General features: G+C 41.0%; 3 protein-coding genes, 1 long non-coding RNA gene and 2 other non-coding genes across 7 annotated transcripts; 2 read left to right on the top strand and 4 right to left on the bottom strand.

The window, feature by feature from the left end:
* The first annotated feature begins 2,517 nt into the window (after positions 1–2,517).
* Positions 2,518–20,822, top strand: LOC103188311 (annexin A5). Its single transcript, XM_007908264.2, has 13 exons — positions 2,518–2,661; positions 3,131–3,174; positions 11,319–11,403; positions 11,683–11,777; positions 12,529–12,642; positions 14,571–14,661; positions 15,300–15,379; positions 16,062–16,118; positions 16,727–16,820; positions 17,004–17,099; positions 17,309–17,367; positions 18,549–18,671; positions 19,880–20,822. The coding sequence occupies exons 2-13, from the start codon at positions 3,157–3,159 to the stop codon at positions 19,943–19,945; spliced, it is 978 nt and encodes a 325-aa protein (XP_007906455.1). The 5' UTR covers positions 2,518–2,661; positions 3,131–3,156; the 3' UTR covers positions 19,946–20,822.
* Positions 20,823–22,162: 1,340 nt separating this feature from the next.
* On the bottom strand, positions 22,163–28,513 carry jchain (joining chain of multimeric IgA and IgM). Its single transcript, NM_001292422.1, is given in 4 exon segments — positions 22,163–22,602; positions 23,396–23,476; positions 26,532–26,646; positions 28,327–28,513. Coding segments are annotated over 4 exon segments (450 nt in total). The 5' UTR covers positions 28,391–28,513; the 3' UTR covers positions 22,163–22,412.
* A 17,180-nt stretch (positions 28,514–45,693) lies between these two features.
* On the bottom strand, positions 45,694–51,444 carry LOC103188309 (interleukin-8-like). Of its 2 annotated transcripts, XM_007908260.2 has the most exons (5): positions 51,337–51,444; positions 48,292–48,430; positions 47,646–47,726; positions 47,141–47,218; positions 45,694–45,901 (listed from the first exon to the last, which is right to left on the bottom strand). In XM_007908260.2, the coding sequence occupies exons 1-5, from the start codon at positions 51,413–51,415 to the stop codon at positions 45,733–45,735; spliced, it is 546 nt and encodes a 181-aa protein (XP_007906451.1). In that variant the 5' UTR covers positions 51,416–51,444; the 3' UTR covers positions 45,694–45,732. The 2 variants fall into 2 exon arrangements, with proteins under 2 accessions (XP_007906451.1, XP_007906452.1); XM_007908261.2 differs by lacking the exon at positions 47,141–47,218.
* Positions 46,338–46,409, bottom strand: trnaa-cgc. Its single transcript has one exon. It is a non-coding gene; the product is annotated as a tRNA-Ala (tRNA).
* A 6,354-nt stretch (positions 51,445–57,798) lies between the features above and the next one.
* On the top strand, positions 57,799–57,870 carry trnat-ugu. Its single transcript has one exon. It is a non-coding gene; the product is annotated as a tRNA-Thr (tRNA).
* An 8,116-nt stretch (positions 57,871–65,986) lies between these two features.
* On the bottom strand, positions 65,987–69,710 carry LOC103188308. Its single transcript, XR_488971.2, has 3 exons — positions 69,594–69,710; positions 66,610–66,717; positions 65,987–66,493 (listed from the first exon to the last, which is right to left on the bottom strand). It is a non-coding gene; the product is annotated as an uncharacterized LOC103188308 (long non-coding RNA).
* Between the last annotated feature and the right edge of the window lie 2,379 nt (positions 69,711–72,089).

The following is a 72,089-nucleotide window of genomic DNA, read 5'->3' as shown; positions in this document are numbered from 1 at the left end:
CAGGTTGGAGAATCCTCAATTTGCATCAGTTTTTTTCTTTCCCTCTCTCAAAGGAAAGCCATTTCCAGCATATCTATTGCATTACTGAGCACAATTATGGAAGAAATAGCTTTACATATCCTTTGGGCGATTGTTTAATAAACTGCACGGTCCTCACTGGCTAGTCACCGACCCAAATGAGTCAGTTCCACTGACAGTGGAACAGGTTTTCCAAGGCAAATAAACTGTCGATGTTCCCAAATAAAGATATGCACTGAAGAGAAGGATAAAGTTGACTACAGTAGCCTCCCTCTGAAGTGTACTTGTCAGCACACAGGCAGTTTGTTGGTGGAGTTGAGTCTTGAGTGTTTATGGAACAGCTCAGGCAAATGATCATGGAAAATCAACAGATAGTTTAACACTGTCTTCAAGCCCTCCCTTCTCACAGGAATCACTGAGTAATGGAACTTTACTGTTTGCTAGTTTGGTGTATTTTTTAATGATCAGATTTGTTCTTGATCTCAACATGTTATATATTTTATTAACTAGAGTTAAATAAATTAATGATTTGATTAGATTGAATCTTATCAGACTATCGACCCAAGTTGAAGTATTAATTAATATACTGAATACTAATGAAAATTCATGCAAATCCAATCTAGCCTGTCCCCAACTCAAATGAATGATTAACGTTGTATCTGGAAACACAAGGTCCTGAACGCTTCTGAGATACAACAACAACTTGCATTTATATAGCAGCCTTCATATAGGGTAACATCTCTGAGTTTTGTACAAGGATGGAGTTGGATGTAGAGAGAGGTCTCCTTGGAGCTGAACTGGCTCTTCGGTGACATGTCTGGCAATGGAATGTCGGAATCGAGACAGCCCTCTGTGGTGCTCTCCAGTCCGGTTCCTGAGCCATGCAGTGAGGATTGTTAGTCAGGGCACTGAGAGAAACATTCCTTTTCTTCTCAAAAAGCATGAAGACATCCAGCGAAATAGGTAGAGAGGATCACAGTTTAGCTATTGTGTCTGAAGAGCAGCACTTTCCCACAGTGCAGCAGTTTTGACTATGGCTGAATGTGGTTTGGACCCACAGGGTGTGACCCAACAGGAGATTGCTAACTAACTGAGCCACACTGACAGAGACATGACACAGCATGAAATACAGCAGATTGACAAAAGTCGCCACCCACTCCCCCCAGGGAAAATTCAGCTCGGTGTTTGTGGGAATCCACAAAGCAAATGGAGCTTGCAAGAGAGAACAGAATTGATCAATCAAAGGTAGATCAAGCAAAGTGCCAGAGGTTGCTCCCTGTAGAATTTTTTTTCTTAAACTCCATCCCAGAGCCTACCACCTTATCCCCTTCCTTGCCTCCTTCAAAGCCGGCCTCAAGACATTTCTCATTGATCGTACCTTCAGTCATCCTCTCACTTCCATCCCTCTGTACTCCAAACCCCCAGCTCAGGGGCAATGTCTTCTCTATCCAACTCATTGGAATGTCCTTCTGACCATGAAAGGTGCTATACAAATGCAATTTGTTATTAATAATAATCCTTTTCAAAGAGCTGGCACAGACACAATGGGCGGAATGGCCTCCTTCTGTGCTGTATAATTCTATTTTCTATGATTGTATGAATCCTCGCACCTTACCATCTTGGAATGACGTCTCAAAGAGCTTTGCAGGATTTACTGTAAAGTGGATTGACTGTTTATTTGTAGGTAATAATAATAATTAATCTTGCATTTGATATAGCGCTTTTCACGTCGGGAGGACGTCCCAAAGCGCTTCACAGAACACACTGTAAAGTGAATTGACTGTATATTTGTGGGCGAACGCGGCAGCCAATTGCGCACAGCGATGTCCCACAAACAGTCGTAGATTGAAAATGACCAATTTATTATTGTTTTTGGTTTTGGAGGATTATTATTAGGCTCTGTGTGGAGTAAGGAAACTTGCCCGAGGTTTCGCCGGGAATTGAACTCAGGTCTCTCACTTGCAAAATGAGCGCTCTAACCACTGATCTACTGGACTCCACAACAGGTAAACAGGTAGGTAGGTATTTGTGGCAGACAGTTGCGCACAGCGATGTCCCACAAACAGCCACGAAACGAGTGACCAATTTTATTCAAGTGGTTTTGTTGGCCAGGACAGCGCGAGAAACTCTTTCTCTTTTCGAATAGTGCCACGTGATGTTAACATCCACCTGGGTTTAACGTCTCATCCGAAGGACGGCACCTCCGACAATGCAACCCCCTCCCACCCCCCCCCCCGACCCACCCGCCACCAGTGCTGCATTGGGAGACGCCCTCCCGACGTGAAAGGCGCGATACAAATATAATTATTGTATCGTGTTGTCGGCTTAGACAACGTGAATTCAAGTCCTGGCGTGGGATTTGAACCCACAACCTTATTTATTGCTGTTGTGGTTGAATGGATTTCTGTTTCCAGACTCGGGATGAACCTGGAAACTCGGTTCAGGACGTGGCAATGGCCAGTTTCCAGGGAAGAGGAAGTGCACTTCCCAGAAGGCGGAGTTATTATGCTCTGTGTCTCGCTCTCTCTCTCAGGCACAGACTTGGGTGTGGCAGTCACTGGGGATCCTCAGCCTCAGCTGCTGATATCTCACCAGGACCTGACTGGGCAGAGTGCAGGGCACAGGCTGGTGAGGGCGGTTACTGTAAGGTTAAACGTTTAAACAAACAGTTTAGTGTGAGGGTAAGATGGAGGGGGAGAGACAGAGAGAGAGACAGAGAGAGAGAGAGAGAGAAAACAAAACAAGGAAGGAGGGGGGGAAGGGGGAAGAGAAAGAGGGAAAGAGAAAGAAAGATCGTGTGTGAGAGAGAGAGAGAGAGAGAACAAGGGAATGAAAGAGAAAACGGAGGGAAGAGAGAGAGAGAACGATGGGACAGAGAGAAAGAAGTAAAAAGAGTAAACGAGAGAGGGAGAGTGAGAGAGGAGAGAGAGAGAGAGAGAGAAAGAAAGAAAGAGAGAGACTCAGTTACATGATGTGAAGAGGAGGCAGTGCTGAACGTGGCCCCATTTTAAACCGTTAGCTTTAGTTTGTGTGTCGGTGGAGGTGAGACTGGAGCTCAGCCCCACAGCTGCCCACCCTGGACTTGGCTAACTTGTTGTTGTTGTGTTTGCAGGGAGTGTGTTGCAGTTGCTATAAACCATGGCATCAGATCTCAGGGTAAGTTACACAACTTTTGAAAGGAGGGAAACTTTCAGTGGGATCTCAGTGAAGAAATTGCAGATGTGACTATGTTGAAATGTTTTTATTTTGGCTTTTCTGATCAAATAGGATATGACTTACTCTCTGAGTTAACGGCGCTGTACAAATGTAATCTTGTTGTTGTTACAGCGTCTCTGAGTCGCTAACTCTGTGTGACCAGCGCAAGTTGTTGTTGTTGTTGTTGTTGCCCACGGCATGGAAACAACTAATGACATTCTGAACATCTGTGATCAGCGCTCCCTCTGCCTCCTTGTCCTCCTCGATCTCTCTGCCGCCTTCGACAGTGTTGACCACTCCATCCTCATGCACCGCCTCTCTTAATCTTCGCAGACCAGCCCTTGCCTGGTTCAATTTCTATCTCTCTCACGTCTCCACTTCGTTGTCTCTAACGGTTTCTCCTCCAGCCCCCGCACTGTCACGTCTGGCGTCCCCCAGGGCTCTGTCCTTGTCTCCTCTTTACTATCTATATGCTCCCCCTCGGTGACATCATCCGCAGACATGGGGTCAACTTCCACATGTATTCGGATGACACCCAACTCTATCTTTCTGCCCCCACCCTCAACTCCAGGACACTGCTGTCCTGACAGACTGTCTGTCGGACATCAAGTCCTGGATGAGGGCAAACTTCCTACAGTTGAATGTGAACAAGACTAAGGCCCTCCTGATTGGCTCACGCCAGCGCCTCCGCACCTCAGGCTCTGGCAGCATCAACCTCCATGGTCGCACACTTCAACTCACCAACTCACCAGCCAGTCAGGAACCTCGGTGTCTTGTTCGACCCTCAACTGTCTTTTCTCCCACATATCCAAGCCATGACCCGCTCTGCCTTCCCACACCTCCGTAACATTGCCCGACTCCACCACTCCCTCACCCCTCAGGCGCTGAAACTCTTGTTCATGCTTTCATCACCTCCAGGCTCGACTATGCAAATGCCTGCGTGTCGGCCTTCCCAACTCCTCCCTCCATAGACTGCAGATAATCCAGAACTCTGCAGCCCGTGTCCTCTCATGCACCAAACTCTGTGACCCCATCTCCCTCGCCCGATTCCACTGGCTCTCTATCCTTCAGAGGATCCAGTTCAAGATCCTGGTCCTCACCTACAAAGCCCTCCATGGCCTCGCCCCACCATACCTCTGCCACCTCCTAACCCCCTACCAACCTACCCGTTCCCTCCCCTCAGCCGGCTCTGGCTGCTCCACGTCCCCTGCCCCACCCGCCCCACCATTGGTGGGAAAGCCTTCAGCCACTCTGCCCCCAACCTTTGGAATTCCATTCCCCAGTCACTCCGCCTTAGCCTCCTTCCCGCCTCAAGACCCTCCTCTTCGACCGTGCCATTGGTCACCCCCCTTTCCCCTCCCCCACTTCCCTCCCCCCCCCCCACCCTCAGCTCGGGTCTGAAATGCTGTCACTGTCCAGTGCCTTGGGACGTCCTCCCAACATGAAAGGCGCTATACACATGTAATCTTGTTGTTGTTGATGATGATGATGAATGCTTACAATCATGTGAGTTTGAGTGCATTCCTCCCCCTTCTCCACCCCTCATAGTTTTATTAGGAAATGCAGCTGTAGATGGCCTTTTTTAAAAAAAAGCAATGAATGGGTGGAAATGTTGAACTGATTTCAAGTTGCTGGAGAAAGCCAGAGAAAAACTTTAACCAAACAGGATACAAGTATATGACTGGAGTTCGGTTTCTGAGAATATTGGCTCACAGCTCGTTTCCTCATTGGGTTACCGTGGCTTTTTGTAATCTAAAAATATACAGTTCTGTTTGATTACAACTGTGCTGGTGTTTTTGCAGTTTTTTGCCTTCTGATAAGCGTGTGGGATGGTTTTGGCTGCAATGCTTTATTTTCTCCACAAATGTTGCTTTGTAATGGCAAAAAGTTCAGGCTTTTTAATTCCCTTCAGTGAGCTGCAAGATTTACTGTCCAAGCAAATCACCAAAACCCACCTGTTAGGATCATCTGCCGAACTGGAGATGTCCTTGAAAATGGAGGTGTTGCTCTTAGGGCTATAATTAATATGTAATTTAATTTCTAAACAAATGGTGCACTGCTGTAAGATTACCTTCTAGGGTTGTTGTATCATCATGATGGTTTTAGGTTCTGACTTCAGAAAGTTTAACAACAACAAATTACATTTGTACGGCGCCTTCTATGTTGGGAGGATGTCCCAAGGTCCTAGACAGTCAGGGATTTGGCCCTGAGCTGGGGGTTGGGATCAGGAGGGTAGGAGGGTGGGGGTAGGAAGGTGACCAAAGGAGCGGTCGAAGAGGAAGGTTTTGAGATGGACCTTTGGAGGGAATAAGGCAAAGAGATTGTGGGATAGAGTTCCAAAGGCTGGGGGCAGAGAGGCTGAAGGACTTCCTGCTGATGGTGGGGCCGGCTGGGTGGAGGGCATGGAGCAGGCTAAGCAGAGGGAGCGTGCAGGTTTTTATGAAGTTTGATGTTTTAAAGGTTGGTTTTCATCGTTTGCATTTTGTTCGTTTCATGATTCTTTGTGTCTCAACAACAACAACTTGCATTTATATAGTGCTCTTCACATAAGGTAATATCTTGGAGTGCTTCAGTGGTGCGGTTGGATGCTGATTAAGAGAGAAGGGGGAGCTGACCATAGCAGTCGATTATATGGGTTTAAGGTGGGATTTAAAGAGCAGCTTTTGCTTTAATTTAGCCAGGCAAAAAGGAAACCAAATAGTTGACTGCTTTCCACAACTGTAAAATAAGCCGGCAGATGAAGTCATTGTAAAAGACTCTGAAATCAGACACTTACAAACATGAGCTACAAGCAACGATTTGATAAACTAGGGCTCTTCAGTCTTGAAAAGACAATAACTAATAGGGGGACTTCATAGAGGAGTGTAACATTTTAAATGGGATTGTAAAAGCAAACCCAAATCAATACTTCAGGATGCACCAAAACAGTTGAACAAGAGGACATAGGGTTAGAGGTATACAGCGCAATTTCAGGACAAAGTTAATTAATGACGACCAAGTTGCCAGGAAGGGTGGTTGGGGGAGTCAGCACTGGACTCAGTTTGATGCAGGGATTGTGGATCAGTAGGGTGGGTGTTCTGGAAAAATGAGATCAGATGGGAGGAAGTTTTTTTTTCATCCAAACTGATCTTGTGATCATTTTCACTTCTGCTCGCAGATGTTAGTGGGCGCAGTGACTGAAGCCTCAGCCACTGAACGGCAGTGCAGGGGTGGTGGGGGATGTGCCAGTTAGCCATGTAGGGGGGGGGCGAGCAGAGAAGAAATGAGTAAATACAAAGAGTTGATTTTATTATGTTTGTAAGTGTCTGGAATTTCGGAGTCTTAACAATGGCTTTCTCTGCCATCTGATATTCTGTTCAAAGTCTTCAGCTGTTTTTCTTTTTGAATGTTTTGAGTACCTGTTGAGATCTGGCTGTTCATCTGGTTTGCAGCAATTTACGTTTGTCTTCTTTCTCCTGAAATGAACGCTGTGGGAATTATGTATGTTGCATCTTTCAAATGTGGCACAACAGACCTACAAAGTGTCCACTGGAGAAATAAAACAAACCTTACCAATAAGTGACGAAGATGTCGGGAAGCCAATTAAGTATTTATAACAAGTAACTTGTTTGAAAACTGTTTACAAAGCAAGTCTGCACATGAATGTTTGCGTGTAGAATTTTTCTAAAGAAGTCTCTTTTTTTACTCTATCTCACATATACATACACACTAGTTTCTGGATTGTGCTGAGTGCTGATGTCAGTGTTTCTCTTTCCTCCCGCCCATAGGGTACATATAGTTCTTCACAGTGAGTCAGAAAGCTTTGTAAGGCTGGCTTGCCAGTATCTCTGACTTTCATTGTTGGAAAGGTTTATGGAATAGCTCTGTTGGCTCCTGGTACTGGAGTACGATCTATTCTAATCCACTTTGAGGGACGGAAAAGGTGTGCTGTCATTGTTTAATCTTTTGAACACGGCAGATCTGACACAAAGCATATTAGCATCTAGTAAATGTTTTCAGTTTAATACGTCACCTGAATCAAATTGCTAAATCATACTCCATGGCAACTGTTTGTGTTTAATACTTTGCTTTTCCAAAAGAACGGCCCTATAGCGAGTTCTCTATATTTTAAAAAAGATTGCTTGCAATCTTAAAAAAATCTTCTTGTTCCTTAACCACTTCGCCGGTGCTATATATAAATGCAAATTGTTGTACGTTTTTTGGCTACAATGTGCAAGTAAGGGAGTTCGGTATATTCATGAGTTAATAATCCATATCATGTGCCAAAATGAACAGATGGTTCACCCCACCCAATCCAAGTTGGGGAAGTGTAACATTCTGTTAACTTTGGCACTTGCAGTATTGCTCTTTCTGACTTAAAGGTATATAATTTTTTTAAAAAATACTAAATTGAGGCCTGTAACAGAAATGCTCAAAAGCTTCCTTTAATTTCCTGTGGACTAGTTGGACAAACTGCAGATTATAGATCATTTTTTAAGTAGAATATCTGCTAAATTGGCTTTCTGTAAACACCTTGTTGGTGTTTGATTTTCTGAATTGAATAACAACACCAACAACAACAAAATTACATTTGTATAGCGCCTTTCATGTTAGGAGGACGTCCCAATAAGAGGATTGGGACTTCTTATACAAAGTTAGGAAGGGGGAGAGGAGGGATATATTGAGAGAAAGAGAGAGAGAGAGAAACTTGAAGTGTGAGGGCAAGATTCCAAAGTAAAATAAGTCTCAAATAGAACTTTGTCGTTAGCTCTCATATCTCTGAGTTAGAAGGTTGTGAGTTCAAGCCCCAGGTCGGGACTTGGAACTCATATAGTCTCCGCTGACACTTCAGTGCAGTCCTGGGGATCTGCTGCTGTGCAGACTTTAAAATGAATTCATGTCTGTCTGTCCAAATGGACATTAAAGATCTCATGCCAATATTCAAAAAGGGAGTCCTCTCAATGTTCTGGACAATAAAATTGGTTATTCACTTTTTGGCTGTGTGCAAGTTGACTGTTGCAATTGCTACACTTCGCATAATTAGCTATGAAATGCTTTGAGACATTCCCCCTCCACCCCCCGAAAGGAGCTACTGTATATTAAATGCCGAGATTATTATAATACCGTGACCCAGTTAAGAATAACTTCACTCATGAGTCCTGTAGTATCAGATACTTGCAAGAAGCTTGAAACCACTGTTAAAATCATCTATATTTTACATCTGGAATGAATTACTGTGGCGCGATTCTCCACACCCTAACTACTAGAAATCATAAAGGTTTTTTTCTCCTTCTCACATTCACTCCCAAGTAAAGCTGTTGATGGCTTTGCATCTTGAATCTCTTACGACAGTATTTTGATAGAACTCGCTGTAGGATTATTTGGTCTGTGGTGAAATAATGGCATTATGACTCATTCATATACATCTACCCCATCTTGTATCATGACAGTTTTGTTTCAGTACAGTAAATATCTGGAATAAGATCCTTAACCAGGATATTAACCCTTTCTTAGCATTCTTGAATGTTGTTAGTCTATCTCCATTGTAGAAGCAAGAAGATGGTAACCGAGGCAGTGAACACCAAAGAATACATTGAATTGGAAAAATGCTTCTAAAACAGCCGGCATAGTAACAACTGGGTTGTGTAAACATCAGCAATGTCTGCCCTCCCCCCGCCCCCATTAAAGTTGGCAGATTTCAGCAATGGGAAACTTTTCTGAGAGGGAGGGGAGAGAGTAGCCTTTATATAAGATAGGAATCATACTCTTTTGATTTAATGCACTACAGTGCAATGGGTCCAGCTGAAATTTGCCAACAAATAATCACTGCCCTTCACAATAATTGCTATGAAGCAATGGCTGTGCGCAATTGGCTGCTGTGTTTCGCCCACAAAATACACAGTTCACTTTACAGGATATTCTGTGAAGCGCTTTGAAACGTCTCAAAGACGTGATAATGCACTATATCAAATGCAAGGATTATTATTACGAAACATTCAATGCGGTGAGGTACTATATCAAACGTATGTATTATGGGCAAAGGATCAGAAGTAAAGTAAACCCTAAATCTGGCTCTTCCTGCATTTGAATAGTCATGCATCAACATTTCCATAAGGGGAAATTATAGATCTCTCTCTCACCATTTAGTTCAGTAACTTATCATTATCCGAGATAGGGAGACTCGTCTTTTTAACCCAATGTTCAGATGTTGCTTACAGTGAGTTGGTTATAAACTATTTCCTATACTGAATTTTCTGGTTTAGTTGCAGATATAAGTTACTTGGCTAAATTCTGATAGCTGTCATTTCATTGATTATGGCTAGAGCCCTGTGAAATTCTGTTATTTTACATTTAAATTTGTTTATTTTTTCGGACTTTGTGTTATTTTATCCATTAAAAATGTTTTCTCTTTATGACATTTACATCAATACAATACCTCAAATGACCATATATAAATAAAAAACAGGATAAATCTCAGTTTAACCTAACATATTGCCTATACCGTCAATTCACTTACGGTATATTCTGTGAAGCACTTTGAGACGTCTCGAAGACATGATAAGGCGCTATATCAAATGGAAGGATTATTATTATTATAACAAAACATACAAATAATCATATAGGAAAAGTACAAACTTTAACCGGGACTTTCTGCCGATTATAAGATAGTGGGCAGCTTTGGGTAGAGGCTGAGGCCAGTCTAGTTAATGGCTGCTGCTTCCTCCTCTACAACTGCCATCACCAACTGCAGAATTTTCCAGAAACCACTTGCACTACCCCCAACAACGGTCGTAACACATGCCCACCATTGGCTTGCTCGACCCCAGGCCACATGCCAAGGTCCACTGCAAAGCAATCGCTGTTGGGTCACAGTGTTGGCTCGTTGCCCACAGCCCTCCTTCTCTCAGGTCAGTGACCATCTGCACTATCACCTCCGATTGATCCACACCCCGTGACCTCATTCTCTCTCCTACTCCGTGAAACATAAAAATAATTGGGTCATTCAATCACGACTGTTTGTGGGGTCGCCGCTGTGCACAATTGGCTGCTGTGTTTTCCCACAAATACAGTCAATTCACTTTACAGTATATTCTGTGAAATGCTTTAAGGTGCTTTATCAAACTGAAGAATTATTATTATAAACATATACGTTTTCATTTTTTGTGTTATTTTGTGAAAAACGGGGCTGTAATTATGGCAAATATACATATCAGTTTAATTTAAGTCCTTGTTCTGAGATGCACTGTTGTTCAGATGGATCAGATTAACGATACACAAGAGGAGCAAAGAGATCAAATTGTTTTCGTGCCGTTGGTTATTGCCTGAGCCTTGTAAAATTGGATGAGTAACTTCATTTTGTAGAATCACTTGGGGGAGACGGAGGCTGAAGGCTATTGTAGTACAAGTGAACTAAAACAATGTTCAATGTTTGTTCAGCAATTGTTTGCAAACTACTTGAGTCTGAATTCAGATAAGAATAGTTTCGGAGTCATTTAATCCTCCAGTCAAAGGTTTACATTGTATTATGAGAAATGGAATACGCTGCATTCAATACAGTAACATAAATGTGAAACCTCAGCAGGACAGAGTCACTTGATACTGTTCAACAGTACCATCTGATCGTCAGTATCATCTGAAAAGTTATCAAGAGTGGAAGCTCTTGGATTAACCCCTTCCCCTCCAAACTCCCTCAAGCACTACAATTACTAAGCAAGCCAAATCCAAATTTAAAAATTTTAATTTAAAAAAATGTTTCACCCACAAATAGTCATTCCAATTTACAATATACTTTTGCAAGCGCTTTGAGATGTCTCAATGACGTTTTAAGACACTAATATCAAATGCTATTATTATTTAAGCGTTCTGAGATCCCATTCGGCATGAAGGGTACTATATAAATGCAAGTTGTTATTATTATTAATATTATTATTATCATCAATGAACTGGAATGAAAACTGCAGAGGATGATGTTACTCATTATACCATTGGTAGGATCCTAGTTGAAAAGTATTGACTGAGCCTAGAAAAATGTATAGAAATTCTTTTCAAGTGAGAAATAGAAACTAATTGTTTTTCCTCTTTCCCCCCCACCCCCCACCACCCTCTCATTGCAATATGCTGGTAAGGCATCAAGAGGAACCATTAAGGATCATCCAGGCTTTGATGTAAATAATGATTCTGAAGTTCTGAGGAAAGCAATGAAGGGACTTGGCAAGTACTCAACATCATCAAATCTTATGAATTCTCAGTTTGTTTCTAGCCAAATGTTAACGTGCACTGTACCTGTTGCTATTCAAATTTGTAGCAGATATTGTATATTCTTGTTTAACACACATCCTTTCAAACGATTGATTCTTGTTTAAAACTTTTTTGTTGAGAATGACTGTAACAATCGACATGATAAGAAGCTTGGCAATACTATTAAAATGTGGTCGTATATGTCTTTTTATCTTTTAATAAGACTAAAGCTTTACATTTATGTGGCTACAGGTACCGATGAAGATTCCATCATTAATCTTTTGACAAACCGGAGCAGTGCCCAACGCAAGCAGATGTGTAAAGCGTACAAAACTCTGTTTGGCAAGGTAGGCAATGTCCAAAAGTATTCAGAGTTTGCTTTGTGTTTGTTCAGCTGAAATATTGATTAAATTTGTTTTGAAAGTTAATGACTCGTATCTTCTAACAAAAACAGAAAGTCGGGATCTGAAAAAGAAAACAAGTTATCATTTGGACATGTCTGAAATTGGGATAGATTCTTTCAGAAGTTAAGAGAAATGCAATACAATCCAAAATTACATTTGAATAGTGCCTTTCAGGTTGAGAGGACATCTCAAATTTCTTATTCCATCTATTTTCCTTATAGATCTACTCAAAATTTGCTTGCGTAAGATTCCCTTTCCGCAGAGTAATTGATTTTCTCGACCTCTGTTTTCATAATAAAAGGGAAATGAATTGTCAAAATGTAGTTTTAAAGAATCTTTCAATTGCAAGTTCTAAAGCCATTGACGATGTTTCAAAAGTACTGGACCAAACAGAACTGTAGATAAAAAAAAGAAAAGCAACTTCTAAATACTATCATTTTGTCTAGGGAACTTGTTTGTATTATTTGATCACTGTTTGACTGGATAGGCTTATCATTTTAAAAAAAAGTGAATTAATTTTCCCTAAACAACAAATAAAAAAAACATTTGTGTAGCGCCTTCCACGTCAGGAGGACGTCCCACTACAATTAAACATAATTGCAGTGGTCAGAGGAAGGTGCTTAACTCTATTGCTAACTAACCTATTTACTTGTTCAATGACTGCTCTGTTATCCAATACAATTTCTCTTACCAGGATCTGGTTGAGGACCTAAAATCTGAACTGGGTGGGAAATTTGAAAAACTGATTGTTGGAATGATGAAGACTCGCCTTGAGTACGATGTCTCTCAGTTGCGCGATGCACTTAAGGTAAACGTTCTTTATTTTTCTGGAAAAACTTCAGGTATCTGTTTACAGCTTTTCTGTGAAGCAATCAGGCTACAGGCGTGAGGGAGGTGAAGTTTCATTTCTAACTATTTCAGTAGAACGTGACTTGTACTGTTGAAGGTTTATATGTTAACATGGTGGGGTAGGGGTTGGGGAAAGTGGGGGAGGGGATAAAGAGAATGGGTAAACCAGCTGTGGTGGTGATTTTTAGTCTTTACAAACCCAAGTTTCTGCAGTGTTTTGAGTGTTGACACATCTGTTAATCAATGTCAACTGTGCAGTGTAATAATTAGGGCAGAAAAAAGGCTCTGGAGTAAACAATGATCTAAGTGGCAGTTCTATTTCAGGTTTGTTAAATCTGGGAACTTCAGTATGAGGTGGGTGATTTATTCTAAATTCGTCAGTAATAGATTACTTGGGTATCTAAATTACTTAAGTGTCCAGCAGTGAGTCTCCTGATATTTCTTCAATCAGGGATGCTCTTGAACAAGCTGAATTTTTGAAAGATAGTTAAGAAAACATCCACCCAACACTGCTTGAATTCAAATATGCTTGAAGTGTGTTTCACGTGGCAGGAAGCAAGATGGGCTGTTCTCCTGAACCCGTAAAGTGAATCACAAACTGCATGACTGTTAACCACGTGTTCAGTAAAAGTTGTAGTGAAGGGACTGGTTTTGAGTGTTTGGTTCAGGCTAACCATTAACCTTTATGTAATTTAATTTTTTTAGCACAACGCCAGCTGGATAGTACACAGTGACATCATGATCATGTGATTGGTTACATCAATGAATCAGAAATGTTGATTGACAATCTCAGCTTTATTAATGGGATGGAGATTTATATTTCCTCTCTCCCTGACCAACACACTACCACATTTCTAATTGGGCAGCAGTGTGTCTTCTGGACAAATTAGCACAGATCTCAGAATGGCATTGTAACCCAGTTTACATTGTTTATTACGCGAGTGCAATGCTTAAATCCAAATTGGTTACCAGGAAACCAGAGCTTTGTTCCTGTGCCTTGACCTTGGAATTTCCTAGCTGTCTGTTTGCAGTCTTGTGTGACCCAGACAAAGACTGTCCCATTTGTGAAATGATTATGACAGTTTTCTGAGTCTGCCTGACCTCTCTTTAACAGCAGTACCAGTAATGAACGATTGTTCAACAAGAGCTTTATTTACTGCATTGGGAAGTGAATGAGACTCACCTGAAAAATCTCTCCTCTAGGAATAGTGTGCTTTCAATTTCTGCTTCAGTGATTAGTTTTCCAGTGCTCTAAAGCCCTCTACAGAATGATCCTTGGATGATATTCCTTTTCTTGTAATAAAATGACCTTGCCATTAACTTTAGGATGTGATTGCAGTTTTAGCATCCTGGAGTTAAAGATTTGTATGCAAGTAATCTCTAGGATCTCTCCTGTTTCCTTTTTGTCCCTGTTCACTCTTCCTTTCTCACCACCACGTCATTGCATGTCTTTTCGGATAAATATGTTTATGAGCTAAAAATCTCCAAAGAAATTTGAAGGATTCAAACAATGTCATTGAGTTGTTAGCCTACTCTTGTTCTGCTGTGGGCTGTAGTGGAGGTAATTATATAGTCCATGGTTTGTACTTTGGGTTAATCTCTGGCTACTACTGTTTTAAAAAAAATGGATCCATACTTAGTGTCAAGTATGCAAAGGGATTTGGCTTAGTCTTGACGAGCATAACACTGTGTTTTCACCAAGAAGATGTCAAAAACTAAGTGTTAGTTTTAAAAGCTGATCCAGCGTCTAATGCTGCCTCACCAGCAATCTTCAAAGTGGTTTGCTCTTAAAATTTGTATTAATCATTTGTTGTGAGGTGCCGTCCTGCTCTGATGACCATGACTCGAACAATCAACTTAATTGGCTCTAATTCTTTTCCTCTACAGGGAGCAGGAACTAATGAAAAGTGCTTGATTGAAATTCTTGCCTCAAGAACAAATGCGGAAATCCATGAGATCAAAGCCGCTTACAAAGAAGGTAAGACAGAGGTGTTGTGAAAGATTCTCCTCAGAGAATCCCAGATCAAGGTGTTTCATCTCCTCCTTCCCCTCCCCACCCCTCCACTCACACACACATATGTATACCCTTTCCACTCCCACCTCCATTCTAAAGATGGAATGCACTGACAATAACTGAGACCCATATCCCAGTCTAGTTGTCTGAGAGAGTAGCATTAGTTTCATCGTGTACAGGGTCTGTTGTTGCCGGCAAGGGATCAATAATGGAATTCTAACTCTTAGTCTTTCGCTTCTCTTCATCCACCCCACCCCCTTCCCCCAAAGCCCCTCCCAAAAAGCAGTTGTTTCTGCCATCAAATTGAGGATGTATTCTGCTTGGGGTTAATGATTATTAAACTGTCCCATTATACTTATTGGGGTGCAGCCCTGGGACAATACTTGACTTGTTTTTTAGATGTTGTATAAATCTTTCAGTTGGCTGTTCAGGAATTGCACTGCATTTGTTAAGGGCCACATGTTCAGCAGCAAAATCTAAGCCATAAACAAGATAGGAAATTTGAAATGTGAAAGAAGTTCATTATTACCAGAAGTGAGATGCATGTGATTACATCTTAGTAATACCTGGCACTGATTTATTTGAATCCTTTTATCATCAAGAGTATGGCAAGGACTTGGAAGAAGACATAGTCAATGACACCTCTGGCCATTTTGGAAGGATGTTGGTAATTCTCCTCCAGGTAAAAAAAATTAGATGCGATAAGGTGTTAAATCAAATGCAAAGATAATCAATCTCTCAATTCATTTTGTGCTTGTACAACAAAACTCCTTGTAACTCTGCGGTTGACTGTCCACAGCTTGCAGTGCTTGGGAATCTTTGAATCAACAGGAACGTTCAATTTTTTTATGTTCACCCATCCTTCTGTGGACTCGTTTTAAATAAAAACAATGTCCGTGTAAAGCAATGTGGCTTTGAGTCCTTGTGCTTCTACAGTTCGCCACAAGAGGGCGAGACTGAAGTTGGTACGTGGCCAACTCCTGCCGACTGATCACAAGATCAGAAGATTGCATTGGAAGAATGGCTCTCTTGACCCATTTGACCTCATCCTTCCAGACGTCCTCTTGGTTTACTATTGTAGTGCATCTGAATAGTGGTGATGGTGAGCACTACTCATGTCTGCCTATATTGCACAAATGAAGCTTAGATAAATTGAGGTACAACGTATGCATTTGAATAAGCTCAGTCTTGCGTTTTAATTAAATTTGATTTCAAATATCTTTCTTCATTGAGAATGCTTGGAATACTAACTTAACGGAAGTGATTTGAACAAACTGACTTTCACACTATCTTGTACATTGTGTAGTTCAGTTGTCCAGCTGTGAGAAGCTTAGCTGTTAAATTACATTTCTCTCCCGGTTTAGGGCAATCGTGATCAGGGCAGACATACTGAAGAAGCTTCTGTTAAGCAGGATGCTGAGGTTGGTGAAAAAGTTTCAATTATAACTTACTTATGGTTTACAGTAATATTGCTTTATTGCAGTGACCTTGATTTTCTTTGATTTTTCCAAGAATAGTTTGCAAAAGCTAACGTTTCACATTTTGCTATAACATCACTCCTGAGTTTTATAACAAACCTTATTAGGAAAACATTTTCCAGTACTAGGCACTGAAATATGGTTATGAAAAAGTGTTACTAAGACTTGTATCTGGGCCAGAATAATGTGAGTTTAAGCAACATGTTGGGATGTGAATTTATAGTCCACTGTGTGTGTGTGGGCGAGGTGGGGGCGGGGGGGAGTGATGGGGATGGGTTGTCGCAAAAGTTAGAGCTGCATCAATTAAACTGCAGAAAACAGGATGTACATAAAAATATAGCTTAGTACAGAAAAAGTATCTCTGAAATGCAGTTCGAGAAGGAATTCAATGGCCATTTTGCTAAGAACTTTTGAGGTGTATGAGTAATTTAAAACTCTTACCATCAGATTGTCAGATCTCCCATGCGGTTGGTGCTACATTTCGTCTGATCTAGTTAACATTTATAAAGGTAAAAAAAATAGCTTCTCATTTAGTAAAATTTCTGCATCAGGAGCTGTTTCAGGCTGGAGAGTTGCAGTGTGGCACTGATGAGTCGAAGTTTCTCACGATTATTGGGACAAGAAATATTCATCACCTTCGGAAGGGTATGTGCTGATTTTTACAGTGTCTTGTGATTGGCCACTTCAACTGGCAGAAACGTCAAAGTGTCTGAAACTTCTCCTGCTGGTTTAGATGCCTGCAAATGAAGTGTGTGCTGTGGGGAAGTGTAGAGCTCTCTTGTGTAACCAACTTGATAAAGTTTTCTCACTGTATTGCTTTCTTTTTAGTATTTGACCAATACATGAAAATCTCCGGCTATCAAATCGAGGAAAGCATTTCTTCGGAGACATCAGGGAATCTGGCTAATGCATTATTGGCTGTCGGTAAGGAATGTGTGATAAGCATTGTGATTTAATCTGAATTAATCTCGACTGATTTATCTGTGAATTAAACTTCTAGCTCCAAATGCTCAGAGATCAATTGAATTCTTGTGCCCAATTTTAATGATGTGAAGAAATGGCAATCAGAATATTGATGTATATTAAGGATTTTTATTGTCTTTTGTTTATATAAATTGCTGCTTTCTTTTCAGTGAAATGTGTAAGAGATGTCCCTGAGTATTTTGCCGAAAGCCTGCACAATTCCATGAAGGTACTTTAAGAATATTTTTGTAACTACTTCAAGGAACAGCGAGTGTCTTATCATTTCGAACCCTTTATTTTTGTGTGGGCTCCAGTTGGCAGGAAGAACATTTAAGATTCTGTTCTTAGTTTTAAAGGGCCATGCTGTCTTAAAGTAAAGTTGCACCGAGGAAGGTAGGATTGAAACCTGCTGCTGTCTTGTGTTAAATGGGTCAATGGAATGGTACAAGCCCCATGATGGTACTTGGAATCTGTATCATCTAAGCTGACACTCCATTGCCATGCTGCAGGTGTGCTGCGTTGTTGCATCGCTGTCCTTTGGATGAGTTGTTAAACTGAGGCCTTGTTAAAGGTCTCATGACACTATTTGAGTGTTTATCTTGGAGTCCGGGCCAACAATCCCCTAAATAAAATTGATCATGGCTGTTTGTGGGACTTTGCTGTACACAAATTGGCTACTGTATTTGTCCACAAAAAGTCACTACACTTTGCAGTATATCCTGTCACACACCTTGGGATGTCCTTGAGAGGTGGAAGGATTATTATTATTTATTATGTGTGCAGGAAAAACATGCACAATCAGGAATTAAGATGTTGAATTTATTTGACTGGGCATCATTTGAATAAAGCATGAGGCTGAAAATCGTCTGATATATGGGAACCCATTATAGTGTCCTTCAGTATAATGCTACCTCAATAATAAATAATGTGTCTTCTGTGGACCAGTAATGACTAGTCAGTTTCATGTATAAAAAAAGCCAACTTTCAGGTTGTCATAGATCACTGACGTCTCTTCCTGCATACACACTATGTGCAGGAATCACTGTACTCTGAACTATTGGACCCAGACGACTGTTAAAACAAGGTTCTCTTGTATTGAATTAATTTGTGGGTCATCTGTTGGATGATGTTTTAACACTTTTTAAAGAAGACTCTCTTCATTCCGATCGTTAATTTTTGTTGCATGGGTCAGGTTAATGGATTCGAGGAGTCTTTTTACAGGGAGATTTATTGTATTTCTGGGAGTCTAAAAATCTTGTCCCTGTGAAGTGCTACGAGACTTTAGCCTGCGACATGAAGGGTGCCATATAAATACATGTTGTGACCATCAGTAAAATTGCAGCTTGATGAATGTGGTGAATTAGCTGAAGACGATCCCTTCATATTGAAAGTCTTTGGTTTTGTGACTAGGGAGCTGGCACAGATGATGACACTCTGATCAGAATCATGATTTCAAGGAGTGAAGTAGACATGTTGGATATCCGTGAGAAATTCCGTCAGAAGTTTGGAAAATCCCTGTACATTGCGATCAAGGTACGTCCATGCCACAATAATGACAACTTGCCATTTAAACTCTCAGATTTAAATCACCAACTTCTGAGTGGGGAGTAGATGAAGTAAGGGGGAGTAAGTGTATGGAGGAAAGGCAAAGAACATGCTGAATGCATTCCTCTCTCATCTTTCGAATAAATGGAAAGGAAAGTGATACTTTCGCTACAAATGTCCATTTCCTAGATACTGATATAACTTCACTGGAACTGCACAAGAAAATTATTTGTTGGAACAGAGGATTCATTCTGTCCATTCACCCACTTCTGTGCTGTCTGGGGTAATAGTAAGCGTCTTTCTTTTAGGAGCTCAGTGGTTAGAGCACTCGCCTTGCAAGCGAGAGACCTGGATTTGATTCCCGGCAGGGTGAAATCTTGGGCAGGTTTCCTTACTCCACATGTCTTATAATAATCCCTCAAAAAAAACCAGTAATAAATTGGTCATTCTCAATCCATGACTGTTTGTGGGACATTGCTGTGTGCAATTGGCTGCCACGTTTTGCCCACAAAATATGCAGTCAATTCATTTTACAGTATATTCTGTGAAGTTCTTGAGACGTCTAGAAGACCTGAAAAGCGCAATATCAATTGCAAGTATTATTATTATAAATAATATCTCAGAATCCAGTATATAGTTTGGGTCATGACTCCTAGGATGGTGGAAGGTGAACTGCATGGACTTTGGTCTAGCAAATTCTTATGTTCTTAATGCCAAATAAAGGGGAAAATTGGTCCATGAACTGCTGTCACACTCTTCTAAAGTACTAGAATTTTATCTGCTTGCTATATCTGAAAGTGGATGTATTGATTTTGTCAATATAATATCCATGTTTTTAAGAGCTTCGCCATTCTGGACCTTCAGTATCTTTCAAACATTTAAATGAATGTTGTGCTGCAAGCATTTTTTTCTCTTGGAAGAAATTTCATTTCAGAATAGGGAAACTGTGTGCTCATCAGTTATCCCTTATCCCCTTATAATTGTTCTTCCTTCTGTTTCACTTCCCCCCCACCCCCTGCCCACTGTGGTCTCATGTCTCTTAAACTCATCTACAATAGTTGTGTAGGACCCTGGATAGTTCAGAAAAGTTCACTTCTGCTGGAACAAAATATAAATCTGGATTTCATAGTCTCCAAGAATGCTTCGAAACTGCATCCTAGAATTTGTAAATGACACCAATATTTACTCTTTTGCAGAAAGATACTTCGGGTGATTACAGGAATGCTCTTCTAAAACTGTGTGGTGGTGGTGTTGGTGAATAATTTCTTCTGAAGGAGGCAGTTCTGCAAGATTTGAGATTATTGCTGTGTAGAATCATTGATGGCTTTATTATGCAAATACTTCGATGAACAATCTTGTAAAACACATTTTAAGATTTGCTGCTAACGCTTTGCATACTAGCCCCTTTTCAATGTCTATAGTGCTTGCCATTTTGCTGTTGAGATATAAAGGGAATACTTTCTCATAATACATGAAGTCAGTCTGTAGAAATCTGATTCATTCAGACATGAGTTGGACCAATAAGGAGATGAAAGACCAAATGTCTAGGAGAAGTTTATTGAATTGGCAGGAATGTAATTAGTATTAAAACCTAATTCCTGTGATCAAGATTTGATGGATTAAGGACTCTGGTCACTGGTTTTCAGTTGCAATGCCTCCCCTTCCTATGTATAATGTCTCTTATTTTGGTATTACAGTGGTTATGTGGAGAGAATTTTGCAAAACAAACCTCCACACAGAGAGTGTCTATGTACCAGGGGTGGGGGAGAGAGAAAGTTGCAGTAGACTGCTGGAAACATGTGTATCGAGGCACTGTCTTGCTTCACGACTAGTGACCACCATCAGAATACATTGAAGTTGAAGGCCCATACAAGCACTTTTTGGCTAGAGGTTTAAAGACCTAGTAAATTTTGTATATTTGCGTACTAATGCATTTAGCCACTAATATAAAGGCTTAATTGTCCAGCTCCTAAATGTAGACATTGGTAATCATGAAAACAATTTGCGCTTTACATGTATAAGGTATTACTGTAATAAGAGTAACATCAAAAATGTGTTGGCAATGGCTTGTTATGTATCAACCATGGTGCAACCCAAAAAAATTACTGAGAAAATACATCTTTTTTTCAATTTTGAAAATGTTTCTACATTTCTTGCATCTTAAAATAGATGACCAAGTTTGTTTTTAAGTAATCTATTTAGGCTATTTTTATTACATTATTTCATTTTAATACATTACATTTTTATTATGTTAGAGCTCTCATCACTGCCCGCATAACATTTTGGACTGTGTTCAAAAATGGTTTCAGTACTTGAATGGTCAAATTGAGACTCATTAGAGCAATTCAGGTGCCATGTTTTCAAAACCTTCCTTTTCTTTTCCCTTTAGAAAATGTTGGGTAATGTACAGCAAACCCCAATAGTTTTAACATTTTCTCTTATCTGGGTGAGGTATTAAAGTATTAGGAGGTTGGATACCTCGGGCAACACAGTTTGATAAAATGAGAGCCACTAGATGGTGTACTATTGCTCCACAATGATTCACCTTTTCATATACATGGGCAGGATCTTACCACCAGATGGTGGTATTGAAACAGAGACACCAACGTGCATTTATAGTGTTCCTTGCACATTGGAAGGATTTTTCAAAGTACCTCACGTGACAGGTGGGTGAGGGTTGGAGGAACAAGGTTGAGGAGAGAGGTGTTCTTAGGGCTTTGCTTTGCAGGGTTAACAGGAGCTGAGTGGACAGGCCTGTCATCAGCAGTGTTCTAGAGATCTGTAGACCTGCCTGGCTTAGAAACCAGACTCATGAGACTGCCACAAAGGACTGATTCTGTTCTGACAATCCATCGCCAAACAGGTCATATTGAAACCAGTTCAACTGCAAGGTGACCCTGCTTCCTTCCTCCCTCCCCTCCCCTGGCTCATGGAGGATAGTCCCTAGTTGATTATTTGACATCCAAGTGCAGGTTGGATCCCTCACTAGGTGGATGGCAGGTGCCAAGAATCTCCCTGAGAATTTCCTTGTGAGCAGCACAGAGCAGCGCAGAAAGAAATGTGTGAGTCTTGTCATAATCTTGCATGAGGGGCACAATAAATGCAAGTTGTTGTATAGTGAGGAGCTGGCGAGTCTGGTTAGAAGGTGTTGGTAATCAAACCTGATGTGCTGCGGGTATGGAAGAGGATCTCAGCAGCCCGAGGGCTGAGATAGAGGTGGAACTGCCAATGTTGTGAGGTGAGGGAAGAGAGAATGATTAAGAGCTTGGATGTAAGCTCCATGAGGTGGCGCGAGTCTCTGGATAGATCAGTGCCTGAGGTAATGCAGATGCTGACAGGAGCCAAGCAGGAGAGCCGTAATCTGGTGTTTAGAATTCACCACCAAGCTTTTTGTAATCCCTAAATTGACCAATACAGACCTAAGACGCACATGCTCAGGTATTTGAAAGCATAACATTTTATTGTTTTACATTTTTTTTAATCACTGGAGAAGAGGCAAAGACAGCATGATCCAATTCAATTGTGCACTTACACAGACTTGTGTGCTTCTATGTGATGCCATTCCATGCATCCTGTTCAGGAGGATGGGAGTAACATGGATCATGACATCTCGTCAAATTACATAATTTGGAAAATAATCTTTTATTGAAATAACAGAAATGGTCTACTAAAAGTAAGCAAAAGAAAATAAACACAGTTGCAGCTGCATGACATGGTCACAGAAGCAATCTATGGTGCATCTGACATAAAGTCATGCCGAACAGATCGTGGTCTCACTGTTGGAGGACTCATGTTTATATGTATGTTGCTGTCATAGCCATAACAGGTGTCAGCAGGTGGAGGTGCAGGATTGCACATCGGTTCATTTGCGTCATCTCCCTCTTTCAATGTTTTTGGCCCTCCGACACAATTTTCGAGGCTGCAATGAATTACATGACATAACTGGCATTAGGCACACATTAATCCTTTGTACAGGGTACGACTGACCAGGGCAATATACAGTGGAATAGTAATCCTTGCATTTGATAGAATGACCTGTCACATCATCGAGATGTCTCAAAGCCCGACTACTGCTAATCTTTGAGGTGTCCAACAATAGCCCCTTGTGCTATTATAATATTGGCTAAACACAAACCATTTCTAGTCCTTTAAAAAATGGTACTTGAGGGGAAAAAAGAGCATCGGATCAAATCATAAGATTACAAGATCGGTTTAAATGAATTTCCATGTGTGCGTAGCATACATATGTAGAATACTCAGTCTGATTTGGATACTCTTAATCAGAGTATAATAGGTTTCCACATGTGTCAGACACCCGGCCGAACAAAAATAACTCTTCCTTTTTCTTTCAAACTGTGTCATGGTATTCTTAATGCCCACCTAGAATAGTCAAATTTAACATTGGTTTAATGTTTTATGCAAAAGATACCACCTCCGGCAATGCAGCTCTCCCTCACACAGCACTGCATCACTGTGTGTTCATCAGAGGTCTGCCGGGGAAACCACAACCACAGACACTCCACAGCTAATAATCTGACCCACTTAAAAGATTAGGATGAATTAAGATATCTACGAGTGGATAATCAAAGAGATGCGTTCTGTTTATCACGGAGCCTGTATAGAAATAAATACAAATATGGATACTTGAGGAAGAGGTGTCAAGTGATCAGCCGTCTTCGGTGTTTACACATTTGAAGAATGAGAAGACTTACAAATCTGAAATTTGGTAGACAAACTTGGTCCGAGGGCCAGAGTGTGGATCAGTAATCTTCTCCCTGCTTCTCATTGGAACTCTGCAACAGGAGGAAATTAGTCATCGTAAGTAAGTATCATGATTTTATGTAGTTGTCACGGTCTAGGCTTCTCGAATGTTTCTGTAACCTGTTACATCAAGTCATTCCCCTCCAGCGAGTGTGGGGAGTGCACTAACTAACCACGGGTGCAGACAACAAGCTCAGACTAGCTACCAATGGACAATTGGAAGCCTGGATTTCGATATACAATCTCCTTAGGAGGCGAAATTATAATAATGTTGCCAATTGAATGTTTTTCAATTATAATTCAGTAGTTTAATTAAGGAATCTCTAAAAGAATACCAAATAACTGCACAGAATGTAAAAGATTAAGTACAAAACATGAGAGAAAATAAACAAAAGGTTTACCCATAATTCAAAGATGGTTTTAGAAATAAGCTCTTTAAAAAAACACAGATTTTTTTNGGCACAAAATCCTTTTCTTTCCTGCCTTCGAGACGTCTCAAAGCGCTTCACAGAATATACTGGAAAGTGGATTGACTCTATATTTTGTGGGAGAAACACGGCAGCCAATTGCGCACAGCAGCGTCCCACAACCAGTCGTAGATTGAGTGACCAAATTATTTTTTTTATCATTCAATTCGTAAAGTGGACCGCAGCATGACAGACACAGTCTAGTTGGCCCAAATGGCCTGTTTCCGTGCCGTGTATCCGATACAAAATTTGTCATTTGCTGTCCCTTTTTTGATTACACCGTTTTGGCCCTCCGCCACTCTAGTCTGATCAAAGCCAGCTTCGATGAGGTTTATGTTTTCATGTCTTTTTTAAAAGAAAATAGTACATAAGGTTATTTATAAAATTGTCCCAGCAAAATAGCCAGAGACTTGGGAAGTTGATGCATGCAGGTCATCTCACACACTGTGCTGAGCGGAAAGCCAAAAAAAAATAGGCTATTGAAAGTTTGCTTTATCTCCACCAACAGTTTTCCCAAGAAATTAGTGTGCATGCTCATATCTAGCAACTCAAAACTGCTAAACACCCACTCCCAGTACCTCTCCCTCTGTTCTGATGTTATAACAAGTAATTTCCATCCTCAACCAACCCAGAATGTAAGTCGATTGAAATGTTAAGATGATCTGGCAGTATCTGAATATATAAATAGTAATAATAAAATAATAATTATCCTTAAATTTAAAATAGTGCCTTTCATGTCAGAAGAATATGCCAAAGCCCTTCATGGGATATACTGTAATGTAATCCACGACTGTTTGTGGGACACTGCTGTGCGCAATTTGGCTGCCGTGTTTCGCCCACAAATATACAATCAATTCACTTTACAGTATATTCTGTGAAGCGCTTTGTCAGATCTAGAAGACGTGAAAAGCACTATATCAAATGCAAAGTTTTTTTATTATAACAATTGCCCACAAACAATTATGATGTGAATGACCAATTTTTTTTGCGGGATTGTCAGCTAGGACACTGAGAGAAACTCCGGTCTCTTTTCGAATAGTGTCGTGGAATCTTTAACGTCCAAATGAAGAGACAGTCAGGGTCTCGGTTTAACGTCTCATCTAAAGGATGGGATAAACCGTCAAACACAAGAAGATGTGGATGTGAGAATGAAATTTAATTCAGCACATCTAGCTAAACCCTCATACATTATTATTTTAATTGTGTTACTGTCCCAAAGCAGAACAATTGACTAAAGTAAAATTTAAATTCAAAACATTTAATATTTAATTATTATTTAATAAAATATATTTAAATTTTTTAGTAATTTCATATCATCTCTACATAAACCAAACTAAAGTGATATTTTTATCACAATCTTTAAATGTGCTTCACCTCAGATGAAATCTATAATTAAAATTATTTTCCCCTCATTGTCAGAATCGACTGTATTGATGACTTCAACGGAATCTACTTAAAAACCTTTGGGTGACATTGTATTTTTGTTGCTACAGATTACATTAGAACTATGTCCCTGAGGCAGATAAATAATCCTTGCAGTTAAACAGCTCCTTTCACATTCGAAGGATGTCTCAAAGCACATCAAAGGATTTTACTGTAATGTACATTGATTGTGTATTTTGGAGACGAATGTGGCAGGCAATTTGTGCGCAATGATTTTGCACAAAACAATATGAAATGAATGACTAATTTCATCTGGGGGATTGTTGGCCAAAGCACCAGAGAAATTCCCCTCTCTTTTTGAATAGTGTCATGGGATCTTTAACGTGCATCTGCGCAAGCAGACAGGATCTTGGTTTAAGTGTGCTAACACCTGAAGAGCCCTAACTTGTCGAATCATTGCTCTGAGCACATTCTTCTTATACTGGGCAGTTCCCTTATGTTCCCTTATTGCATCACCCAGAACTGTGCGCAATTCTCTAGTGCAGCCTCACCAGAGCACTTTACAGCCTGAGTATGATCTATGGGGATCTGAACTCAACAGATTTGGCAATATAGCCCAGGGTCCTGTTTGCCTTGTTCATTGCTGCCTCAGCTTGTTTTGACATAATGAGCGATGAGTCAACTAAAACACTTAGCTTTTCCCTTGATAAGTTCTATCCCATCCATGGAACTAACTCCTAGGAATAGCACCTGACATTTATCTGTTTTAAACTTCATTTGCCAGTTATCAGCTCATGTGCATACCCTATCCAGCTCTTTGTAGGACCTTTGCTGATTCCATAGTTTGCCTAACATTTTGTCATTGTCAAATTCAACTACCTTATCCTATCACTGGGTCTGTGAATCCAGGTTATTAATATATATGAGGAACAGGAGGGGTCCCATGCCGACCCCTGAGGCATCCCACTTAATACCTCCCCACGTTTTGACCGAGCTCCCCTAACATAGAACTTCTGCTTTCTTCCCTTCAGCCAATGCTGATTCCATGTCTTGCCCTTAAAACCCGATGACCTCAGTTTGTGAAAGTCTTTATTGAAATGAGGATACAATACAATTTGTGCAATGCTAATGTGCCAGAAAGGAGCACTGTATATAACTGTACATGCTAACTATAGCACATCACTGCAATCCAGGCTTGAAGATTGCCCAGAAAGTATACAACATAGTATCTACTCACACAATCTCTATATCTCTCGCAAGCTCCTTCACGCCATGGTGGTTTACTTCTCTGGATGTCACTTTTAAACATTTACATTTTGAATCAATCAGAACTGTTGTCGTTGGCGAAGAGGCTGTGAAGACAGACAAAAGTGATTAAATCTGAGCACTCTTATTATCAAATAGCAAATAGGAGGAAGGCGGTTGGTTTCAATATGTATTTATTTCTCAGTAGTTTCCTTTCTGAGAAATATGTACTTGGATGTACTGATATAAATAATAATAATAATTCTTGCATTTGGGGACCATGTCTTTCACGTTAGGAGAATGTCTCAAAGCACTTTTATAGTGAAGGATTTTGCTGTAAAGATCTGTATTTTGTAGGCACTCCGAAACTACCCTGTGTGAATGCCGCTACATAAATGTAAATTGTTGTTGTTGAGCGAATTTGCAACTAATTTGCACACAGGATTATCCCACAACAGCCATGAACGTAATAACACATTTTAATTGGGGTAGGAAGCCAAGCAAAACTCTCTTCTCTTTTTATGCAGCAGTATTGGGATCTTTAATGTCCACCTGAATTCCTGGGGGACTTGTACCCCTTAGAGTGGAGGTTAGAAGAAACTTCACGCAGAGGATTATTAAAACATGGAATTGTTTGCCAAGACTGACTGTTGAACCTAAGACCGTAATGACACTCAATGACACTGATATGTATTGAAAGAATAAAATGTACAATGTAAAAAAAANTTTGGAAAGAGCAGGGAGTTGGTATTAATGTACATTGCTGCAGTGGTGTCAGCATAGGCTCAATGAGTTGAATGGCTTTCTGTACTGTAATTTCCATGATATATAATAATAATCCTTGCATTTGATAAGCTAATAATATGGCTCTATTCTTAGATAAAACAGACACTATTCTGGAAACTAGTCACCGTGGGGGTGGTTGGGGATGGGGGGAGAATGCAGCAAGGTGTTTCAGCCTGGTTGGGCGTTAGTTTAACCCCTCATCAAAAGGACAGCCCTCTAACAATGCAGCACATCCCCAATAATGCATTGGAGTATCAGCCAAGACTGTGAGCTCAATGTCCCAAAGTGGGGCTTGAACTTCGATCTCTGACGCAAAAGCAGGAGTGCTGTTAACCTGAGTCAGGCTGATACATATTTTGCCCTTGTACATAATCATGTGAAACTGCAACAAAAATTTCAAATATTTTACATTCGTATAGTGCCTTTCAAATCAGGAGGATGTCTCAAAGCAGCTTTCTCCGGTACTAAACACTCTATCAATGACGTGCCTTTTATTTGAGCTGAAAACATGGGAGCAATCGTCTTTCATGCAATGTTTAATCACTTCTACCTGCACTTTGAATCCTGTTCTTAACAAAATATCCAGCTTTCTAATGATAAAGTGAAACAGGTGTTTGAAAGCTCTATCTGGATATCTGAACAAAAAAATTAATCGAGTTAAATCTATGAAGGCTGTTTCCTTTATGAGTTTGTTCCATGTTATAGCGATTGGAATACTATGTTTGATATACAACATTAGTGTTCACAAACATACTTTGAAGACTCCATTCATGCTGAATCTCATTCCATCAATGCATTGCAAATGTACAAATCAAAAAACCATAGGTGCAATACATTGACTGATACCAGTGGGTCAACAACAACAATTTGTATTTACACAGCCCCCCTAATGCAGGGTAGCGTTTAAACAATAATTGTGCAAAGACACTAGCCTGGCTAGTCAGTAAATTAAAGGCATACTCAGAATAAAACACTATATAAAATAATAATAGAACAATTACCTGTCACAAAAGTTGCATAAAGCAGAACTGCAACAAGGGCTCCCAGTAGACAGTGACTCATCATTGCCAGAAAAAACAGTCAATCACAAGACCACTCTTTGTCTTCTCACTGCCGGTTTTGTTCCGTACCTAAACTGTTAGCTTGATTCTGTACCTATCAACCGTATGAAACTGAACAACTTTTTTTGCCTGTTTTGTGAGCTTGTTTCCTTAAATAACTACAAGAGATGGTTTCTGGTCCATATTAGGAAGTCGCGTCAGTATAGAAACCAGATGCTAGTTCGCCTCTCTTAGAGTTTTGACCATCTGAGAGAAAAAGGAGGCATCTAAGAATTAGCTCCTGGATATGTCTTGATATGTCTTAAAAAAAAAAAGTTTTGCTTACCAAGTTGAAGTCGATAATTGGGCAGAGTTAGTTAAGCCTGGAATCCTGCTGCTCAGTGGTTATAGCGCTCACCTCGAAAGTGAGAGAACCCGGGTTCGATTCCCAGGCAGGTCAAAACCTTAGGCAAGCTTCCTTACTCCAACCCTGCTCTGTTTACCTAGCAATAAGTAGGAACCGGATTGTTAATCAATTAGTGGATCGCTTTCTGGATGTAATAATTCAAAAACAACACTCAATCCACAAATATTTGTGGGACACTGCTATGCACAATTGGCGTTATGCCCACAAATATACGGTCAATTCAATTTACAGTCTATTCTGTGAAGCGCTTTGAGACGTCGAGAAGACGTGAAAAGCACTATATCAAATGCAAGGATTATTATATTTATAGTATAGTTTGTGAAGGGCTTTGGGATATCTCAACGATGTGATAAAGTGCTGTATCAAATGTGAAGATTATTATTATTTAATTGTTTTTGTTAAACAACAATGGGATACATCACACAGGACGGGAATCAAAGTACAGTACAGGTAATTAAAATTGTGCCAACAGGTTCTATACCCAGCAGAGCAAGACAATTTGTCTCAAATATCTGTCATTCATATAATTGTTCCTTGGGTATGAATAATAAGAAGTTTTGAATTATTGTGAGGGAAAGATGTGCCCTACAGATCATGTAAGACACACCCCTGTAGGATCTTATAGCTGAGGAGCAGGAAAGAGGAAAACAGACAAAGCCACGCTGTGTCTGCTCATGAAGATGATAGCAGTGTCATGAAATCATGTTAAAGGTAAGGTTATCCTTATTTGTGGTTTACCTGCAATGTAATGATTATATTCAGTCTGCCCTACCAATTCCCAGTCAAGCTTTTCTGAGGACTTACAAACACGCATTGCTGTCTTTGTAGCTCAAATACCGCAAAGCATACAAAGGGTCAGGAGCAACAGCCTCCAGCCCTCAATTACCCTGCTGCCAATGGCATGTCTCTTGTTACCTTCTTACACTCTCCACTGGGAGGCAGCAGAACCTCTTTTCTTTAGAAGCCTTGCCAATTCACCAATTAGCATTGGCATAAACCAATTGCTTCTATATCTACTTTGGCTACTTTTGCTCTTTGTGCCCTTTAAATGAGCATTGATCCCAGCCTGTGGACTGACCTCAAGCACTTCCTCTACTGTACACATTAAGTTATCTAGTCCAAGATCTCCAGGTTTATTTTCTGTTATTCCCCTGCATCTCCAACCTACTGCTCCTCTCCAGGGTACTGGAATGTAATGCTGCTTTTCAGCCCATTTGATCTTGTCCTTCTACCTTACTGTTACCCCAGTCAAGCATCAAGTTGGTTTTAATAAGTCCAGTCATCACATGAACAAAGGGGAACTTTAGAATAATTTGTTTTTACACAGAGGGCTTTTAGAATGTGGAAGTCTCACCACAAATGGCTTTTGAAGCCAAGTCCTCAACAGCCTCTAAAATGGATTTGGATAATTACTTAAACTAAAATAATAGAGGGGATCAAAGAAAATCCAGGGTGAGATGCGAGTAGATATTTCCAATGGGAGTAGGTGGGGCTCGGGGTGGAGGTAGCAGCAGGACAGATCCAATGACCTGTATGGCCTCTTTCTGTGCTGTAAGAATTGTGGGATTGTAAATCGCTCTAGTCTAGTGTCATAAAAGCTTCTCAGTTATATGGGGTATGAGCCCACAAGAGCCAAACCAAGTCTTAGTAGCCTGACTAGAGCATTACTGGAGGCTTTCAAGATGCTGAAAGGTTTGTGTATAATTTAAGTCTTAAAAAANTGTAATGCTCTAGTCAGGCTACTCCCCGAGTAATAATAATAATGCTTGCATTTGATACAGTGCCTTATTACTTCATTGAAACGTCTCAAACGCTTCACAGAATATACTGTAAAGTGAATTGACTGTATATTTTGTGGCAAAAATATCTCATACAGTTCTGGTTGCTGTGACATAAATGGCTACCCAGGCCCTAGATGCAGTTCAGTGGAGAGCAACAAGGATGATCCCCAGAAGAATGAGCTAAGAAGAATGATTAGACAAGTTAGGGCTCTTCAGTCTTGAGAGATGACTCCTCAGAGAGGACCTTAGAATGATAATAATAATCCTTGCATTAGATATAGCGCCTAATCATGTCAATGAGACGTTTCAAAGCACAGTGTAAGAAAATAAGAACATAGAATTTGCTGACAAAAGAATACCAAGATCCATCTAGTTCACCTTCCACCATCTTGGCAGTCGCTTGACATGTCATGTCGCAAACTATCTACTGTATCCCGAGATATTATTTTCTAGCAGAAATCTATCTCATTCGTTCTTGAAACAAACAACATTTTCTGCTTCCACTGTCTCCTCAGGGAGTCTGCTTCATAGGTTTACTACTCTCTACTGAAGTAGTGTTCCCACAGATTTGTTCTGAATTTACCCCTTTCAATCGCAGGCCGTGTCCTCTGGTTTTACTGTTCAGGATAACGTAACACAGCTTATCGTGGTCTACATGATCTAGTCCCTTCAGAATCTTAACGACTGTAATCATTTCGCCCCTCAACCTTCTTTTCTCCCGTGTGAACCTGCCCAGTTTATCTAATTGTTCCTCGAGGTCCAGTCCCTCCAACCCCTCAATCATGTTAGTTGCCCTCCTCTGTATCTGCTGGAACATCCTTTTTATATTGTGGTAACCAGAACTGCACACAGTATTCCAAGTGCGGTCGCATAAGTGATTTATAAAGTAGCAGCATTACCTCACTATTTCGGCTCATTATTGCCCTTTTACTACAGCCCAGCATCTAGTTTGCCTGACTCACTGCTCCCGAGGGCTGTTGTGATAGCTTCAATTATTGGTAATCAGGATCACCGGATCCTTTTTGTTTTCTGAACAGATTATTTTCTTACCATTTAGATAATAGTCCCATCCTTCTTCCATGCACTTTGCATTTCTCTACATTAAATTTCATCTCTCATCGATCTGCCCAATTCCCCAAATTATCCTGTAACCTATCCTGTTCATCTTTGCAGTCTACTACCTTCGTCTCACAGGATATACTGTAAAGGTGGATGTTCTGGAAGGCTGAGATCAGATAGACCGAACGGCCTTCTACATATGAACTAATCCTCTGTGAGATATCCAGTATAATGCTATCCATTAGATTTATTTAATTCTCTACCATGGCATTCGCCATTACAAATAGAATTGCAGATTTATTTCAAAATATAAAATATTAAGTGTCTTAATCCAATGTGTTTATGTGTAGTTGCGACTGAATTGTAAGTCTGTGCAGTACTCAAAATGTAGTGTGAAAAGATTTGCTGTTGCACCAGAGAGTAGTGAATATATGGAATTCTCTACCCCAGAGGCTGTGGATGCTCAGTCAGTCATTGAACATATTCAAGACAGAGATCAATAGATTTTTAAAAACTAAAGAGATTAAGGGATATGGGGATAGGGCAGGTAAATGGTATTAGGTTAGAAGATCAGCCATGATCTTATTAAATGGCGGGGCACCGGCTCGATGGGCTGAATGGCCTATTCCTGCTCCCATTTCTTATGTTCTTAATACATTTATCAGGCAAGAACTAGCGAGTATGAGATGTCTGCCACTTATATAACTGCTTTAAGTAACAGCTAGTATTACTTTCCCATGAAAATGTATTGCATTTCACAGCTAAATGAAACTTGCCTAAAAATAACACGTGCTCGTTTCAGTTTGATCTGCAGAGTCATTTTGAGGAAACAAGTCATTTGTTAGTAAACTGTGTCAGTGCACTGGCATTACAAATCCAAGGAGAGATGGACTCACGTTGGATCCTGTTGTTCATTCTGCTCACACCCACCTGTGATGCCATTTGGAAGTTTTAGGGAATAGAACCAATTGCTTATGATCCTGATGATTGTTGTAGCCACAAAAGGAGTGTTAATTGGATTAACCCGACTTAGATTTTGCAGTAGTTTCTTCAGTCATTTAGTTATTTTTATTTAGGCAAATGCTGGGAAAGCCCCATCACTATTTTACTAACAGACAACAGGAAATGCAAGAATAACATGGTGGCAGATGTTTAGATGTGAATTAACTGTGAGTTTAATGTAACATTGTTCTATGGTTAAAATTCACAAGCCTGCCATTTAGATTGATCTCTAAACATAGAGACTGGGTGGTATGTATGAACTGGGCAGCTCGGGATGAAAGGAGCAAATAAAGCAAATAACTTCATAAGTGTTTTTCTAATCCTCAAATGAATCAAAACGTAGATCTAGAATCATAGGGCCATAGAAATTATCAGGAAAGGCCATTCAGCTCATAGTGTCTGTGCTGGCTCTGTGTGAGGGCTCTCTGTTTCATCCCACTCCCCTGAGATAGAATCAAAGACATTTACAGTGTAGAAAGAGGCCATTCGGTCCATCGAATCTGTTCTGGCTCTCAGAATAAGCTGTACTTTCATTCCCACTTCCCCCATACTGCTTCAAGCCTGTATTTTTGCATATACCTGAAACCTGTCTAGTTCCCTCATGATACCCACAATTGAGTCTGCCAGATTCTGCCACCTTTCTTGGTATTCTCACATCCGAACAAGTCTCTGTGTGAAAAGATAAGAAGAGATCTGAAATATATATAGAAGTGTTCAACATTCCGTTTCTACCCTTCATTCCAGTAGCTTTGCTATTCTGATCAACTGCTATTAAATTTTGGATGAGTCTTCATTTTGGTCAGCTAAATATAAACCAAACTGTTAACAAAACATCTTGTTCGGTTAATCCCAGCACCAACTTCCCTGACTGCTCATGTTGGTTTAAAATCAACCAGTGCACAATCTTGGCATCTTCCTTAAACCCCAGTTGTGCTTCAAGTTCCCCATCCATTGCTAAGACCAACTTTGGATCATTGCTTTACCTCATTCCATGTTGAAATTCTCATTCATGGTTTCATTGTCTTGAGTTTGGACTTCTTCAATACTCTCCTTACCATCTCCTTAGCTTCCTAAAAAAGAATATTACGACATGGACGTAAAAAGGTGAAGCTTAAACCTTGACGGGCAGATGTCTGTCAGATAGCTGATGAGGAATCTGAGCTGCTGGATGATGATACTTGGAGTTTGAGTTTGTAAATGCACAATCATATATTCAGGGCTTTGAATCAACCTTGATTCGCTTGCAGAGAGATAAGCAGCTGCTGCTCAAGCTCCACACCTCCAACTGATGCAACCATTGCTCAATGGAGAGGAACGTGTGTCTGAGCTGTGGGTAGGAGGATGGTGGCAATGGATTAAGCATTTCATGCTGAGCTGTGTTGCCCATGAGGAAGCTCGCAGGGAGATCCTGATACCTACAATTCATCTAGCGAGAGCTCAAACCCGTGCTAGTTGGATGTCAAACGACCAAACTAGTGACTATCTTCCTTGGGAGGGAGGTAAGCAGGGACTCCTAGGAGCTGAACTAGTTCTAAGGTGACATGCCTGGCAATAGAATATCAGAATCAAGCCAGCCCTCTGTGGTGGTCTTGATAGTCTGGTTCTGAGCCAAGTATGTCCACACTATTCCAGGGCGGCACTGTGATGACAGCACAGCCAGCCTGACTCATTGGCAGGACTTGGAAAGACAGACCAGTCACTGATAGGAGGGAGTCATCCCACTCAGCTCCTGTTAACCCTGCAGCCAAAGCCCAAATAGGTCAGATGGTCCTAACTGGACAAGCAATGGGAAAAATTGCCAGACAGTATGTTCAATGGCAAGCTATGTGGTTTTAGCTGGCTAAACCCCAGCAGTACCCCAATGCATATTCTGTGTTTGCAAACCTTGGTTGTTGCCAACCTGCACCTAATATTCTCAAAATTAGGTAAGCATGAAGCATCCCTCCAGGAAGTGAGTGCGTATTTCATTCCAATGCACGGGGAGGTTTCGATGTGTAGGTGGGATGCATGTAACTCTCAGTCTGATTAGGATCCTATTATGTATAGTAATAGGTATCCCCACATGTAAGACATTCAACTGACCATAAAAATGTTTGAACATCTTAGTAGAGCATTGAAATTGTCGAAATGGCATACATTCAAGTCATGTGCGTACATGTTGTAGATAATTTTCATCAAAGCAAAATCTGTTGTAAGAGTATTATCACTCTTTTACATTACAAAGGCCAGCAAACATGAGATAACTCATATTGATTTACTGTCAGTGAATTGGCTTCTCATTGCATGCTCTAGTGACAGTTGAGATAGGAGTTGATTTAATGCAGAGAGATGATGTCTGCAACCGGACTACCGAGACTTAAAAGTTGTGAAACACAAGAGATTAAGTGTATTTCTTGTGTGTCTACTAAAATGCAATGTGCTATAAATCTGTTATGAGGATCATTGTCAGCCCTTTGGACACACACTAAACAAGAGGCCAGATTCTATTTGCTGCGGATAAAAACTCTGGCTAAGGGAACTATTGTTTTTTTTATCTTACATACATCTATAATGTCCCCACTGTTGTGTCTTTTCAAGGCAGAAGAGCTCCAGCTTGTGTAATCTTTGCTCATTCTATAATACTGTGGAACATCCTCATTGCTCTTATCTGCATTGCCTTAAGCGCCTACTGACGCCAACCATGCTTGCTAGACTATCAAACCCTTCCCTTCACAAGCTGCAGACTCTCCAGAACTCTGCAGCCCATTAACCCCACCTTCCCCATCTGTGCTGGCTCCCCATCTCCCAGCGGATCAAGTTTGAAATTCTCATCCTAAGCTTTAATCCCTCTATGGACTTGTTCCACCCTAACCTCTGTGACCTCCTCAAGCCGTGTACATCCCGTAACCTGCCCATCCCACTGTTGGTATTCAGCCTTTCAGCTTCTCTGCCCCAAATCCCTGGAACTCTATTCCAGAAACTCTGCTGCTCACCCCTTCCCTCGCCTCCTTCAAAGGTCACCGCCAGACCTTGCTGTTTGACTGCGTCTTCAGTCATCTTTCCCAACCTCAACCCTCAGTGTGTTGTTCACCCCCCCCACCCACTCCCACCCCAGCTCACAAACCCTGGTCTGTCCACGCCTTTGGACGTCCTCCCAATATGGAAGGCACTGTAAAAATGTCAATTTGGTGGTGGTGGTTAGCACCTTTATAATGCGATGACTAAAATTGTACACAGAATTGCAGGTGTGGATTAACTTAAGTACTATGCTTCAAATTGTATTTGAGCCCTCCATTAAGTTAAAGCTTGTTGAGTGAAATAACTTGGATGAAAAGAACAAAGGAACAAGAATTGAACAATGACAAAATGTGAATTTATTATTTTCTGCACAATGAAAAACATTCAACCATTTTACAGTGTAGATTTGAAATGATTTAATGAGAAATTTCTAATACCCAATCAAGCTTTTGATAGAACTTGATCCAGTAAATCCCTTAATACTGTATTGTTCTCATGTCACTATTTGCAATCATGACCTTTAATGGTCTAGCTTTTTGTTGAAGGGGAGGAGGTGTTTTTCTTATTAAGATTGATATCTGAACCAAATTGAAATCCAGCCTTATATATCAGCCTTATAAATTGCAGGTATAATTCTGAAAGAGGAAACTTTTTATATGGATTTTAATGTTTTCAGGACACATAAGCCCAAACAGCTCTTAAATTGTGGGATAAACCTGATGTCCTCTATCTGTAATTAGCAAAAGGAACAAGTGTTAAGGGCATCTTTAATTGACTATAATTCTCTAAATGTTTGTTGTACAAAGTGAAACAACTTGTGGTCATTTTTTNGTGTGTGGTGGAACAACTGGTAAAACTGATAAAATGTTTTTCTTCCAACAATTGGAATGTGGTGACTGCAGAATATTAGGGGATGAAAACTGATGTTGCATAACATGTCACTTTTGCTAACTATCATAAGGAATGCTTTATCAAACACTGCAGGTTCCTTCCTAGTGCTGATCTCAATCAGGCTCAGCTCAGCACTGTGCTATCCGAGTCACTGGTGATATCACATTGTCGTAAATTCCTGTCGTTATTAATGTCTAGTGAACAACCAGGCTGAGAATTTCATGTTTCTCACCTATATGTGAAAATTCCCGTATCTTGAATGGAATGCACAATCTCTCCCTGGTGAAATTCCCCTGCTTACCTAATTCTGGAGAGTATAAGCTGAAGGTTGGCAAAAGCTTGGATACCTCCAGATTGTGTGTTAAGTTATTGCTGGAATGTAACCAGCTAAAACCACATAGCTTGCCATTGAGAGCATTGTTTGGCAAGCTTTCCTGCTGCTTGTCCAGCTAGAGCCACCCTAGGGCTTTGGTTTGCAGGGTTAACAGGAGCTGAGTGGGATAACTCTCTGCCCCCAGTGACTGGTCTGCCCTTCCAAGGTCTAATGATGAGCCATGCTGGCTGTATTGTCATCAGCAGTGCTCTGGAATACCGAACCAGACTACTGAGACTGCTACAGATGTGTGAATCGGTTCCGACATTCCGTTGCCAAACATGTCACCCTGAATCGACTTCAGTTCCACGGAGACTCCGCTAACCTCCCACCCAGGAGGATAATTACTAGTTGGTCATTTGACATCCATCAAGTGTGGGTTTGAGTCTTCCCTAGGGGGTTGGCAGGTACAAAGAATGATGTGATTTTAATTTTACATAATATAATGCATTTTTTTATAGAAATCAAAAAATACCTTTGACGCTCGACGAAAACCTTTTGCACCCATCTTGCTTTAGCGTTCAAACGGGTTTTGTTTCTGTTCTGAATAGTTATCCTGAAAATAAAACTGCTTCACTTGCCAACTCGGTAGAATCGTTGTGAAAGCAGTGTGATCGTGCCTCTAACAATAAACTATAAATGCAAGGCTTACATAACTTCCAGGTCACGGCAGCGTGGGTCACGGGAAAGAGTTCAATATCGGTGATTTGCTGTGGACGGATGACATTTTACTGTGTCGTACCTCACTGTCACCCTAGTTTCGAGCCCTTATGTCTATGTTTCTCTTTACTAGAATAGAAATTGAAGTTCACATCACTGAAATGTAATTGTTAAACAGTGAGTATAGAGATGATTCCAAAGTTGAAGTTTCATTTTTACCAAGTATGAGTAACACAATCTCCAAATAAGTTATTTTGCTCATGACTGGGACAGACTGTGGGTCCCTCTGGTGTATTTTATGTTAGTGTCAATTTGTCATGGTTGGAAAGAAAAAAAATCTTGCCTCTATGTCAGAGGTTGTGGATTTAAGCAGTAAGCCGGGACTTTTAGTCTAACACTCTAGTGCAGTGCTGCAGAATCAACAACAACAACAACAAATTACATTTACCCAGCGCCTTTCACATCGGGAGAACGTCCCAAGGTGCTGGACAGTCAGGGTTTTGGACCCGAGCTGGGAGTTGGGATCAGGGAGGTTGGAGTGCAGGAAAGGTAGGGATAGGCGGATGACCAAATGCGCGGTCGAAGAGGAGGGTTTAAGACGTGCCTTGATGGAGGCAATGGAGGGAATATAATAATAATAATAATCCTTGCATTTGATATAGCGCTTTTCACATCTTCTCAACGTCTCAAAGTGCTTCACAGAATATGCTGTAAAGTGAATTGACCATATATTTGTGGGCAAAACGCGGCAGCCGATTGTGCACAGCAGCGTCCCACACACAGTCGTGGATTGAAAATGACCAATTTATTATTGTTTTGGAGGGATTATTATTAGGCTCTGTGTGGAGTAAGGAAGCTTGCCCAAGGTTTTGCCGTGCCTTGTGTGGTGCACATCCACAGGTATGAAGAGACATCAAGGGACGAGGCAAAGGAAATGTGGGATGGGTGCAGAGAGGCTGAAGGCCCGACCACCGATGGTGGTCATGGAGCAGGCCGGAGTCCACTGAGCGGAGGGAGTGGACAGGTCTATATGGGGTTAGCAGCTCACAAACCTAATAACTCCATATAGCACTGTATTGATGGAGGTCATCTTCAGATTAGACGTTGAAGATTGCGTGGCAATCCAAAAGGAGATGGAAGTCTCCAAGGGTTTTGGCAAACAATCTGCCTGGAGAGTTTTGATGATGTGATAAAGTGCTTTATCAAATGCAATGATTATTAATATTGTGATAAGAACAGAATTATTATTCAGTGCCCTCTGCTGGAGGTATTCAGGAGTGGGCATCAAGTGAGGACAGGATTGTGATCTGCTGCTCTGCAGACTCATACTCAAGTTAAAAAAAAGTTAAGGATAAAAGGAGAGTAGGGGAGAAAAGTGGCGGAGTAAATTAATGAGGAAATCACCCCCCAAAAGCATAAGGTGGTATAATTTAAATTTATAACATTATTTTGAGATTGGAAGAAATTTTTCTTCACACATCAATGATATAAGAAACAGACTCCTACTCCACCACGCTTTACAGGAAATTATATGAAGTGCTTTGAGACATCCTTCTGTTGCAAAAGGCTGTATATCAAAGGCAGGGACTATTCTTATTAAATTGTATTATTTCAGAATTGAGATCAGGGCTTACACAGGACAGCGAGTAAACAAGATCCAGTGTGAATTAAACTGGAGATGGAATAAGTGAATAAAGTGGAGTTGTTGGGTCCGGGGAAGGTTGATAAGCCAAGTTTTTCTCCAATCAAACTTGTATGTGCTCATGTGTAAGATGGTTCACTCTTCTCCTCAATGCTACAGTTCCTGTATTTTGTTTCCTAAAGTGAAGGAAACTGTGGTTGCTTAAGATGTGGTTAACAAATTGACAATGTGAGACACTGGGGCAAGTGCAGAACGTTATTAATATTGTGGCTTTGTTTGTCTCAGTTGGTGTCAGGGTCAAGACTCATAAGATGGGAGGTTCAAGTCTTGTATTGGCATTTGAGCTCATAATCTAAATTGACACTCCTCTGAGCAGAAACTCTCCATGGCCAGAGATCTTTTGTCTTTGACTTATGTACGAAACAGTAAAACCAAGGTTCTGTTTTCAGGGAGATATTGCATGATAACTTGAACTGTTCAAAAATAGGAGAGTTTCTCCCTTGAGATTCATTGGTTATTCACTTCATGACCGTTCTAGAGATCTGACTGGTGCAAAAACTGTTCTACGAACAAAAACGCATTAGACAGAAATTGTTGTGATAATAATAATCCTAATAATGTTAACATTTAGTATAGAATCTTTCATGTCAGGAGGAAGTCCCAAAGTGCTTCACAGGATATTTTTTGGGGGTGGGGGCAAATTTAAAGGGACACTGCTCTCATGAGAAGATAGAACTTTTCCCTCATTTGTTTGAAGAATGTTCTGAATGTGGTTTTGACACACAAATGCATCGTGGAGATACAGAGGAGCTAAAGCCAGTCTCACACTGTATAAACAGCGTCAGTGCAGCAGCTAATAAGTGAGGCTTTCCTTTACCTCTTTGGAGCTGGAGAGTGCTGTGCATTTCACTCTCACAGCGCTCAGAAAGGTGTTCAGCGCAAGGGGTGAGGTGAGGGCAGGTCTGATCTATTTATTGCTGATCGCTAGCTAAAAACTAAACTTAGCAACCCAGCTGGTGTGCTTCCTCACATCTGCTATCTGAAGGGTCTTGGCAAATTGGCTGCCATGTTCGTTTGCACACAAAAGCAGCCTCTGCCCCCAGCAGTAGTTTTTGGAGTCCTACTGCATTGTGGTTATCTCACTTGATAATAATTCCTTAAAAGAAAATTGGTCACTCAATCCACGACTTTTTATGGGACGCTGCTGTGTACAATGAGCTGCCTCATTTCACCTACAAAATACAGTCAATCCACTTTACAATTTATTCTGTGAAGCACTTTGAGACTTCTCAATGATGTGATAAGGTGCTGTATCAAATGTTAGGATTATTACAATACACCTTAATGTGTAGTGACTGTTTTGTGAGTGAACGTGACTGCCAATTTGCATACAGCAATATCCCAAACTGGCATGAAGTGAGTGACCAATGTTATTTGGGGGAAAGTTGGCCAGGACAGTGGGAGAAACTCCCTTCTCTTTTCAACCAGTGGCTTGGGAGACATGTTCCTCTTCTCAAGCATTATAAAAATACAAGTTCCTTCTTTCCTTTGCTTGCCTTCAAAATACACAGTGACTACACTATACAATAAATCCTTTGAAATGCTTTGAGACGTCCTCCAGATATGAAAGGAACTATATCAACCTCAAGGATTATTATGAAAGCATGAACATAATATTTAATCTCTTTCACTTCTACTGGCACACAGCTGTTTGTGGTTAACATTAACACAATTGGATCTACCACAGTCAACCACATTTTTCTTGGTTTAAGATGACCAGTCCTAGCCCTTTCACTCCTGAACATTGCAAAGACTTTTTTGGAGATTGAGAGGAATAGTGAAGGATAATTTGTCATGTTTTGGTACACTGGCAACCTATGTGCTAAAGTAGGAACTGCCCAATTGTGTGTTCTTATTTAACTAAGATAACCCATGCATTGCTGGGACAGGTTATCTGGTTAGCGAGACCCAGCAACAACAACATGGATTTATATAGCGTCCTTTACCCAGAATCTCAGATAACTGCAAAGTGATGTAGGTGGATGCCAAGCCAAGGAGGAGAAGTGACCATAAGCATGGTTGAACAGATAAATCTTAAACTGGGATTTAAACAGCAACAAATTACATTTCTATAGCATCTTTCAAGTCTGGAAGACTTCCCAAAGCGCTGGGCAGTCAGGCATCCGCACTCGAGCTGGTGGTTGGGATCAGGAGGAGTGGAGGGTTAGGAGGGAGACTGAAGGCACGGTCGAAGGACGGTCTTGAGATGGGTCTTGATGAGGGCAAGGGAGGGGGCGAGGCGGAGGGACTGTGGGATGGAGTTCCAGAGGGTGGGGGCAGAGAGGCCAAAGGACAATCCAGAGAGGTTGAAGTGGATTAAGGCAGGGAGTTCCAGAGGTTGGTAGTGGCTGATGGCATGGTCGCTGATGGTGGCGCGGACATGCAGTCGGCTTGTACCGGCTGAGAAAAGGGGACAGACAGAAGAGTCGAGTACGGGCAGGTCAGAGGGTTTATCAGTTGATGGATTAAACACCAGTTACATCAAGAATTGTAATATAGAATTTCCCAATATGTACTTGTCCTGATCATACAAAGGTTTTCTAGGGAGTGACAGAATAAGCCATTTTAATGCATTTACTTGTGAGTTTAAAGCTTAGAAATGGACGTCTGTCTCTTTCTGTCATGGAAATAAAAATGAATAATCTTTGCATTTGATTTTGCTTTTTGACATTGGGAGGACGTCTAAAAAGGACTTCATGAGATATACTTTAAAGTGTAGTGACTGTGAATTTTGTAGGAGAACCCAGCAGCCAATTTGCACATAGCAACGTCCCACAAAAAGCCATGGAGTCTTACCTCACAAACTGCTAGCAGTACATCTGCACAAATGGCTTCTCCTCCCGCTTTCACCTGGTTACCTGCGGGGTATCCCAAGGATCCATCCTTGGCCCCCTTCTCTTTCTGATCTACATGCTCCCTTGGGGATGTCATCCGCAGACATGGGGTCCATTTCCACATGTACACGGACGACACCCAACTCTAATTTTCCACCTCTCTTTGTGACCCCAATCCCCTGATGTTCCGTCAGCTGCCTGTCAGACCTCAGAGGCTGGATGAGCGCAAATTTCCTTCAGCTGAACGTTGACAAGACGGAAGCCATACTCTTTGACTCTTGTCAACGTCTAAAAGCACAGGGTTCTCACTTCCTCCACCTACCTGACCTCCCTCTAAAACTCTCCGAACCCATACGCAACCTAGGCGTCAAGTTCAACCCCCAATTATCCTTCCTCCCCCAACATCCAGTCCCTCACCAACACTGCTTTCTTCCACCTCTGACACATTGCCAGTCTCCGCCAATACCTCACTCCAAAAGCCGCTGAAACATTCCAAAAGCCCTGAAACCCTGGTCCATGCCTTTGTCACCTCTCGGCTGGACTATTCAAATGCCCTCCTTGCCTGTCTCCCCTCCACTACCATTCATAAAATCCAGGTCATACAAAACTCTGCCGCCTGCATTCTTACCCGCACCAAACTCTGCTCCCCGATCACCCCAGTCCTTGTCAGTCTGCACTGGCTGCCTATCCCAGAGAGGTTCGACTACAAGATCTTCACCCTTGTACTCAAATCCCTCCACTCCTCTGCACCTCCCGACCTCTCTGACCTCCTTTCCCTCTAAACAGTACCCGTTGCCTTTGTTCCTCTGGGTCTGGCCTCCTCCTCGTCCCCCGCTCCACCCTCGGCGGCTGTGCCTTCAGCCACTGGGAGAAACTCTCTTCCCTTTTTGAATGGTACCAGACTGTTTTTGGTTGGACATTTCATGCTCATGTTAAAATGTTTCTGAAATGTTTATTACAAAATAACTGAATAATCTTGGCTTACAACAACAACTTGCATTTATATAATGCTCTCCATACTGGGCGGGGTCCCAGAGCGCTTAACAATGGTGGAGCCCGATGCCGAGCAAAGGGGTGGGGGAAGGTGACCATAGGCCTGGTCAAAGACCGGGGAAAGAGGGGGCAAGTCTAAGGGATTGAAGGAGGTTGTTCCATAGCTTTTGGGCGTAGCGGCTGAAGGCATGGCCGCCGATGGTGGATCGGAGGTTTCGAGGGACAGTTAGGAGAGTTGAGCCAGTAGAGCAGAGGCAGCTGGATGCTTAACAGTAAAGTTGGTGATATTTGGTTAAAGTTTGCCTCCCGTCCCCTAAAGGATCAAGTTTAAGACCCTCATCCTCACCTTTAAAACCCTCCATGGTCTTGCTCTTCCCTACCTCTGTGACCTACTAAATTCTTAACAACCTATCTGCTCCCTTATTGGCGAGCAATAACCTGCCCCATGTGCCGTAACCTGCCTGCTCCACCCTTTCTGCCCACCATCTGGAATATCCAGGAGCCCCTCCGCCTCACCCCTTAGCTTTAGACAGCCCATACTAGTTGTCTCAAGACTTTCATCTTTGACCATGACTGTTTGTGGGACGCTGCTGTGCACAATTGGCTGCCACATTTCGCCCACAAATACACAGTCAATTCACTTTACAGTATATTCTGTGAAGCGCTTTGAGACGTCGAGAAGATGTGAAAAGCGCTATATTAAATGCAAGGATTATTATTATTATTATGACTTTGATCCCATCCCCATCGCCCTCCATCCCTCTTGATTCCTCAAGCTTGGGTGCAAACCCTTGAGTGTCCAGGACTTTAGGATGACCTCCCAACGTGAAAGCGCTATATAAATGTAATTTGTTGTTGTTGTGATGCAATAGCATACTAATTGTTTTTGATCACCCACGCGTCTGATGCCCACAAAAACCTTTGTGCCTCTAGTTCTAGTCAGAGAGGCAGAGTATTTACCTTTCAGGCCTGGAATGCACATTATCAGCGAGACAAAGTCTGTTCGCAAACAAATACAATATAATTTATATTTATACTGTGTAACACCTTTCAGGTCGGGTGGATGTCTCAAAGCACTTGATGTTGCAGGCTGTGCACAAATGATTGCACAATATACTTTGCAGCCGTTAGTTGCTTAAGTCAGTGAGAGTTACCACATACTAACAGGGTGAAACGTTGGGCAAGTTTCCTTGCTCCATATGCCTCTGTTCATCTAAATAAGTAGGAACCCAGTTGTTAGTCGATTTGTAATCGCTTTTCCGGACATAATAATCCCTTAAAATAATTTTTAAAAAAAGTAATAAATTGGTCACTCAATCTACGACTGTTTGTGAGATACTGTTGTGCATAATTGTTTGCCATGTTTCGCTCACAAACTGTACAATCACTTCACTTTACAGTATATTTTGTGAAGCACTTTGAGATGCCTCAATGATATGATAAGATGCTATATCAAATGCCAGGATTATTATTATATTATTATTATAAATAACATAGTAGCAGTACATGTTTGGATGATAAAGAAGATCACAACATGTTTTCCCCTTTATAACCTTACTGACTTGTGGGATTTATGAAATAGTGGAACAAAAGCAATCAAACAGACCGAGAACACTATTATTCTAAAACTGTGTTGGAGCAAAATAATTGTGGTGAAAGAAATGTAGGGTTAAGAATTCAAAAGGGACAAATCAGCAACAAACTGTATTTTTATCACGCCATTCGCTTCAGGAGGATGTCCCAAGTTGATGGAGAGTCAAGGCTTTGCATTCAGGCTGGGGATTGGATTTGGTGGGGTCCAAATAATGAAGATGATGAAGATGACCAAAAGCGTGGACAAAGGGGAGGGTCTTGAGATGAACCTTGAAGGAGGTAAGGGAAGGGTGAGGCGAAATGGATTTTCAGTCGGTGGGGGTATAAAGGCTGAAGCCCCTACCGCTGATGATGGGGCAGGCCGGGCTGGGGATGTGAAGCAAGCCAGTGCTTGCCGAGCAGAGGTAGCAGGCAGATTGATAGGATTTTAGAAGGTCCCAGGGATAGAGTGTGGCTAGACTGTGGAGGGATTTAAAAGTGAGGATGAGAATTTTGAACTCAATCCTCTGGGGGATTGAGAGCCAGTGGAGCTGGGCAAAGATGGGGGTGATTGGGTCACGGAGCCTGGTGCGGGAGAGGACACAAACCGCTGGATGGTTTGCAGCTTGTGGAGGGAAGAGTCGGGAAGCCCAGCAAGCAGAGAGGTTGGCGTGGTCTAGCCTGGATGAGGTGAAAGCATGCCAGAATCCCAGAATCCCTCTGCCTTGTCCCATTCCTTGCCTTCATCAAGGTCCAGCTCAAGACCGGCCACACTCCTACCCCCACTCTCCCTACCCTCCAATTCTCTTGATTCTAACCCCAGCTCGGGTGCAAACCCTTGACTATCCAGCACCTTAGGACGTCCTTCCGATGTGAACGGCGCTACATAAATGTAATTTGTTGTATGCGTGAAGATGAGGGAAGATTTCTGTTACCTGGAAATAAAATATACTACATGCAGTTTTTTAACTATTGATAAAGATTTTAATATCAAGATGGCGATTCTGCCATCGTTTGGAACCTACAATGGTTGCACATCACATTGTCAACGTGAGTGGGAATAGCATTCAGTGGCGTTACTCATTGAATAGTCTGCCACCATATTTTCTAGGATGACGCAAATAATGAGGCTTTATTAGATCTTCATCCATCAGTAAGATCTCCATGTATTCCTTGACCATTTCCGTCATACTTCTTTCGACTGATGGACGTGCTGGACGCCGCCCACCAGGAGAACTTTGTGATCTGATTTTTAGAAAAAAAATAAAACATATTAAGATAGGTTTATAGGCACACTCCCACTTAGGCCTAAAAATGCTGTTAAAGTTCTGTTTGCAGTAATGCAGTGAATATTTTTTCAAGCTCTGAACAATTTTACAAACAAAATTAGACTGGTATTTAGGATGAAAATACATTAATATAATAATAACAATCCTTGCATTTGATATAATAATAATAATCCTTGAATTTGATATAGCGCTTTTCACATCTTCTAGACATCTCAAAGCCCTTCATGGAATATACTGTAAAGTGACAGTATATTTGTGGGCGAAATGTGGCAGCCAATTGCGCACAGCAGTGTCCTACAAACAATCGTGGTTTGAGTGACCAAATTATTATTGCTTTTTTTTCTTGAGGGATTATTATCAGGCGTGTGGAGTAAGGAAACTTGCCCAAGATTTTGTCCTGCTGGGAATCGAACCCAGGTCTCTTGCTTGCGAGGCAAGCGCTCTAACCACTGAGCTACAGGACTCCACATATAGCGCTTTATCACGTTTATGAGATATCTCTCAGAATAAAGTGAATTGCATGTGTATTTTGTGGGTGCAACGTGATAGCCAATTGTGCTCAGCAGGATCCCACAAACAGTCGTGGATTGGGTGAGGCGTGTTGAGTAAGGAAACTTGTGTAATGTTTTGTCCTGCCCAGGAATCAAACCAGGTCCTCTCGCTTGCGAGGTGAGTGCTCTAACCATTATGCTACAGGACTTCATATAATCTCCAAACCCCTTTCCTGCTTTCTGTATCCTTTGTGTAATAAAATCTCTCTGGCCTGACAGCCTTCACTTTGATGGGAACTGCACACAGATGTTGGCAGGGGATGGGGGAATGTGTGATACTGAATGCTGAGCAAATATCAAAGTGTCCCCTTAGAGGACTAGCCGTGAACATAATAATGTATTAAATCCTGGGCGTGCTTGAGGATTCTGTTCTCCAGGATTCCATTGACATCCTGCGTTCTCACTGGATATCTACAAAATCCAGTTAATCCAAAACTCTGCAGCCCATATATTCACTAGCACTAAACTCTGTACCCCAGCACATCAGTGCAATCCAGGCTCCACTGGTTCCTTATCACTGAATGGAATGATTTCAAAATCCTCATATTCATCTTCAAAGTCCTTCATGCCCGACATAATTTTTAAATACGCAAAGAGGTTTTATGCCAAATCGGTGCCCTCGCGAATCAGTGTCCACCTTTTACCTGAAACTCCCATGCCTTTTCGAGGACCCAAACCGCCACCGCTTAGGAGCCTTCAACTTCTTGGACGCTGAATCCTGCCTTCAAAATTGTGCACAGAATTTCTTTTCAAAAAAGCCTGCACTTTTGCAATATTTTGCTACCAGAATTGCAACCTCGAAGGGGTGACAAAATGAGACATTCGATGTGATAGTAATGATATTATCATAATAATGATATTATTACATTGTTGGAAATTCTTATTCTTGTCAATGTCTTAGCTGATAACTGACTCTTCAACTTTATCAATATGGTTGGACCTGAAACTGCCCCAATGACTATTGAGCCAGTTGGGGTGGCCTATAAGTCTGTCCCGGATGTTGACAATTCAATGGCAAACACAGGCCTAACTCAACTTGATGGTAAATATCACGTCAAATGTTACATTTTCACACTTTTTATAATTGTAGTTGATGGATTTTAATTTTGCAAAAGATCTTTTTGTTATATTGAAGAAGTGAAGCAATACCTTTGTATTATATTGATAACCATCTGCACCCATTTTTCATTTGGATCCAAACAGATTTTGTTTCCTTTGATGAGTGTAATGCTGAAAAACAAGGAAAATGCTTCACTTTCCAACTTAATAATAATAATAATAATTTTATTTCCTATGCCAAGTTTCCCATACCGATTGATTTAGTAGCTATCCACTTGCTGGCGGCTGAAGTCAACATTCAATGTTGTGCACAGAAATTTGCTACACTATATTGGCCCGTGGTAATAATTCAACAAATCAATACATTGAAACAGCTTAAAATGCATCACAGGATGTGCTACAGAGTGTAGTGACTGCTTATTCTGTAGGAAAACGTGGCAGCCAATTGCACACATCAATATCCCACAAAAAGCCATGGAATGAATGACCAATTTTGTCTAGGAGATAATTGGTCAAGGCACTGAGAGAAGCTTCCTTCTCTTTATGAATAGTGCCATGAGATCTTTAACATCCACTTGAACAGGCAGATGGGACCTCGGGTTAATGTTTAACCTGAAGGGTACAATGATCCCACCTGATAGAATTTTTGTGTAAACTGTATCATTGTAACTGTTTCTAATAATAAACTGCTTCTAATAATAAACCATAAATGTGAGACTTCATGAACAGCACTTACATGATTTCATCAACACTGCAGTGTGGGCCATTGGTAATTAAGTCAACATTTGTGATGTGCTTTGGATGGATGAATGTTGACTGAGTTTTGATACATCGGCAACGTAGGTACGTTTTCATTTTTCCTTCGGAATATGAAGCTACAAATTACAGTGGATAAAGGGATTATTCCAATTTTAGAGGCAAGTAGCACAATCTCAAAATAATTTATTTTGTTCACGAGTAGAGCAGACTGAGTTCAGCAGTTGTTGTGGACTATCGGGAAGTAAAATGGGACCAGTAAGTACTAATGCTAAGAGTAGCAGAACATTTAGCAAAATGCGACCATAACATCATTAGGTTTGATATGAGGATTAGTAATAATAATAATCCTGCATTTGACACATCGCCTTATCATGTCTTCAAGATGTCTCAAAGCGCTTCACTGAATATACTGTAAGTGCATTGACTGTATATTTTGTGGGTAAAATGAGGCAGCCAATTATGCACCGCAGTGCCCCACACTAACAGTCGTAGATTGAGTGACCAAATTATTATTTTTGATTTTTTTTTGAAGTGATTATTACCCCTGGAAAATGCATCCACCAATCAAATAACAACCGGGTTCCCATTTACTGCTAGATAAACAGAGGCGCATGGAGTAAGGAAACTTGCCTAACGTTTTGCCCTGCCTGGGAATCAAACCCAGGTCCTCTGGCTTATGAGGCGAGCGTTATAACCGATATGCTACAATACTAGGATTGAATTTTGGTAGAAAAAAATGAGAGGAGGGAGTAATATATTGAAAGGCAGTACAGTATCTTCCAAGAAGTGAGGAGTAAAGGAATTTGGGAGTGCAAATGCATAGGTCATTGAAAGTGACTATGCAAATGACAATGAGTGTAAAGACAGCCTGCTGGTAGAATACACAGGGGCATAGAGTACAAAAGTAAAGCAACAATACTACGTTTGTATAAATCATTGGTTCGGTCACAACTATGTACTGCAACCAGGTTTGAGCAAGTCATTTCAGGAAAGATGTTAATACAATACAAAATTACATTTGTATAGAGCCTTTCATGTCAGGAGAAGGTCCCAAGGCGCTGGGGCTAACGCTCTTAGGGGGAGTTCCTAGTATACAGGCGTATGAATGAGATTAGCTTGAAGTGGTACAGGGATAATGTAGAGTGGTGGGATTGAGATGATTTTACTCTTAGAGCTGATGCAGACTCAATGGGCTGAATGGCCCTTCTGCGCTGTAGATTTCTAGGTTCCTATTAACAGGGTTTTAACAGTTTTGATAATTAACCAGGAAGAAGCTACTTCCACTAGTTGGCTCACCTGTTTCACTGTCTCGCTATTCTAAAAGGGAATTATCTCCCTATCCCCCAGTGGACTGAGTTCAAGATTTTCATTGTGATCTTCAAATCCCTCTGTTGTCTTGTCCCACTGACTTCCATGACTTCTTTCAAACTGCCACTCCTTTTGCTCAGCGAACAATGACTTGCTCCATGACTCCTTCCCTATCTACCGCACCATAAGCGCGTAGGCTTTCAGCCATCTGCCCCCGTTCTCTGGAGCTCCCTCCCCACTCTTTCAAGGCTGGTCTCAAGATTTACCTCCTTGACCGTGCTTTTGGTCATCTTTCTGCTCTCCATCCCCCTACAGTTCCACCCCTAGCTCAGGTGTCCAGCCAGCTTTGTAAGCACTTTGGGATATCCTCCCAATATGAAATATACTATATTAGCTGTACCTGTTGCAGCTTTGCTTGCAACCAAAGGATGCAACATGGAATGTAGATTGACACACAGACAGACACACAGACAGACATACTTGCTTATCCTTGAAAGGTTTAATTTTTGCTTAAGCATCTTTATAATGATAAATATAACTGTATAATTTATAATGAGACTTCCTCCCAACATGAAAGGTGTTTTAAAAATGTAATTTTGTTGTTGTTGCTGTGGCCTAGCTTTATCTGTGTTCTTTATTTTGTTCCCATCGCTACTTGGCTACTCTGTGATGCACGATGCCACACTGCCTAGGGCAACTGGCATGGCCACCAGGTGTGACTGCAGCAAAAAAATGCAAAACTGAAATACAATTTAGGTTATAACTCATGAACAATAGGAGATACTTGAAAACAAATATGCCCATGTCGCTCCCATTACAAGACCTTTCCGATGAGGTATAAGTCATGTCTATACGTCAATCATTTATGAGATCCTTCTTGAAGCGCACACAGACAGACAGATTGACGTTTTATTGGTATAGATTGTAAATTGTAATGGGAGTTGGAACTCATATAGTCATTGGTGCTAGTACTCCAATGTGGTGCTGAAGATGCACTGCATTGTTGGAGGTACTAACCTTTGGATGAGACCTACCTGCCTGTTCAGATGGACATTCAAGATTTTAAGGTACTATTCGAACTGTAAAGGGAATTTCTAGGGTATAAAGTTCAAATATCCATATTTATATGCAAAGTTTGCTGAGTTTTTACTCATTCAAACTTTTACAGTCATTGACCCAGTGGACAGATTTTAAATATTTACTTTACAAAATTAGCAGATGGTTTACTTTGAGAAGAATATTAATTGACAATCCCGATAAATAATATCAAATGTAAAGGTATTAATACATGAAAGAATACTGCCATTAATTAGAAGTCACTCACTCGCTCAAACATAAAAGTTTAACACTGTCTGTATTAACATTTCTCGCACTTTAATTTTTAAATATAGTCAAGTAACTACTTCCATTCAGCAACCACCCCCTGTTAACAGTCACCCTGGAACACCCTGGACAGCCTGGTTCACACACCAACAAACCCTTACTTGGTGGCCCACTTTGGCCCAGGTTGTTTGAGACAGGTTTGACTGTATAGAAAATAAACAATTTATTTGTATGAAGTAATCAAATTTAGTTTATCAAATAATGAAGAGAGGGAATGACAAATACAGGTAAACCTTTCACATGCAAAGAACAGAAAGTGGTAAAGTACAGGAATGTATTCCACACAAGGCAGAGAATGAGAAAATTGCCGAGATATTAAAATATTACATACAAAGAGATGTTCTCCTGGCTTTACAGAAAGGTGCACAAAATCCAAGCAGCATGAGGACCACAAGAATTCTGCACCTCATTCTTGTTCTTGGCTTGACTTCCAGCTCTTTGCTGCTGCGATTGCCTGCAGGTCACCCTTTTATGACCAACTCTGATAAGCATGAAGATTACGAAACAAAGATTGCTTTGTGCTGTTGGAGCCAGAGGTTTCCCAATAAATCTGAGAAACGAATGCAATGCCTGTGGTTGAAGTATTACCTCAGAACGGAACAGGAGAAAACAATGGTGACATAACAAGTGTTCTGTGTCCAGGGCCAGATTGACATTTTGTGCTTATATTTATAAGCAATGGTGCCCAGTGGCGAATTGGCTCTCTGAAATCGTAAAATAGGGGGTCAATTTTTGTGTGTATGTGTGGGGGGCGTAACAGTCAATCACAGGGGGGATCGGCAGACAATCTCGGAGGCCTTAGGAAATTTCCTGATTTTCCATATAGCCAGAATCACGTCCTCCAAGGTGAGGACCTGGTGCCTCAGCACCATTGGCGCCCTTGTTAATCCACCATTGGCCATGCGTCCTATTGACAGAGCTCACCTAAATCATCCAATCCTACATTGATGATCTGTCACATAATATCTTTCCATTCATGACATCCACCCAGCCTTATAAAGCTGCAAACGATCATGCGCTCCTCGCCAGTATCTGTCACAGAAAAGCCATATGTCGGATGAGTAGCAGATCCTCCTAACTCCTTACCTATGAAGCTACCAACCCCTCTTCCCAAAGAGCAGTAGGAAGACAGTGAAATAGCACAAGTGCAGTGTTATGATGTTATGTTATGATGTTGTGTTATGATGTTATGGGAATATCATCATTTACCCTTGCCACCTCTCCAGGCCAAGGACACAATGAAGACATTTGGGTCCAGGTGGCCACGGTTGAGACTGTTTTTCTCTTCTTCCTCCTCTTCTTTCTCGAGCACTCGTCTCTCAAGCGAGGGAACTGGTTTCCTTATTTCACACACCTCAGTTTACCTAGCAGTAAATATGCAGTAAGTAGGAACTGGTTGTTAATCGATTCGTTAACTTTTACGGATTACTTTCCGGGGGCACTAATCCCTCCAAAAATGTTATAAAAAAATCACAGACTCTACCCTGTGCAACAAATTTTGTTTGGGACATCCTCCTGACCTGAAAGGCACTATATTAAATGAAATGATAATTTTTTTCTTTAATTGTTTTTTCATTACACATTATGAACTTAAGCGTGGGCGAGAAAACTAAAAATAGTTAATTATGAAAGCTTGAGCATAATATTTAATCTCACTTTTACAGCCACACAGCTCTCTGTGGTTCACCATATCATGGTTGGATCCACCACAGTGGATCAATTGATTTGCTTGGCATTACGCCGATCGGTCCAAGCCTATTTGCTCCTGATTATTGTGATGAAAAGAGAAGGGAGTTTCTCCCAGTGTCCTGGCCAACATTCCCTTATATAAAAATGTGTCACTCTCTCCATGGCTGTTTGTGGGACGCTGCTGTGCGCAATTGGCTTCTGCGATTCATTCACAAAATACACAATCAATCCACTTTACAGGATATTCTGTGAAACGCTTTGAGACATCTCGATGACGTGATGAGGCGCTGTATCAGTTACGATGCGAGGATTATTATTAATAACTTTTGGGATGGGGCGATATGGTGCAAATTGTACATAGTTAGGTTTCAGTAGACTGATAGTGTCTGTCCTGAAGCTGGTGTTGTGTGTTTTCACAAATAAGTTAGCCTGCAATGTATGACAATGATCACAGTTCATTTAGGGCAGTTTCTTAGGGGCCAAGTCCAATTGTGGAAGTGAAAACCAGCTGGCAAGAGTTATTTTTGCAGTTAATTAACATCAAAGCTGGACATTGAAATTGTTGTTGTGCCTTTGAACAAACCTAGCATCTGTTTTTTTCTGGCATATTGCTCTGATAGTATAATAACTAATTTTGGTGGCCCATTCATCATGACTCAATCTTTAGGCTGACGTATTCTGGTCCTACCACTTGAAGATTAGTTATGTCAAGAATTGGGGCTGGAATTTCCCAAGAGCCAATTGGAGTCCTGATTATGCAAATATTTGCATAATTCCTTAGAAATGACAGAGCAATATGCTTTGATGGCTTTTACTTGTGTGTTTAAAATATGGAAATTTCTGGTAATGAAATCAACATTGTTGAAGGCTTATGGATCTCATCCAACCTTGCTAGTTTGAAAGACCTACAGGAATCGTAATCAAAGTTATTTTGACCAAATGTGTAACATATTATTGCCATGGATATGTATGAGTGTCCTGGGACACCTTAGAACAACAACAACAAATTACATTTATAGAGCGCCATTCACATCGGGAGGACGTCCGAAGGTGCTGGACAGTCAGGGGTCAGGACCCGAGCATGGGGGAGGGGTGGGGTAGGGGTGAGGGAAGGCAGAGAGGTGGGAGGGCGACCAAAGGCACGATCGAAGATAAGGGTCTTGAAATCTACTCATTTGCTGTTCATGTGGCAATTTAACTAACTGTCACCACAACAAATTAGTGTTGTATCCTCTGCTGTGCCTAGGACTGGGATCCCCAGTGATGTCACTTAAACCAAATGAAGGTTTCCTGCGGAAGATTGTCTGCTAGATTACAGTCAAAGACTCACATTCACGGTGGATTTGTGGATTTCCATAGTGGACGTAGGGAATGGATACAGCACCATAATCTCATGTGGTTATTGCCTATTCCTGGAGAAAAGAGGTGAGAGTTGAGAGTGACACCTCCAAAGTTCACATTCAAGATATTGAGCTAAATGTTACCTGAGTATGTTTTATCAAGACCTTCCTCTTCGACCGTGCCTTTGGTCACCTTCCCACCAACACCCTTTTGACTCCAGCCCACAAGTCAGATACAAACCCTTGACTGTCCAGCACCTTGGGACATCCTCCGTGCATTATGTAAATGCAATTTGTTGTTGTTGTATGAGCTATGTTTTCCCAAATTGACAAAAAAAAGGCATTTAAATGTCTTCCTGGCTGGAAAATTTCTGAAGGGAGAAGGTATCCTTCTACTTCTTTCAGCCGCATATCTTACCTCACTAATGGCATGTGAAGCATGATCAGAGCAGAATGTCTGATATATTGAGAAAGTGTTGTGGTTAGGAGGCATATGGTATATGAAGGCTAACAGTTGTGAAAGGTTATATTCCTTTTATAGTTTACAAAATTTTAAATATGAAACTGCAGGAAATCTGATGATTGCACAATATTTTTTGCTGCCATTAGGTGCCTCATACCAATAGCAGCAGTCGGAGTAGGGAATGATCCTTACATTTGATCCTTACATTTGATACAATGCCTTATCATGCCTTCAAGTCATCCCAAAGAGCTTCACATATACAATAAGCTGAATTGACTGTATATTTTGTGGGCGAAACTCTGCAGCTTAATTGCGCACAGCAGGGTCCCACAAACAGTCATGGATTGAGTGACCAAATTTTTTTTTAAGGGATTATTACCCGCGGAAAAGCGATCTGCCAATCGACTAACAACCAGGTTCCTACTTACTGCTGATAAACAGAGGCGTGTGGGTGGGTTAAAGAAACTTGCCCACTTTTCGCCATGTATAGGCGCCCTGAATAGGAAGCAGCACAGCACTTAAGAACATTTGCTGGGGGATGGAGAAACAAGGTAGTCAAGTGAGGATGGGTGTGATAGGCTTGTGGAGCCTGGGGCAGGAGAATCTCCATTCATACACAGTTAAATCTTTATGTGATTCACACATACCGATTAATGTGGGATCAGTGACACTGAACAAGCAATAAACGTAATGATTTATTGTGGACGGGATGTGTTTCTTACATTTCTCATTCCATTTTTGTTTTACACCGATTTTAATTGAACTTTGTTCTAAATATTCTTTCCGCTTGGCTAACCAAAATGATGTTACCCTGGCTCATTTGGTAGCACTCTTGCCTCAGAATAAGAAGGATGTGGCTTCAAACCCCACGTTAGGATTTTGAGTCCACAGTTTAGGCTGACACTCTAGTGGAGAGCAAGGGGCTTGTTGCATTTTTTGAAGCGCCATCCCAATTTGTGTATGATCTCTGCTATCTGAATAAAGGCAGAATAATCATGAGAAAAGGATTGTTTTCAGGCATATCTGTGGCCTCAGCTACCATTACCTTGGAGCAATTCACAGAGACAGTGTTGGAAGCCAAGCAAGGGAGTAAGAGAAAGGGAAGTGGTGCAAAATAGGGTTGAAGGAGTAGGTATTTAGGTGAGATGGAAAGATGTAACAAATGCAGTTTCCCCATATTTTCCCAAATCATATCAACTGGGGCCTGGGGGCTGTAAATAATAATAATCTTTGCATTTGATATAGGGTCTTATCACGTCTTCGGGATGTCTCAAAGAGCTTCAAAGTGAAGTGAATTGATTGTATATTTTGTGGGTGAAACGTGGCAGCCAATTTCACACAGAAGTGTCCCGCAAACATTGTGGATTGACTGACCGAATTTTTTTTTTTGGAAGGAATTTATCCAGCCCGGTGGGATGATTTCAGCTGGTCTGCCAAATGTTCTTCATACCTGTCAAGTCTAGCGGTTTTCCCCATAGACTGTGGGGTCTTAAGCCCGTCTATGGAGAAAACTCCAGTCTACAATGGGGAGCAGAGATGGTGCTAGTCTTCTTTCCAGGCCCAGTGAGAGCCCATGTATGTGGCAGGCTGAACGGTAATTTCAACGAAAGACAAGTCTTAAGGGCCCTTGATTTAAGGTTTAGCTTGAATTGATAGGTATCCATCAACCCCACCTCCCCACCCCCGCTTGGGTCCAAATCCCTGACTGTCCAGCGTCTTGAGAAGTCCTCCCGATGTGAAATGCACTAAACAAATGGAATTTTATATTGTATTGTACCTATTCAAGAAAGTGTTTAACTGCCATTGAGGTGCTTCATTGCGTACTGTAGTGCTCAAGAAATAAATTTGAAAATTCCTGAGAGAAGTGTTGCATGGTTACGAAGATTGATTATTCATGCATATTGTTAAAAATATATTATTCTTTTATAATTTGTATGAATTTTTGCATTGCCTATTTAAAGTTGCATTGCAACTGAAACACAGTGAAATTAAGTAGTAGTTACTCAATTTAGAACATAGAACTTCTATATGATTCTTCGAGGTTATGGTTCTGTAAGGGAAATACAAAAATATTGCTTATGTGGGCTGCGTACATTTCTCAAAAATACTGCTCTCTACAGCCAAAAGGTTGGACCACCCTGATTACATCATTAAAAAGGTAGTACAGCATTCTGACCTCTATTTTCTGTCAGTTCCCTGAAAGCACATTATCTAATTTTGGTTACACTGGAGTGCAGATGCAAAGTAACATGCAAAATTAAATTTTGTAGAGAAAATAGAAAGGATATATGCAGTTTAGAACCTACTATTTCGTACCTTAATAAGCTCAGACATCGATGCACCTTGTGGTTTACGATGGCAGCTGGTGTTTTCGCTTTTGTTGCTTTTTTCTGCTGGAGAAAGGCGCCAAAAAGTCGAACGAAACATTGGCAAGCAAAATTCTGACAGCAAAATGGCGTTAACCAGCATTTGAGATTGTAATTCTCTTTTAATTATTTGATAGTCTATCAGCCTGAGTCAGTTGGAAGTACTTTCGTTTCTGAGTCAGAAGGTTGCAGGTTCAAGTCCCACATGGGGCCTTGGAACTCTTATAGTCTAGCCCGACAATCCATTGCTGAAGGTGTGTTGCAATATCAGAGGTGCCGTCCTTTGGATGAATGGATGAGATGGTAAACCAAGGTCCTCTCTTCCTGTTCAGTTGGATATCAAAGATCCTGTGAACAAGGAATGGAGTTTCTCCCCATGTCCTGCACAACAATCCTCCAGATAAAATTGGTCATTCGTTTAATGGCTGTTTGTGGGACATTGCTTTGTGCAAATTGCCTTCAAACTAGAATCAGTGAGGTATAATAATAACAATAATAATAATCCTTGGATTTCATATAGCATCTTATCACATCCTCGAAATGTCTCAAAGTGTTGAGTCCTGTAGCTCAGTTCGCAGAATATACAGTAAAGTAAATTGACTGTCCTTTTTGTGGGCAAAACGTGGCAGCTAATTGCACACAGCAGTGTCCCACAAAAAGTCATGGATTGAGTGATGAATTTATTATTATTATAGGAATTATTACTCCCGGAAAAGTGATCCGGCAATCGACTAACAACCGGGTTCCTACTGATTGCTAGTAAACAGAGGCGCGCGCGCGTGTGTGTGGAGCATGGAAACTTGTCCAATGTTTTCCCTGCCTGGGAATCAATCCCAGGCCTCTTGCGTGCCAGGTGAGTGTCTAACCACTGAGCTACAGGACTCCACACTTTATAGTAGATTCTGTGAACACTTTGAGATGTCCTCCCAACTTGGAGTCCTGTAGCTCAGTGGTTAGAGCACTCGCCTTGTAAGCAAGACACCTGGGTTCGATTCCCAGCAGGGCGAAACCTTGGGCAAGTTTCCTTACTCCACACGCAGCCTAATAATAATCCCTCCAAAAACAAAACAATGATAAATTGGTCATTTTCAATCCACATCTGTTTGTGGAACCCTGCTGTGCGCAATTGGCTGCCGCGTTTCGCCTACAAATATACCATCAATTCACTTTACAGCATATTCTGTGAAGTGCTTTGAGATGTCGAGAAGATGTGAAAAGCGCTATATCAAATGCAAGGATTATTATTATTTTTAATGGGAAAGAGACTATATGAAAGCTATATTATTATAGCGAATCACACAATTTCAGTTAATAATATTTGGTTAACTTTTTTCAAGGCAGCTTCACACTGGAAATCTTCAAAGAGTCACTCCCAAATCAATTTCCCCTTCACTTTTCAAAATGGGCAACCCTTTATGTTTTACTATTCCATGTTCTGACAATCATTGCATTACTTTCATCTACTTCAAAATCTATCCTGCCCAAATCTTCCTGAATATTATGTACCTTCACAGGGAAATTTCCATGTGTAGAATGCATATATATGTGGAGCTCAATCTGGTTTGGATACATGTAAGCACTTGTCAGGTACTAGGCTACTCCCCCACTCCCAAGACTTTGTCACAATAGTGTGGCGACAGTCCAGTTGTTATCATGTGGTTCACAGAGTACCTTTTCACTGCAGAACGTAGCACGCACCAACAAATCATACCAATTAACTACATTCAATCAGCTCTGCCAGTATTAACATTGAAAATGACACAAGGGAAGGTATCAAAAAATGCTAATGAAATAAACTGGGCATTAAGATTCAAAAATAACATTTGCACTAATGGAGATCTGAAATAGAAATTCACACTGGGCTGATGAGTAAACGCTGTGTGTGATCCGAGATGAATAATCACATCGAAGCCTGAATTTATTGTGAGATCCTGTAGCTTACTGGTTAGAGCACTCGCCTTGCAAGCGAGAGGACCTGGGTTAGACTCCCAGCAGGGTGAAACGTTGGGCAAGTTTCCTTACTCCACACGCCTCTGTTTACCTAGCAGTAAGTAGGAACCCAGTTGTTAGTTGATTGGCAGATTGCTTTTTCAGGGGTAATAATTCCTTCAAAAAAATATAATACTGTAATAATAAATCGGTCACTTCAATCCACGACTATTTGTGGGACGCTGCTGTATGCAATTGGCTGTCATGTTTCACCCACAAAATATACAGTCAATTCACTTTACAGTATATTCTGTGAAGCGCTTTGAGACGTCTTGAAGATGTAATAAGGCGCTGTATAAAATCCAAGGATTATTATTATTCTTTCATTTCAGACACTGTGACATTTGGGAATTTTCACCGAATAATGAGCAACATTACCCAACCCATCTGAACTAATCTGTACACAAGGTAGAAGAGGATTGCATAGGGATGTATGTGAAGTGCATAGGGAGACTTTGACTTATTTTGACACTGTACAGTCTGTGGAATTATATGTAACCTTACAAAAAAGCACAACTTCCAAGAAACATGCTTTTCAGTATTCAACCCACCCACAGATTGTGATGTTGGAAATTTAATATTTACTGAAATGGGTATTTTAGCCCCGGCTTTGAGCTGCTGGTTATTTGCAATAGGGCTTCTTTTCTTGACTGCCTCAATTACATTGAGGAAGTGAAACTTAATACCTACATAGCATTTATTCTAAAAAAGCCTTCTATGAATCCAGTCACCTTTGCGCGGTGTCTTAGTTTCAAGTGGAGAGTTCCTGTAAATTTAAATTTTGTATTAAAAATGAAACCCTTATGCTAATCACCAGTTTCCCCTGGGCTACTCAGTTTCCAATGTTCACGTGATGAGCAAATACTATTGTCACCATTTCATCAGACTTTTTTTTTACATTTAACTTCAAACTGGCCCAACAAGTTTCACCCTGTAAGACTGTTTTGTCTTAAAATTTAAGGTCATACAGAATTATGGAAAAATCTTAAATTTAGTCTTCATTTGCAAACTGGTTACAGTTTGAAACAATGGGATAAAAAATGCAAGATCTTGGATCAGATTTCAGGTGATTTTCACAAAACTATTTTAGTAGATAATTATTGACTATTTTCAAGACTTTGACACAAATGATCAAGGATATTTCAAAATTAATTCAGTAATCATCTTGGATTGGCATTCAGAGTTAGCGGAGTACAAATACTTTTTTGCAATCAGTCTGTGGAGTTCTGCAGCATATTGGTTAGAGCACTCGCCTCCCAAGCGAGAGGACCTGGGTTTGATTCCAGGACAGGGCGAAATGTAAGGCAAGTTTCCTTACAACAACAACAACAACAACAACAAATTACATTTGTATAGCGTCTTTCGCGCTGGGAGGACGTCTCAGGGCGCTGGACAGCGTACAGCATTTCAGACCCGAGCTGGGGTCAGGGAGGGAGAAGGGGGGAGAGGAGAAGGGGAGTGGCTGATGGCAGGACTTGAAGGAGGCTAAGGAGGGGGTGAGGCAGAGTAATTGGGGGATGGAGTTCCAGAGATTGGGGGCAGAATGGCTAAAGGCTCTCCCGCCAATGGTGGGGTGGGTGGGTTGGGGAACGTGGAGCCGGCTAAGCGGAGGAAACAGGCGGGTTGGTAGGGGATTAGGAGGTTGCAGAGTAGGGTGAGGCAAGGCCATGGAGGGCTTTGTAGGTGAGGACCAGGGTCTTGAATTCGATCCTCTGAGGGATGGGGAAGCAGTGGAGTCGGGCGAGGGTGGGAGTGATGGCGTCGCGGACCCTGGTGCGCGAGAGTACACGAGCTGCAGAGTTCTGGATGATCTGCAGCTTGTGAAGGGAAGAGTTGGGAAGGCCGATGAGGAGGGAGTTTCCGTAATCGAGCCTTGATGTGACGAATGCGTGGGTGAGGGTTTGGGCAGCCTGAGGGGTGAGGCAGTGGCGGAGTCTGGCAATGTTGTGGAGGTGGTGGGAGGCAGGGCTGGTCAACGTGCGGATGTGGGGGAGAAAGGTCAGTTCAGGGTCAAACAAGATACCCAGGTTCCTGACTGGCTTCGTGAGGTTGAATGTGCAGCCGTGGAGGCTGATGCTGCCAGCGCCCGAGGTACGGAGGTGCTGGCGCGAGCCAATCAGGAGGGCCTCGGTCTTGCTGACGTTCATTTGGAGAAAGTTGTCCCTCGTCCAGGACTTGATGTTGGACAGGCAGTCGGTCAGGACACCAGTAGTCCTGGAGTTGAGTGTCATCTGCATACATGTGGAAATTTACCCCATGTCTGTGGATGATGTTACCAAGAGGGAGCATGTAGAGGGTGAAGAGAAGGGGCCCGAGGACAGAGCCCTGAGGTACACCGCACAAGACGGTGTGGTGGCTGGAGGAGAAGCCGTTTGCCGTGACGAAATGGAGGCGGTGTGAAAGGTAGGACCTAAACCAGTCAAGGACAGAACCTTGAAGGTTGAGGTGGGAGGAGAGGCGGTGGAGGAGGATTGAATGGTCCATGGTGTCAAAGGTGGCAGAGAGGTCAAGGAGGACGAGGAGGCAGAGGAAGCTTGACCTTGACCAGAGCAATTTCCGTGCTGTGGGCAGCATGGAAACCCAATTGGAGGGGTTCATAGAGGGAGTGGGAGGAGAGGAAAGAGCAAAGCTAGGAGGCAATGGCTCTCTCAAGGACCTTGGACAGAAAAGGGAGGTTGGAGATGGACCGGTAGCTGGATAGCTGTGATGGTCAAGCAAAGTTTTCTTCAAGGTGGGATGATAGTGACTGTTTTGAGGGATGTAGGAACAGTGCCAGTTGACAGGGAGAGATTGATGATGTCGGCGGCGAGGAGTAGGAGCTGGGATTTAAGGAGAGACGTGGGGATGGGGTCCAGGGAGCAGCTGGTGGGCTTCATGGAGGATATGGTGGTGAAGACAAAGGAGGGGTTGACAGGTTCAAAGGTGTGGAAGGAACGATGGATAGTTATCAGAATGTGGTTGGGGCGTAGGGAGGGGGTGGAAGTTGGGAGGGCTGTGGCAGTTGAGTAGATCCTCTCGATTTTGGACTTGAGGAAGTGCAGCATTTTCTTGCATTGCCTCTGTTTACCTAGCAGTAAGCAATAACCCAGTTGTCAGTCGATTGGCAGATCACTTTTCTGGAAGTAATAATCCCTTCAGAAATTGTTTTGATTAATAAAATAAATTGTCACTCAATCTATGACTGTTTGTGGGACATTGCTGTGCCCAATTGGCTGCAGCGTTTTGCCTACAAAATATACAGTCAATTCACTTTACAGTATATTCCGTGAAGTGCTTTGAGACATCTCGAAGACGTGATAAGGCACTATATTAAATGCAAGGATTATTGTTATTATTATTATTTTTATTATCCCAGAACCACTTTTACAGGACACTGGGGTTTTAAGAAGGCATCCTATTTCTTATCTCTTGTTTGGGCTGAAAATTTATGCCAAAGCTGACACTCTTTCCTCTCACTTGAAAGGATTTTTTTTCATTCTCTTTAAGCACCATTAAAAAGGGAGGAAAGGCTGACAAGATCCACAGGGATTCAAACACAGATGCTTCTGCATCCAAATCCAGTTTCCAATCTACTGAGCTGTCATAATGTAATAAGTTTAAGAATGTTAGTTTGTCAGGGGCTGAACTAAATTTTTATTTGAACAGAACACAAAATACTGCAGATGCTGGGAATCTGAAACAAAAACAGAGAGAGCTCGGAAAATTCAGTAGGTCAGGCAGCATCTATGGAGAAAGGAAAGTGAGTCAACGTTTTGGGTCCTTCGTCAGAACTGGCGCATGTTGGGAGGGAGAGGTTTTTAAGGACAAGTTGAGGGGAGGATGTAGGACAAGGACGACAAAGAAGACAAAAAAAAGACAAAGGAGAGAATGCATTAGTTGATGGGTTAAAGAGGTGATAGTGGCGTAAAACAAAAGGGGGGGTGGGTTGAAACAAAACTGGGGAGAAAAAATGTTATCGTGCAACAACAATAACAACAAAATTACATTTGCATAGCGCCTTTCACGTCGGGAGGATGTCCCAAGTTAGAGTTCAAGTTGAGGCATCTCAGAGGGACTTTACAAAGTTCTATAAAATTTAAAATGGGATCGAAAATCTAAACCAGACGTGGTCAGGGATCTAGAATAAGATGCAACAATGCTCTGTGGCAGCGAGCAAAACAAATCAGATGTTGGGCTGTATCAAAAGATGAATAGCAAGCCAAAATAGTGAGGCAACCCTGCCACTGCATAAATCTTTGGTGAGACCGTACTTCTGGCACAGGGAGGGGTGCCATCACTCTGCCCTGTACATGTCAGCAGCACAGAGTACCGGCTGCACAGTGTATGGGGCACACTGTGCCAGCACTCCTTGTGGTCACCAGCACTTTGTATCGCTAGTAGTGCCGACACTCTGTACACAAGTACAGGGGAAGCTGGCACCCTGGGAGTCATCAATCTGAATTTGGGACGGAGAGGAGCAACTAAGTTTTTGTTTTCAAATAGTGCCATAAGATTTTTAAGGCCCACCTGAGCAGGCAGATAGGGTGTCAGTTTAATGTCTCATCCAAAGGAAAGCATCTCCAACAATGCAGCGCATCCCCAGGACTGCATTAGAGTGTCATCTCAGAGTATATGAGGTATTGTAAGTCCTGATGTGGGGCACGAATCCACAACATTGTGACTCAGAGGTGAGAGTGCTACCAATTATAGGATGACATGTGCTTCTCTAGCCTGTAGCTTGCCAAAAATACGAAGATCAATGGAAACTCTGAAATGCGGGTAAAACTGAGTCCTGAGTTAATCCTTCGAGGTTAAGCTCCCTTTCAGTCGTTGAGTCTTTCACCCTACATAAAAGCTGCCATACAAGTGTAAATTGTTATTATTGCTCAGCTGCCACATAATGTGACTGTCTCTGATTTCTAAACTACCCATGGTGTTAGAATGACAGGGGTCTAAATTAAATAAATTGTTGTGGAGTCACAACTGATACATGCAATCACCCATGTCTCTTAGCTGAGTCATCTTGTCTCACTAGTTTAGATATCCAGAAACTTCTTAATTCAAGTCATTTACAAAAAGCTATTAAGTTTTCAGCCAGGAGGTGGAGTAGCATTTGCATTACAGGAAAGTTGCATTATTTAGGTATACAGAGCACAATTTCCAAATTTGCAGACGATACTAAGCTAAGAAAAGTAGTTAATGGTGAGGAGAATAGCACCAGGCTCCAAGAGGACTTAGACAGAATGGTAAAATGGGCAGAAACTTGGCAGATGAGGTTTAATGTGGAGAAATGCGAAGTGTGGCATTTTGGTAGGAAGAATGAGGAGAGACAATATAAGCTGATGGTACAATCTTAAAGAGGGGAAATGAACAGAGAGACCTGGGGGTCCACATCAGCAAATCTCTGAAGGTGGCAGGACAGGTAGATAAAGCTGTTAAAAAAGCATCCAGGATACTAGGCTTTATAAATAGGGCATAGAGTACATGTCAGGAGGTAATGCTGAATATTTATAAAATGCTGGTTAGGCCTCAGTTGGAGACTGCGTTCAGTTCTGGGCACCGCACTTTAGGAAAGATGTTGGGGCATTGGAGAGGATACAAAGGAGGTTTACCAGGATGGTACCAGGAATGAAGGACCTTAGTTATGAGGAGAGGTTAGTGAAACTAGGATTATTCTCCCTAGCGAAAAGAAGATTAAGAGGGGATTTAATAGAAGTTTTCAAGATCATGAGAGGATTTGATACGTTGAACCGGGAAAAACTGTTTCCACTGGCATGTGGGTCAGTAACCCGAGGACACCGATTTAAGATCATTGTTAAAAGAGACAGAGGGGAGGTTAGGAAAAAATATTTCACCCAGCGAGCTGTTGGGTGAAGCGGGCCAGTAGGATTGAGTTAGATTGCTCTTTTAGGAGCCAGCGCAGACGCGATGGGCCTGTTCTGTACGATTCTATGATTCTATGATATGATTCTATGATTTCATTCAGTTTGGAACCGGCCTATGATCAGAATGTTCTTTGACTAGATGTAAAATGTTGGAACAGTCCAAATAGTTCAGCAGCAAAATAAATGTTTATACACTCTACAGTAAAAAAGGCTGTGAAAGGCTTTGAGACATTCCGTCAGTGTGCTAAAGTAATATCATTTTATTGGATATTTGTGACTTAGCAAAATAAACTGTGTCTCACCTTTAAATCCCTCCATAGTCTTGCCCCATCCATACCTTAGAGGCTTCCTTCACCCCTATCGACCTAGTTGCTCCCTTTGCTTCAAGTCCCAACGCCCAACCTGACCCCCATTGCAACTTTCTCGCTCCCCTTCCCTCTTTCAATTTTCAAAATGTACCTCTTTGACCGTGCTTTTGGTCATCTTTCTTTGTGTTTCTGAGTGTGCGCGTGTCTGAGTGTGTATGTGTCTGTGTGTGTGTGTGTCTCTCTCTGTTTCTGTGTTAGTGGGGTGCTAGGTCCTGAGAGGCAGGAGGTGATGAGCTCCTTTGGCCCTGTAATCAGTTCACTGGTCCTGGCAGATCACCAGGCCCTTTGGGTCCGTGCTGGTGTTGGTGTCCCTGTCCCACCCACCCCACACTCCCCATGGGCCACTAAGTTTTTGTTAAAGAAGAAATTAGCAAATATATACCTTTTTGCAATATATGTTTATCCTCATGTTTAGTTTTTGACGTGAAAAGCGCTATACAAATGTAATCTTGTTGTTGTTGTTATCAATAAAGTGAAAAAATGTAGGTTGGTAGTAAAATGTACCTCAATAGCACCAATCAACGCAATTTCCTGCAAAAATTGTGAAATATTCCCACAAAATTTGCCTGCAAAAGTTTCCCTGCAATTTTGGCAAATATTCTTGCATTTTTCTATTGGCCCAGACTATTGGTATGTTATAATGTTATCCATTGTCAAATTAGCATTGAGAAGATTCTCAAATTCAAAAGGAGAAATATCCAGTTTCAATCTTGCAGTTAGTTATATTATTAAGTGAACAAATACAACAATGGATAAACGTAAAGGCCATTATGTGATACTTGGTCAACTGAAACTCCTGACCAGGACTAAGGCAAGTGTGAGTTCATAGTGTTGTTAGATTTACCCTACCAATGAGGTATTGTTGTAATAATAATCCTCAAATTACATTATGCTTTTTTTCTGGGATGTTTAATCTTGGTCAAACTGTGGAAAAAGAAAACATTAATTTAGAAAGTTATAGGTCTTCAGAATTGACAATACATTTTCTGTCTAATTCCTTCAAAACAGTAACATAAATATGAGTTTGTTCTAATCCAACAGTTGCATCCAAGTGTTCTTTTACACCTCAATATTCTTAGTTGTTCGGAAACAGTAGTAGACAATATGAGGAAAGCTCTTTTAATTTAGGAGAGGATTAAAGTACAAGGTAGTGCAATAGTTTTGGTCACAAATAGATTTTGAAATATATTGAGAAAAGAAATCCAAATACAATGTTCGACATAATGGTTTGCTAATTGTTGTGCATGGTGATATTTGTCCTGTGCAGCTATAGCCTTTTGTTAGTCTGAAGGTTCATTCTTTCCAAATGCATGGAAATGGAAACTTACCCAGGCTTAAATTTTTGGAACAAAATCTTCACCGACCATTCCTCAGGTTTGACGCAGACCCGCTGATTTTGAAGGGTAAGACTGGAATCAATGAAGAACAATTGAGTTACTTTGAATTTTCAGTCTTTCTTAGCAATTAAATAATATACACACACAAATAGCAAGTTAAGTCAATAATGGATACTGTTAACACTTACATGATTTGTTTACTTGCACATTCGGGACTACTTAGAATAATCTCAATGGTTTGACGAATCCAGAACGGATATTGATGCACTTACAGCGTAGGTACATCATGGGAAAAGCTGTATAATGAAAAGGTTACAGATCTTACTTTTAAAGGAATTTTTTTTGCAAGACATATTTATAATTCTTATTTCCATTTTACAATAACCATAAGATATTTGTTTCTTTTCTTGGTGGCTGAAGTCATAATAATAATAATCCTAGCATTCGATATAGCGCTTTTCACGTCTTCTCGACGTCTCAAAGCGCTTCACAGAATTGACTGTAAAGTGAATTAACTGTATATTTGTGGGCGAAACGCGGCAGCCAATTGCGCACAGCAGCGTCCCACAAACAGTTGTGGATTGAGTGACCAAATTATTACTGTTTTTTTCTTGAGGGATTATTATCAGGCATGTGCAGTAAGGAAACTGGCCCAAGGTTTCGCCCTGGCGGGAATCAAACCCAGGTCTCTTGCTTGCGAGGCGAGTGCTCTAACCACTGAGCTACAGAACCAAGTTATATTGGTTCACAATATTAAATTTACTGGAGTTTAGAGCTGGGACTCAGCACTCACCAAAACTCTCTCAACCCGACAACAACACAGAAAATCTGTCTTATCTCAACAAATTGTGGAAGATTTCTACTATCACAACTAATTTGACTCTCACCTTCCATACACTCTAGTTATTTGGTTATGATTTAAAGGATAATTATCCATTGATTGAACGGAACTCCCCTGCCGGAACTCCTCTTTCATTCACAAGATAATTATCTCTAAACACTAAATACTTGTTGCAGAAGTTAACAAGAGAGGTTCATATGAAGAAGGGCTTTTGACCCATTTGATCTCTTCTAGAATACCATCTTCCGATTCCAGCATCAAGTTGTTTCTTAATTGAGTCAATGTCCTGTCTCAACCATCATTTCTGATTACGTTCCCATCGTTTGTTGCCTTCTGGGTAAGGAAATGTCTTGTGGTGTCTGTCCTGAAATTGCCCTTTGCAACCCTAAATCTGTGTCCTCTTGTTCTGTTGTCCTGTTACAACTGAAAGTATTGTTTAGAGTTTACCTTCTCAATCTCATTCAAAATCTTGTCTATTTCAATAAGATCCTCTCTGAGACATCTACTTTTAAGACTGAAGAGTAAAATACTATTTATGTTTTTCACATTTTTTTAATATCATGGGATTGAAATTGTCAATTTATCTCACTGGTATTTGAAACACTTTGAGATCTCCTACCAATGTGAAAAGGCACTATATGAATGAAAATTGTATTATATTGCAATGGTATGATCAGTTGTCCTGCAAGCACTGATCCAGTATCACTCAACCAGTCAGACAAGACTTTACTCTGTTTCATGTTTCAAGCCAGTCACTTCTCTCCTCCAATATTCTACATAAAGTGCCAAATCAATTTTAAAAAGTAGTTCTGTAATTTACTGTTCAAAATAACCACTGCCCTTTGAGAAGATTCGAATAAGCAGCAACACTAAGAGAAACATACATAATCACAATTATTTTTATTGATTACATTTTTTTCAAGAAAATGGTTGTAACATTTGCATCTATTGATATAGCATGAATCTGTTCTTATGTTTTTTCCATATTGATTATCTGTTGTATTCATCAGTACACAGTCATCCTCAGATATGAAACGGAGGATTTCACCTGATCTCCCTGCATTTCTGTCTAATCTCACACACACTGCTAAATTGCATATGAATTCAGTTCATTGCCTGATCCAATCTAATTCCCCATCTCCAACAGGAAATCAGGAACTCAAGGACCTGGGAGATTTCACCTTAATCGTTGCCTTCGCAGAACTATACATGAATGCACAAATACTGTACACTGTGCCATCTGATCAGCCCATATCCTGCTTCCCCCCACCTGTCTTAGTCTTCTCCCTATATATGTAGAAATAATTAAAATCAAGCAAGAAGTGCTTCCAAAATTAACATTATGCTCATTTTTCCATCTGTATTAATGCTGGCTCCCAGAGTAAAGTAAAACACTCATCTGAGCACTTTCAGCACTCACCAAAACTCTCTCAACCCGACATCAATTCATCAATTCCTTACCCTTCCAGTATGTGTCCACTGTGCAAAACTGCCTTTAATTCTGGAATAGCTTTGCAGTGCCTTATCTGTGCATGTTTGTTGCTGACACTGGAGCTGTAAGACTGGCAAATGTTTCCCAGCATTAACATTCCTGATCTTAATTGATAAAAAGTTCACTAAAAGTTAAATGTGCATAACAGGAGTAAACACGATTGTTGACATTAACTCTTGTTTTGTGTCAGCCCGCCTCAACTGGTAACATTCTCGGCTCTGAGTCAGAAACTTGTGGGTACAAGCTTCACATCGGGATTTGAACTCATAGTCCAGGCTGACTTAGTCAAATTAGTCAATAGAGCCTTCGAGGTATGCTGCATTATTAGAGGTTCATCCTTTGGTCCCATTTGTTTATCAAGGTAGAAGTTAAAGTTCCCATAATAATAATAATCCTTGCATTTGATATCACATCTTCGAGACATCTCAAAGCGCTTCACAGAACAAAATGTAAAGTGAATTGACTGCATAATTTGTGGGCCATATTCGCACAGCAGTGTCCCACAAACAGTCACTATTTGAAAAGATAAGGGAGTTTCTCCAAGTGTCTTGGACAATAATCCTCCAAGTTAAAATACACAATCACTTCATGGCTGTTTGTGAGACATTATTGTGCTTAAATTGGCTGCTGTTTATAAAATACACAGTCTCTGCGCTTTATCCTGTGAAGCACTTTGGGACATCCTCCCAATATGAAAGACATTACAACAAAAATTCTTACTATTATTACATAATTACTTAAATCTAACTCCACTCTCCATTCTTAACTCTAACTGTATAAATCTGTAATTAGTCACCATAATCATTTTACAAATACAAAAGATTCAGTTAATTTCATACCTTGTGTGGAAGTTACACAAAGTAAAACAAGAGCAAGGACATTGACGGTGACTTTGATGTTCATTGTGCTTCACTTGTGCAATTTGTTTTCCTTCTTTCTGGTACTGTGTGCTTACTGGCCTCTGTTCTGGTGACTGCTCAGTATTTATAGTAAATTTCCTTGGCTCAAGAGAGGAAAATTTAGCACATTTCCAAGAACACAGTGATCTAAAACACATGATTGTTAGGAATATGAGCTAAGTATCAATCTTCCCACATGTTTGTCCACATTGTTATTGAGATGGTGCGTGAGTGCGTGTTTTGTTTGCAAATTAGTCAATCTGTATAGTGCCAATAGTAGTAGAACCCACAACCTTCTGAGCCAGGTTGCATCATGCCACATGGCATCATTATAATGAGTCAACTAGATTGGGAAGCTGTTGATGAAAAAATAATTGTTGGACAAGTGAAAGATTTTCTTTTGCATATGACTTTAATATTTATTGTTTAAGATTTTAAAAATCTTAAATAAATCATATGAGATACGCAACCAAATCGTACTGAAATCAGGAAAATCATAAAGCAGAGAATACTTCTAGGCAGAGCGAAACTTTGGGCAAGTTTCCTTATTCCACACGCCTAATAATAATCCCTCAAAAAAACAAAACAATAATAAATTGGTCATTTTCAATCCACGACTGTTTGTGGGACACTGCTGTGCACAATTGGCTGCCGCGTTCGCCCACAAATGTACAGTCAATTCACTTTACAGCATATTCTGTGAAACGCTTTGAGACGTCCTCCCGACGTGAAAAGCACTATATCAACTGCAGGGATGATTATTATTATTATTATTGCCCACCGTGTGTTTTTGATCTAGCGTTCAACTAATTAAATGAGCTGGCAGTAATTACTTTTCATGCATATGTTGTTTTGTAATATTCTGTGATTCTCCGAAGGAAGATTTGTGTTTCATGGCTGAATGGTGACTGTTTGTTGAGCCAGTACATGGTTAAATTATAATAAAGCAAATGGAAAACATCAAAAGTAAGCATGGTATTGCTGTTACGATCCTGTTGCTTCGGTACTTCTTAGAACTGAAATAACAGCAGTATTAAAATATTCAGAAATATACAGTAAAGTGGAATGACTATATATTTGTGGGTGAATGTGGCATTCAATTTTGACAAGCACAATGTTCCCATGAACAGCCTGAAATAATGTAATGACTCAGGAGTAACATTTAGTCTGAGATATAGAAATATCTTAGTTAATTATGATAATTGATGCAGCAGGAATAGGATTCTAGAAGGGGAGGCAAAGGGCTCAATTATAACCTATTGGTTTTCAGATGCTGATTGACATGTTGTGTGTTTCCATCATTTTATGTTTTATTTCAGAATTCCAGCACATGCTGATTTTTATTTTTTAATCAGCATATAACATTCATTGACTAGTGGAGTCATGTATCATATTGGTTAGAGTACTCACTTCATAAGTGAGAGGACCTGATTTGATTCCCAGGCAGGGCAAAACATTAGACAAGTTTCCTTACACCACACACCTCTATTTACCTAGCAGTAAGTAGGAACTCAATTGTTAGTCAATTGACAGATCGCTTTTCTGGGGGTAATCATTCCTTCAAAAACATTTTTTTTATTAAATAATAATTTGATCTGTCAATCCATGACTGTTTATGGGACGCTGCTGTGCACAATTGACTGCCCACAAATATACAGTCAATTCACTTTACAGTATATTCTGTGAAGTGCTTTGAGACGTCTCGAAGACGTGATAAGGCGCTGTATCAAATGCAAGGATTATTATTATTATGGAGGGTGCCAAATAAGTACAAGTTTGTTGTTGTTGGGCCACATGAGCTGCTGTATGAAAGAAAAAAACTTGCCATTGTATAATGTCTTATCATATTCAAGTACCTCAAGTGGTTCACAAGTAATTTCTGGAAAGCGCAATGACAGTGAGGACAAATACAGCATATATTTACACAATTGAGCCACAGTTCTAAGCCTATCCTGATTGATGTGTTCTTCATTATGCAATCAGAGCTTTTAGTGGAAAGTGGTTTACAATAAGTACAAGAATCGACATTAATATCTGGAATAACCTGCCAAATGCTGGACATAACTCAGGGAGCTCGAACTTGGGGATGGGGACAAGCTACAAAGGGAAAGGGGAGGGAAAGTGCAGTCAATAGGTTTTAAGGTGGGCTTTGAAGAAGGGGAGAGAGAGAGCAAGCTGGAGGGACTCCGGAATGGAGTTCAGAGCATGGAAAGTACGTTGAAGACAATTGTATTTATAGTATTATTACTAATGGTGCCAGTGGTTAGCCTGGCTCAGAGTCGATTAATACTGCATTCTTAGAGATGTCCTCTTTCAAACGAGATGTAAAACCAAGGTCGTTGCTGCCTCTTCAGATAGATGTTAAAGACCCCATGGCACTATTTGAAAAAACGATTTTCTTCCATTTTCTGGCCAACAATCCGACAGATAAAATTG

Source organism: Callorhinchus milii, unplaced genomic scaffold (genome assembly GCF_018977255.1).
Source record: "Callorhinchus milii isolate IMCB2004 unplaced genomic scaffold, IMCB_Cmil_1.0 Scaffold1, whole genome shotgun sequence".
NCBI classification, from domain to species: Eukaryota; Metazoa; Chordata; class Chondrichthyes; order Chimaeriformes; family Callorhinchidae; genus Callorhinchus; species Callorhinchus milii.
The sequence above is the reverse complement of the archived record's forward strand: the minus strand, read 5'-3'. Positions and strand labels throughout refer to the sequence as shown.

Excerpts from the sequence above, each read along its gene's own strand:
- LOC103188311 (XM_007908264.2), top strand. Across the intron at positions 12,643-14,570 it reads AGTTGCGCGATGCACTTAAG|GGAGCAGGAACTAATGAAAA; the intron begins GTAAACGTTCTT and ends TTTCCTCTACAG. Across the intron at positions 17,368-18,548 it reads GCCTGCACAATTCCATGAAG|GGAGCTGGCACAGATGATGA; the intron begins GTACTTTAAGAA and ends TTTTGTGACTAG.
- LOC103188309 (XM_007908260.2), bottom strand. The coding sequence starts at position 51,415 with ATGAGGTGCAGAATTCTTGTGGTCCTCATGCTGCTTGGATTTTGTGCA. Across the intron at positions 47,219-47,645 it reads GTTATCAATATAATACAAAG|GCAGGATTCAGCGTCCAAGA; the intron begins GTATTGCTTCAC and ends ACAATTTTGAAG. Across the intron at positions 45,902-47,140 it reads AAAAGGCATGGGAGTTTCAG|ATCACAAAGTTCTCCTGGTG; the intron begins GTAAAAGGTGGA and ends TCTAAAAATCAG.